Here is a 69666-nt window from a genome sequence, read left to right as displayed (position 1 = left end):
CACAAAGAACCCACATTATTGCTACTTTATTCATTTTACAATTGCTTTTCCTAATGAAACCATATTAAACTTAATCTGTCACAGCAGCTAATATACTAACAATACAATTATAGTTTTTATATTAGCAAATTAAATATTTTAAAAATTTAACGTCAGCTTTGTTTCAGGTCTAACACAAGGAAAAGGCTCTAAATTTGAGAGCTTTTCATTTTAACAACTACTTTTTTCAAACATTTACTGGAACTATTTAGTAATGTCATTTTCAGCAATATAATTCTGTAATTTTAGATCATTATTGCTTTTATTTTTTTTTTCACAATTCTTAGGCGCTTGTTTAAAGGTCAAGTCTAAGGTCATGTCTAAAGGTCATGCGAGGTGACTGTGGCTCGGTGGGAAGAGTAGTCTATTCAATTCAATTCAATTCAATTCAATTGAGTTTATTTATATAGCGCCAATTCACAACACGTGTTGTCTCAAGGCACTTCACAAAGTCAGGTACATACATTCCAATTAATCCTAATCATTGAACAGTGCAGTCAGATTCAGTTATTTATTCAAATTGGATAAAAAGTTTTTCTGTCTAAGGAAACCCAGCAGATTGCATCCAGTCAGTGACTTGCAGCATTCACTCCTCCTGGATGAGCATGTAGAGACAGTGGACAGTCACTGGTGTTGACTTTGCAGCAATCCCTCATACTGAGCATGCATGTAGCGACAGTGGAGAGGAAAAACTCCCTTTTAACAGGAAGAAACCTCCAGCAGAACCAGGCTCAGTGTGAGCGGCCATCTGCCACGACCGACTGGGGGTTAGAGAGAACAGAGCAGAGACACAAAAAGAACACAGAAGCACTGATCCAGGAGTACTTTCTATGGGAAGGAAAAGTAAATGTTAATGGATGTAGCTCCTTTAGTCGTTTCATCTAGAAAGAAAGAACAGATAAACTCTGAGCCAGTTTTCAAGGTTAGAGTCTGAAAGAGAGCACATAGAGTTAGTCACAGTAAAAGCTCAGTCAATTGCTATATCTAGGAGAGAGAAAGGGTTAAATACTAAAAGACAGGGCCATGTGGATCATCGGTAGAGGGTGAGCATTAAGTTGTTGCCAGCAGCAGCTTGGACGATGCCCCTCTCTAGAAAGGTGTCACAGGTAGACACAGAGTCAGACCAGGTGTAGCTTCTAGGAAGAGAAAAGAGAGAACAAGGTTAAAAGCTGAAATAACTGCAAACAATGCAAAATTGGAGAGTAGTATGAGAATGTAGCGAAGAGGGTGGAAGTGGTCAATATGTCCTCCAGCAGCCTAAGCCTATAGCAGCATAACTACAGAGATAGCTCAGGGTAACCTAAGCCACTCTAACTATAAGCTTTATCAAAAGGAAAGTTTTAAGCCTAGCCTTAAAAGTAGACAGTTTGTCCATCTAGAGCCCACTGATGGCCTTTGTTATACTAAAAACCACAACGATTTGGATACTACTCTCTGTCACATTGACCATAACCATTGGAAAAGAAAGGAGGTCATACAGGTAGCAGAAAGGGAGGGTGTGTTTGCACCTCAACCATAACTGAGCTGGTTTAGGCTAAACCTGACTCCCCCTTACTCCATCCAACAGGGAGGGAAGAAGATGGAGGTAAAAAATAAGGAAGATAGCTCAGGATAACCTAAGCCACTCTAACTATAAGCTTTATCAAAAAGGAAAGTTTTAAGCCTAGCCTTAAAAGTAGACAGGGTGTCTGCCTCACGGACTAAAACTAGGTGCTGGTTCCACAGGAGAGGATCCTGATAACTAAAGGATCTGCCTCCCATTCTACTTCTAGAGACTCTAGGAACCACCAGTAAACCTGCAGTCTGAGAACAAAGAGCTCTGTTAGGAACATATGGAACAATCAGATCTCTGATGTATGATGGAGCTAGATCATTAAGGGCTTTATATGTGAGGAGGAGAATTTTAAATTCTATTCTGGATTTAACAGGGAGCCAATGAAGGGAAGCTAAAATAGGGAAAATATGATCTCTCTTTTTAATTTTCATCAGAACTCTTGCTGCAGCATTTTGAATCAGCTGAAGGCTTTTAACTGCATTTTGTGGACATCCTGATAGTAAAGAATTACAATAGTCCAGCCTTGAAGTAACAAATGCATGGACTAGTTTTTCAGCGTCACTCCTGGACAGGATATTTCTAATTTTGGCAATGTTCCAGAGGTGAAAGAAGGAAATCCTAGAAACCTGTTTAATATGGGATTTAAATGACATGTCCTGGTCAAAAATAACACCAAGGTTTTTTACTTTATTATCGGAGGTCAATTTAATGCCATCCAGGTTAAGTGATTGACTAAGCAGTTTCTTTTTTAAAGACTCCGGTCCAAAGACAACAACTTCTGTCTTGTCTGAATTTAGAAGCAGAAAATTTCAGCATTCAGCATTCAGAAAGTTGCACGTTCAATTCCAGCTTCCTCCTGCCACATGTCGATGTGCTCCTGGACAAGGCACTTAACCTCAAGTTGTGTATCTGTGTATGTATGAGTGTGTGATTGGGTGAATGTGGCCTTAGTGTAAAGTGCTTTGAGTGGTCGGTATGGCTGGAAAAGTGCAATATAAATTCAGTTCATCAGCAGCAAAGGGCATCGTACACTGCAGAGAGAAACATGAAAACTTAGTGTATCAATAGTCATTAGCTGAAATACATAAATAAATACATTTTTTAAATGAAGGAATAAAATAGGTTGACAATAAAAGATGAAAAACACAGGGGAAAGCTTTGGTCTGACTTTTTCGTACACTCATGCATTCAAATAAAAATTCAATTCAATTTTAAAAAGTTCCAGCATTTCTGAATCATGGAGTAATATTCCAGATATTAAAAGTAAAATCCATGCAAAAGCTTACAGTGAGAAGATAGTATACACATATAAATATTCAATATGCAAATATTTTAGTACAATTTTTAATCTATGAATTTAGCTGTTTAAAGTACAATAAAAATTCTCAACCAGATTTTAAATAATTCATTAAAATCCGTTTAGGATCTGCTTGTGCTGCAGTTAGAGATCTGACGTTCACGAACGAATCAATTCTTTTGAACGGCTCCTTACCTTGAACGATAGGACTTGAGTCTTAGTGCGAGCCGTTTTTTTGTTTTTTATTATTTTGCTTGCTAATAATGCTACGTTTTTAATGTAATTATGTTATATTAGGCGATTTAATAGAAAAAAAAACGAAAGGGGGTATCAAATGAGCATACAGTGCACATGCTCATTGCTCAATGTTTGTTTTAGTCAAGTGTCACGGTGGAAGGGTACGGTGCAGTCTGGCAGCGTTGCCAACGCATAAGCATAGGGAGAGAGGAAGAGGACGGTCACAGTGTGCTTCTTGCTCGAGGACGAAACAATGAGTAGCGCAACAAAACGTCTGCACACTTTATTTGGTCATTGTTTCTTGTTAAGTGTTGTTCATAATTAGTGTGTTGCCTTAATTGTTATATTTAATGCTGCAGTTGGTGATATTTTTATTCTTGCCAAAGCAACTCAAGTGCACTTTTTACTATTTCGTTCTATTTTGCTTTCTTTGTTTTGTTTCTATATTTCATATAGCATTGAAATGCTAATGCATACAAAACCTATAGTAGTAAAGAACTGCATAGGTATTTGATATTCATGTTTTGATATTTTATACTTAATTTTATGGAAAATATATACAAGAGATTTTTTTGCATGAATAATAATATCAAACTTACTTCATATAGATGATTTAACTTTAGTTGTAAATTTTACCCACACATGCCAGGTTTCCCAAATATTTCTAGCTTTGACACTATATTAAGGGTGAAATTGCTTGTTTTTCGAAATATACACATCACACAAATATCTTTTGAACTCTTTTGAACGGCTCTTTGAAGTGAACGGATCCTGAAGATTCGGTTCCCTTCAAAAAGTCTCAAGTCTCATCACTAGCTGCGGTACCTTTGCTCAACAGTAGGGGGCAGCAATAAGCTCCAGCAGCCGTAGTTTAAGGAATCCGCAGGAAGAAGATGGGGGAGTAAAAAAAAAAGAGGAGTGCTTCTTTTTTAAGGGCGTGTTCCTCATTATGGTTTAAAAGTGCTGCGAGAAGCTTCATAATTTGGTGCCTTATGTTGAGAGCAGCGAGGAGCTGAGGGTCAAAGCAGGGTTACTGGGAGCGCATTTTCCAGGTGAGTAGATCCAGCAGAACTTCATCATGACTTCAGGAGTATTAAGTTTAGGTCTTGCAGACAGTATACGTGTCAGTCAAGTATCTCAGATTGCGTAAACCTTCATCTTAGTATTATTTTAAATCAAATAATTGGGATTTAGAGAGCATCTAGTTGTAATAAACCTGCTTGATGGAGTCGTGATGACCCTCTGCATTTAGACGTGCACAGGAACACGTCTCTTCTCCACGTAGGTTTGTTTACGTTTAACAGCTCCGCAGCCCATTCATTCCTATAAAAATATTAAAGATTTAGTTGCATATTTTTTAATGTTTGCAATTAAATTTTACACTTAAAGTTTGTCTATATGATTAGATTGGAAGGGTATTTCTGGATATAAATTACATCGTTTTGCTGTGTAAAACGCTTTGCGATGCCGTTTGTTAATTGGTTCCTTATAAATGATCTGACTTACTTTAATGTAGCTCACTGTGACCCCAATATGCATTTGTGATCCTAGTTAATGTAGTTAATATTTCTCTTAATTTCTGAATGTTTCAGTAGAATCCAACATTACCCTGCCCCTGGAAATCGATTAAAGTGGGGATGAATTTCTGAATTAAGACGGAAACAAACATATGGGTCAGGTCATTTTCTCAGATATAAGGTCAGGTTCATAATGGCCAATTTAAGGTGAAAACAAACATCTTCAACATTTAGATCAGACAGATTATCCTTTTCTCCTTCTCTGATAAGTGCCTTTTAAATATGCGACTTAAACATATTTTAAATGAAGAAACTGCACAGTTAAATTGGTCACAACAATATTCAGGAGCATTTTGGGATGAATAAAGTATTTTTAATTGAATTTCAGCAAAATCGAATATCGCTGAAAGTCAACTTAAAAAGCATAACAACCATATATATATATATATATATATGTTTATTAGTTGGACGTTTTCACAGTCTGTGATCTTGCTCACACTGCCAGAAGTGTGTGTGTGTGTGTGTGTGTGTGTGTGTGTGTGTGTGTTACATTTAAATGTAAGTTTTATGTATGGATTCTTAGGTATAGTCAGGTTAAGAGCTAAGAAACTTTCTAATGCTCCTAAAATGTATTAGAGATCTATCTAGTTGATTGTTTTTTCTCAGGTGTGTTGAGATGCAGCGCGGCAGCAGCAGCTTGACTCAGCAGCTGGGAGAAAGATGGCTGACCTTGTTGAGACGCCTTCAAGATGATCCCAAGGTAAACCCAAACTTCCCACTTGCACCGGACAGGAATACCTGATTCTTCCATTATTTATTTGGAAAATTAGAGCTTCCAGGTGTGTTGTTTCCTCTCCAACAGCTAGCACAAGTGATGAATACAAGGGTTGGGCAGTATCTCCGCAGCCGACCTTTCTTGGCTCTCGCCCTGCTGCTGTTCAGCGCCATGGCTGCTCTGCCCCTTGGGCTCTTCTTTTTGTTTGCCCTCATCACTATAGTTATGTCAGTTGTGGGATTTGTTTTCTTTGAGGGTATGTTGCACCAGTCAAACTGTTTCTGCATTGTATTTTATTTTCTTTCTGCTTTGTAATGATTATGATTTCTGCGTTTAGCGTTCCTTCTGTTTGTTGGAGGAATGACTTTGCTGTCTGTGCTCTCCGGCATCGCCCTCTTCTCTCTGCTGGTCTCAGTCATCGTTACCGGTGTGTTTGTCACCATTCCCAGTCTGCTGAAGCGTTATTACCCTCATGTGACAAAGGTAAAGGATACAGCCTGACATGGACTTGCGTATCATTTCAACCACAAACCTTTCTGTATTTTATTGGGATTGTGAAGATACCTATTGTTTAAAGAAAGCTATAAGTAGTCCTGTTTGGACTTTGCATCAAGCCATGTATACGACACAGAAACCACAGTGCGTTGTGAAAGTACTCGGCCCCCTTGAACTTTTCAACCTCTTGCCACATTTCAGGCTTCAAACATAAATATATAAAATTCAAATTTTTTGTGAAGAATCAACAACAAGTGGGACACAATCGTGAAGTGGAATGAAATTTATTGGATGTGTCAAACTTTTTTAACAAATAAAAAACTGAAAAGTGGGGCGTGCAATATTATTCGGTCCCCTTTACTTTCAGTGCAGCAAACTCACTCCAGAAGTTCTGTGAGGATCTCTGAATGATCCAATGTTGTCCCAAATGACTGATGATGATTAATAGAATCCACCTGTGTGTAATCAAGTCTCCGTATAAATGCACCTGCTCTGTGATAGTCTCAGAGTTCTGTTCAAAGCGCAGATTTCCAAAGCTTTAAACATCCCAAGGAGAACTGTGCAAGCAATCATATTGAAATGGAAGGAGTATCAGACTACTGCAAATCTACCAAGACCCGGCCCTCCCTCTAAACTTTCATCTTGAACAAGGAGAAGACTGATCAGAGATGCAGCCAAGTGGCCCATGATCACTCTGGATGAACTGCAGAGATCTACAGCTGAGGTGGGAGAGTCTGTCCATAGGACAACAATCAGTCGTACACTGCACAAATCTGGCCTTTATGGAAGAGTGGCAAGAAGAAAGCCATTTCTCAAAGATATCCATAAAAAGTCTAGTTTAAAGTTTGCCACAAGCCACCTGGGAGACACACCAAACATGTGGAAGAAGGTGCTCTGGTCAGATGAAACCAAAATCGAATTGTTTGGCCACAATGCAAAACGATATGTTTGGCATAAAAGCAACACAGCTCATCACCCTGAACACACCATCCCTACTGTCAAACATGGTGGTGGCAGCATTATGGTTTGGGCCTGCTTTTCGTCAGCAGGGACAGGGAAGATGGTCAAAATTGATGGGAAGATGGATGGGGCCAAATACAGGACCATTCTGGAAGAAAACCAGACTTTGACTTGGAATGGCCAAGTCAAAGTCCAGACTTGAGTCCAATCATCTGTGGAAAGAGCTGAAGACTGCTGTTCACGAACGCTCTCCATCCAACCTCACTGAGCTCGAGGTGTTTTGCAAGGAAGAATGGGCAAGAATTTCAGTCTCTCGATGTGCAAAACTGGTAGAGACTGATAGAGACATACCCCAAGAGACTTGCAGCTGTAATTGCAGCAAAGGGTGGCGCTACAAAGTATTAACGCAAGGGGGCCGAATAATATTGCACGCCCCACTTTTCAGTTTTTTATTTGTTAAAAAAGTTTGACACATCCAATAAATTTCATTCCACTTCACGATTGTGTCACACTTGTTGCTGATTCTTCACAAAAAATTAGAATTTTATATCTTTATATTTGAAGCCTGAAATGTGGCAAGAGGTTGAAAAGTTCAAGGGGGCCGAATACTTTCGCAAGGCACTGTATGTGGAAGATGATGTTCTGGTCAGATGTGACACGAGGGGAACATTTCTGCCACCATGCAAACACTATGTCACAGAAAACTCGCTCTGCACATTACCCTGAACATGCCATCCCCATGGAGAAACATGGTGAAGGCAGCATCATGATGTGGGGAGATGGCTAAAGGTAAATACAGGAAAATCCTGGAAGAAAACCTGTCACCAGTTACAAAAGACTTAAAACTGGGGTGGAGGTTCACCTTGCCGCGACCCTGAACACACAGCCAGATCTACAGTGGAGGGGTTTAGATCAAGACATATTCATGCATGCAGCCGTAAATGCAGTGAAAGGCGGTTCCACCAACGAAGGGCCCAGAATACAAATGCATGCCAAAATTTTCAAATTTTTATTTGTTAAAGGATTTGAAAACCATGTTTCATTTCTTTCCACTTTACAGTTAGGCACTACTTTATGTTGATCTGCCACAAAAAAGAATAATGTACAAATAAGTTTGTGGTTAAATTGTGATAAGATGGGAAAAGATCACTTAACAGTTTGTATTAGTAGTGGTCATTATAATGCACATTTAAATGTTGTCTGATCCTTTGCTTTCTTTTTTCATTTGAACCAGAGGAAGGAGAGTGAGGAAGAATCTCCAGAACTGAACCAAAAGTAGTAAAATGTCCCTAACGACCTCTCTAATTGGAGTTTTGAGTCCGCTCTACTGGAGATGGTCCGGATCTGAGGTGCTAAGCACAAAAACTCTGCCAAGGACACTTCTTTCTGAACACAAAGTGTCCTTGCTGTTTTAATGAGAGGAGTGTGAAGTTTTTATCTGTTTACAGTGCAATATGTGTGAATTGTTTATACTCCTCACTCCTCCAACTTTGGGCTTACCGAATGTTTTCAGTCAAATGTTCATCATGTTACCGGATCAAGATCCAGCTACAGCAACACATATTCTGCAAATCTGTTTTCTGTCCATTTAGCTACAACATGTATTTACATGTGTAATATTTATATAGTTTGTTAAATAGTTACATAAAATTACAGAATCACCAGTCCTCTTCTCTACTTGTATTTTTGTCTCTTATTTTAAGGCTACAAAGCTGTGTTTAAAGGTAGTTTTAATCATTTCTAGAAGACTACTTTTTCTTCTCTATACAAGTGATCCTAGGGGCAAAAATACTAGAACTTAGAGAGATGAGCCTATATTGTAATTAGTCAGAGCAATGAACTTTCAGTCGTCCTCGAGTGAGCTGATAATTGATGTTTTCTGGCCCGGAGGAGGAGAGATTGGAACTGAGATTTTATCCGTTTAATGTGCCATTCCCTTTGCCATCACTTCATCTCTTTGTGCTCTTTTGTCTTTCACTGAGATCCAGCACTTTCTTTTTTTTTTCTAATTTTCTGCACTTATATAAAAAATTGTTTCATGTTTTCAAGGGTCTTGCCGCCAGTTCAGCTGTAGCTTTGCTTCCTTTTTGAATGCATGCATACAGTTTTATCTGATTTTGGTTTTAATTTTGCTTACAATGCATTAATGCTAACATATCAGTCAGTGAAGGCAATGTATTGTTGTCTTGCATTCTTTCACTCATGGTTGTATAGGTTTGAAATCAGATTCATGTGTGGAAAAACTCCTTTCTGAGCATAAAAATAGTGGTTTTCTCTATAAATGATCTTGCATGTGTTATTTTAGTGCTTCAGGGTGGCAATCCAAAACATTAAATACTGAATGATGAGACTTTTTTTTTCTGCAAAAGCATTAAAACTACCTGCTGAACCTTCTGTAGATGCTGATTTCATGTTTGATTTCCAGCATTTGCCAAGGTTCTCCAGCAGAAAATTGCTTTACCTGATACCTTATTATTTATATATTAACCTGTATCTGTCACCAGTTTAGTAATGTGGCTGAACATTTTAAAACGGAGACATTTTTTAAATGTTACCTGATGTCAAGCTGTATTAACACTTTTTTTTATATGTTTGTATGTCGTAACACACTGCCATATTTCTGAAGTACAATTTTGTACACTTGTAATATTCATGGTTCAATAAATTCTGAACATAATTAACATGTCCTTGGCTTTCTTCCTTCCACTAAATTTTCTACATATTGGAAAAAATGAGTTTTGTTAAAAACATGGCCTGCATTTACAATGCTTTGCAACCTTATTCGTACCCCTTCAACCTTTTCATGTTTCAACCATAAACTTCGATAAGTTTTAAGGTGATTTTTTTTTTTTTTTTTTTATACGATAGATCAATACATAGTGCATATTTGTAAAGTAAAACGAAAAAGTGTATTTGGTTTTAAAAAGTTTGTACTAATAAATACTTGAAAGGTGTCAGCCCCCTTTTTTTTTTTCCTGGTGCCCCTAAAAACAAGCCATTGCAACCATTCAACCAGTTGGTATAAAAAGCCTCATATGTGAGTCATTTGATAAATTCAGCTGTTCTGTGAAGGACTCAGAGGGTTTTTCTAGAACATTAGTAAGTACATTAGTGAATAAAAACATGAAGACAAGGAACATATCAGACAGGTCGGGAAGAAAGTTATATAGATGTTTAATATAGTTTGGTTATAAAATAATATCCCAAGTTTGAAAGTCACACAGGAACAGGAAGAGTATGACACAGATGTAAAGCTACCAAGACATGGCTGGCCACTTAAATTGCAAAGGACACCAATCTGTTTTGTTTGCAGCTTGCCACAACCCATGTGGGGGACACAGCAAATGTGTATAAGAAGGTGCTTCGGTCAAATGAGAAAAAATTTAACTCTTTTAGCCTACATGCAAATCCTTGGTGGAGCTGGTGGAGATATATCCTATAAGACTTGCAACTGTAATTGCAGCAAAAGCTACTTCAAAAAACTCTTTATGAATAAAGACAAAGTCATGCCATGCGTTTAAGACTTTTATTTGTGAGAAATTTGAAAACCATGTACAGGTCCTTCTCAAAATATTAGCATATTGTGATAAAGTTCATTATTTTCCATAATGTCATGATGAAAATTTAACATTCATATATTTTAGATTCATTGCACACTAACTGAAATATTTCAGGTCTTTTATTGTCTTAATACGGATGATTTTGGCATACAGCTCATGAAAACCCAAATTCCTATCTCACAAAATTAGCATATTTCATCTGACCAATAAAAGAAAAGTGTTTTTAATACAAAAAACGTCAACCTTCAAATAATCATGTACAGTTATGCACTCAATACTTGGTCGGGAATCCTTTTGCAGAAATGACTGCTTCAATGCGGTGTGGCATGGAGGCAATCAGCCTGTGGCACTGCTGAGGTCTTATGGAGGCCCAGGATGCTTCGATAGCGGCCTTTAGCTCATCCAGAGTGTTGGGTCTTGAGTCTCTCAACGTTCTCTTCACAATATCCCACAGATTCTCTATGGGGTTCAGGTCAGGAGAGTTGGCAGGCCAATTGAGCACATTGATACCATGGTCAGTAAACCATTTACCAGTGGTTTTGGCACTGTGAGCAGGTGCCAGGTCGTGCTGAAAAATGAAATCTTCATCTCCATAAAGCTTTTCAGCAGATGGAAACATGAAGTGCTCCAAAATCTCCTGATAGCTAGCTGCATTGACCCTGCCCTTGATAAAACACAGTGGACCAACACCAGCAGCTGACACGGCGCCCCAGACCATCACTGACTGTGGGTACTTGACACTGGACTTCTGGCATTTTGGCATTTCCTTCTCCCCAGTCTTCCTCCAGACTCTGGCACCTTGATTTCCGAATGACATGCAGAATTTGCTTTCATCCGAAAAAAGTACTTTGGACCACTGAGCAACAGTCCAGTGCTGCTTCTCTGTAGCCCAGGTCAGGCGCTTCTGCCGCTGTTTCTGGTTCAAAAGTGGCTTGACCTGGGGAATGCGGCACCTGTAGCCCATTTCCTGCACACGCCTGTGCACGGTGGCTCTGGATGTTTCTACTCCAGACTCAGTCCACTGCTTCCGCAGGTCCCCCAAGGTCTGGAATCGGCCCTTCTCCACAATCTTCCTCAGGGTCCGGTCACCTCTTCTCATTGTGCAGCGTTTTCTGCCACACTTTTTCCTTCCCACAGACTTCCCACTGAGGTGCCTTGATACAGCACTCTGGGAACAGCCTATTCGTTCAGAAATTTCTTTCTGTGTCTTACCCTCTTGCTTGAGGGTGTCAATAGTGGCCTTCTGGACAGCAGTCAGGTCGGCAGTCTTACCCATGATTGGGGTTTTGAGTGATGAACCAGGCTGGGAGTTTTAAAGGCCTCAGGAATCTTTTGCAGGTGTTTAGAGTTAACTCGTTGATTCAGATGATTAGGTTCATAGCTCGTTTAGAGACCCTGCTAATATATGCTAATTTTGTGAGATAGGAATTTTGGGTTTTCATGAGCTGTATGCCAAAATCATCCGTATTAAGACAATAAAAGACCTGAAATATTTCAGTTAGTGTGCAATGAATCTAAAATATATGAATGTTAAATTTTCATCATGACATTATGGAAAATAATGAACTTTATCACAATATGCTAATATTTTGAGAAGGACCTGTATCATTTACCTTCCTCCTTCCAATTATGCACCACCTTGCATTGGTATCTTACAACACAATACCAGTACCGATACCAGTAAAATACATTAAAGTTTGTAGTTTGAATGTGAAAAGGTTAAAGGTGTATAACATATTTTGCAATGCACTGTCAGTGGATTTGTGGAGTGAGTGGCCAAAATATTATTATTGCTGAATTGGTGTTAAGTCCTTAGACATTTTCTGTCATTTTTACAGGCTTCTTCGTCCAGAAGTAGTGATTGAAATTATGCGTATGAAACACAAAGTCTAATCACCTAAAGACTTTATTGAAACAATGAGTGTAAATTAGCTCAAAATATAGATGTTTAACCCCAATTATGTATTTCAAACATAGAGCTGTCTGAAATAGAGACCGGAGTTCAATGGTAATGTTAAAACACACATTTGGTTATAATTCATCAAAATCAATGTATAACTAAAGTATTAGTGATTTTCTATCCTTTACTGGAGCTGACCTCTGGGATTTCCTCCTTCAGTTGTGAAAAGCATCCTCTCTTCTGTTAAGGTCAGCTGAGTGGCTCAGTCATTTAAGAACATTACTCCTCTTTGTGTTGAGCTCTTTGGTTTTGCTCTTACAAAATGTTTTGCGTCATTATCCAACTGTGGTGTAAAGGATAGCAACAGTAATTTCCCAGGCCTGTCGGGATCGCTGTTCGTATCCATGTAAATGCTTCGGTTACTTCTTAAAATTTTCTTGTTTCTCTGAATGAACCCTTGCATGGATTTGTTGCACCTAGTTTGAAGTTTGTAATGCACATACTACACACAAACAAACTGTGCAAGCTTTTTTAGTTTGAGGAGAGTGAGAAACCCTGAAGAGGGACCTGCAAGTAAAACCTCGAATTGGCTTGTCTTACTGCTATGTACAGTTCCTTGCAAAATTATTAATTCCTTCTTAATTTTGTCACATTTTGTTATAAAACAATCATAAACTTCAATGCCTTTTTTGGGGGGAAAATATAAAAGACTTTAACATGTGATCAGAGATGCAATGTGTGAAACACGTTGTATGGATTAATTACACACAGATGTTTTCAGTGCTTTATTTCTGTTAAATATGATTTTCTGCTTAGTGAAGGAAAAAAACATTTGATTTCTAAGAAGATTATTGGTATGTCAGATCAATTAAAAACATTTTTAATACAGAAATGTTGACCTAATGAAAAGTATGTTTAATATCTACTTAAAGGATGTTATTTTTCAAACTTATTTTTAATCTGACAAACAAGCCTTATGAGAACGCACATTCTAATTTACTGAGATGTATTAGTATATTCAGGGTCATTGTCCTGCTGGAACGTGGACTTCTACCCCAGTGTCAAATTTTTGTCAGTCTCTAACGGGTTGTTCTGTATTTATTTCCATCCATCTTCCCATCAACTGCAGCCAGCCTTTGTCCCCACATGCAACATCTCTCTCTACTGGTCCTTCTCAAAATATTAGCATATTGTGATGAAGTTCATTATTTTCCATAATGTCATGATGAAAATTTAACATTCATATATTTTAGATTCATTGCACACTAACTGAAATATTTCAGGTCTTTTATTGTTTTAATACGGATGATTTTGGCATACAGCTCATGAAAACCCAAAATTCCTATCTCACAAAATTAGCATATCATTAAAAGGGTCTCTAAACGAGCTATGAACCTAATCATCTGAATCAACGAGTTAACTCTAAACACCTGCAAAAGATTCCTGAGGCCTTTAAAACTCCCAGCCTGGTTCATCACTCAAAACCCCAATCATGGGTAAGACTGCCGACCTGACTGCTGTCCAGAAGGCCACTATTGACACCCTCAAGCAAGAGGGTAAGACACAGAAAGAAATTTCTGAACAAATAGGCTGTTCCCAGAGTGCTGTATCAAGGCACCTCAGTGGGAAGTCTGTGGGAAGGAAAAAGTGTGGCAGAAAACGCTGCACAACGAGAAGAGGTGACCGGACCCTGAGGAAGATTGTGGAGAAGGGCCGATTCCAGACCTTGGGGGACCTGCGGAAGCAGTGGACTGAGTCTGGAGTAGAAACATCCAGAACCACCGTGCACAGGCGTGTGCAGGAAATGGGCTACAGGTGCCGCATTCCCCAGGTCAAGCCACTTTTGAACCAGAAACAGCGGCAGAAGCGCCTGACTTGGGCTACAGAGAAGCAGCACTGGACTGTTGCTCAGTGGTCCAAAGTACTTTTTTCGGATGAAAGAAAATTCTGCATGTCATTCGGAAATCAAGGTGCCAGAGTCTGGAGGAAGACTGGGGAGAAGGAAATGCCAAAATGCCAGAAGTCCAGTGTCAAGTACCCACAGTCAGTGATGGTCTGGGGTGCCGTGTCAGCTGCTGGTGTTGGTCCACTGTGTTTTATCAAGGGCAGGGTCAATGCAGCTAGCTATCAGGAGATTTTGGAGCACTTCATGCTTCCATCTGCTGAAAAGCTTTATGGAGATGAAGATTTCATTTTTCAGCACGACCTGGCACCTGCTCACAGTGCCAAAACCACTGGTAAATGGTTTACTGACCATGGTATCACTGTGCTCAATTGGCCTGCCAACTCTCCTGACCTGAACCCCATAGAGAATCTGTGGGATATTGTGAAGAGAACGTTGAGAGACTCAAGACCCAACACTCTGGATGAGCTAAAGGCCGCTATCGAAGCATCCTGGGCCTCCATAAGACCTCAGCAGTGCCACAGGCTGATTGCCTCCATGCCACGCCGCATTGAAGCAGTCATTTCTGCCAAAGGATTCCCGACCAAGTATTGAGTGCATAACTGTACATGATTATTGGAAGGTTGACGTTTTTTGTATTAAAAACACTTTTCTTTTATTGGTCGGATGAAATATGCTAATTTTGTGAGATAGGAATTTTGGGTTTTCATGAGCTGTATGCCAAAATCATCCGTATTAAGACAATAAAAGACCTGAAATATTTCAGTTAGTGTGCAATGAATCTAAAATATATGAATGTTAAATTTTCATCATGACATTATGAAAAATAATTAACTTTATCACAATATGCTAATATTTTGAGAAGGACCTGTATATAAAGGCTGTGTTCAGGGTGATGTGCAATGCTAGTTTTCTGCCACATGAAGCGTTTTGGGCAAAAATGTTCAATCTTGGTAGGCTGCATGGTGGCACAGTTGGTAGCACTGTTTACCTTGCACTAGTAAGGTCCTGGCTTCAAATCCTGGCCTGGGGCCTGTTTGCATGTGTGGGCTCCATCAAGGGCCCTATAGCTTCCTCCTTTAGCACAAAAACATGACCATTAGATTAATTGGGTCACGTAAACCAGTGTTTCTTAACTCTGGTCCTCATGGCCCACTGTCCTGCATGTTTTAGGTATTTTCCAGCTGCTGCAAACCTGACTTGATGGTGATTATGGGGCTCTTGCAGAACTTGAGGGTACACTGTGGAAGTAGTGCAATTATTTTAATCAGGTGCTGAAGCAGATGCATCCAAACCCCAAAGGATTGTAGGCACCAAAAACCAGGTTTAAGAAACACTGACCTAGATTGCCCTACGAGTGTGTGAGTGGGTGGTTGGATGGTCTCTGTGTTGCCCTGCAATGTACTGGCGACCTGTTCAGGGTGTTCTACTGAGATTAAATGACACACACAAGTAGATTTTATTTACCCGTTTCAGATGACTTCTGAAGGCAACTGGCTGCATTGGATATTAATTTTTGGTATAATAGAAGGCTTAAAACAAAGGAAAGTAGATAATTGTTTTATGTAAAAAAACATCTTTAATTTTACAAAGATATGCATGTTTATGTGCAGTTCATTTCCTGTTGGGACTATTTCAATAATCAAACCAAACCATTGAAGTTTGATCATAATAAAATCTTTAATGAAGATGATATCATGCAATAGAAAACAAAATAATTTTGACCAAAGAAAATTGGAAAAAAACTCATAGGAATGCCTACTAAGATAAAGTTGACAAGGCGATTTGATGAAACAAATTCACTCATTGAACACAGTCACACCTATTCGATTAAAAGCGACAAAAAGGGCAAAATAACTGTGCTCAAAAGCTCATTTGGAACACACACCTAACTGCTAAGATTAAAAGATTAGCCATCATGCCAGAGGCTTTTTCTAACAAACATGGCAAACCGTTTTTTTACCCCAGCGTCGGGTTTGGAAAAAACTGTCGAGTGATCACTGGAAGGTGATCACGAGTTTGTTACTGGAGTGCGATTACAGCCAAAACAAGGCCTGGGCTCCATCTGCTCCGAAAATGTGACATTTAGGATTTTACTGAATTTTTAACAAAACAAGCACCCTTTAAAAATACTGATGTGCCAAAAATTATTGCTGGCACTTAGATCATTCAATCAATACATTACATTTTATAGTCAAAATCCCTCTAAGAGTTCCCCTTAAAAAGCAGTGATTTTTAAAGAAGACTAACCTGTTAAAATGTTTAGTTTTGTCTTAATAAAGCTAAACTTGTAAAAAAAAAAGAAAAGAAAAAAAAAGAGCATTTATGTTGGCCTCATTAAATGTTTTTCCTCAAAGCACATATGCCTACAATTAGCTACACAAATAATCCAAAGATTTTCTGAAAAATGAAAAAAATACTGCGAGAAAAAGGACAATCCTCATCAGGCACTCTGATACATTATGCTTCATCTCACTCTTTAATAAGACTGTACATTTTGTGCATTTTCTTAACCAAGTAAGTCAAACAAGGTACTGAGTTTACCTTTTGTGTGACATTATATAAAAAAAATTAAAGAAAACAAGGGTATACACCTCACACGTAAATAAAAAGAAAAAAAAAAGAAAAACAATGTCTCCTATTTTGAAAAGAAGTTTAAGGCAAGATGCTGAACACAGAAATCCAAAAGTTGATGATCTTTGTTCAGCGTCGCTGTTTTGTTGGCATTTACCAGTTCCATGAGCAATCATCAAGAAGACTAGTGTTTTTATTCCCCCCAATAGTTGGCTGTTTCAGGCATCCGTTTCTATCGCTCATGAGACTCCACGTCATTTCTGCATCCCCTGAGTCTGCTGGGAGCTGCCGTCTCCTCCAGTCTGTCTTTATGCCGGCAGACTCAACTTCTTACCTTTCAACACTGCAGGGAGATATAAAGGGACATCACTTAGAAACCATAACGAGACCTTTCTAGATTAAGAAGTCAGTAATACTCCAGAAGCTTAATATTAAACCGCTTCATCCATTCCAAAACCAGTTTAGATGTGTGTTTGGGATTATTATCCTGTTACACCCAATTGTGTCCAAGTTTTGACCATCTATTTAAAGGATTTTCAGGTGGCCCTCTTTCCGTTAACCCGCCTACTTTGTTAACATCCGTTCCTACATATTCCTCATTTCAAAAATCATAGCTTCAAATTTCTAGATTTTTCTGGCAATTTTAAAAAGAATTGTGCACATCCAAGTACTAAACATTCCCCTAGCTGAGTTTTATCATCTCTGTGTGCTTTACAAATCTTGAAACAATACAATGCTGGTAAAGGGCTGTTGCACAGCTTTGTTTGGCATCATGGACAACTTTGATCAACCCTACGCTGCCCAGTCTAGTACACTTAAGATTTATTACATCTGAACTAAACACTGATTCTATAAAGAAGCTAGTGATCTAACATCTTTATTCCATCTGTAAATCTTTTAAAAATTAGGATTGCCACTCTGGCATTTAAACCACAACCCAAGGTCCAGCTTAAAACTGATCTAAGAGGTTTAGAGCTGGGGTCTCAAACTCCGATCCTCAAGGGCCAGAGTAGGGTTTGGGTGTGGAGACATGCTTGGCCAGTCCAGCACCTCTATTCTCAGTCTCTTTAGCAACGCAGCGGTCATCCTGGAGGTGTGTTTGGGGCCATTATCATGTCCCCTGAGGCCCAGGTTCCAAGGGGAGGGGATCATCTTGTGCTTTAGTGCGCCACAGTACACGTTGGCCTTCATGGTTCCCTCAATGAACTGTAGTTCCCCACGGCCGGCAGCACTCGTGCATCCCCAAACCACCAATGCTTGACTATAGGCAAGGCACACTTGTCTTTGTACTCCTCACCTGGTTGTTGCCACACATCCTTGACACCATCTGAACCAAATTGGTTTATCTTGCTCTCATCAGACCACAGAACATGGTTCCAGTAATCCATGTCCAAGTCTGGTTGTCTTTAGCAAACTGTTTGCAGGGTTTCTTGTGCATCATCCATAGAAGAAATCAAGTCTATTTTTGACATATGACGGACCACAATCGCAGAAATTTCTTAAGTCACAAATAAGTCAGCCAGAGGGTCTCAAGAGTTAATTGACACCATGGACGACGAGAAGCTCATTCTGGAAGAGGAAAAACAAGATTTTGTACACCACCACACATCCTTTTTACAAGGATGATGGCAGAAAGGAGAAGGAATGGGAGATGGCAGGAGTCAATGGATTGGATGTTGAGTTTATCCTGCTTATTATCATTTAAATCACTGACTGCAGCCTGTAAGTACAGAGATACTCAGTAGTATTCATGCTGAAAATTCTGTTTAGTTAACAGGACCTTCCCTGATATTATCATCCAGTGTAAATTTCCACATGACAATTGGATGATGGAGCAGACACGGAACATAATCAGAGTGAACTAGGGGTATGTTATAGATTTAAGCCTAGGTGGTTCTTGGGTTGCTCCTGAAAAATCCCAACCAATCATCTGAGAAATTTGAATCTAAAACTCCGCCATAACTTGTGCATCTAATTGTTGCTTATCATGACCATAATGAGTGCATGCAAACTTCTCTAGCACTCTGTATGAATGGGAATGAACAGGACGACAAAGTAAAGATCAAACAATTTGAGAACATGCAGTGTTTCTAAGTTCTACCTGGTGGATAGTTGTGTTTTTTCACAGCAGACTGTTGTCAATAACCAGTATCTCTACCTTGAAAAGGTATTGAACTGTCCACAAGCAAATTCTTTTAAATACATCTCAGACATATGAAGAGAAATTCAGAGCATTCAAGTGTTTAGCACAACAAGTCCTCTGTGAGGAACTGGGAGTATTTATCCTCTGATTTATTGCAAAATGACAGGAATATAATCGACAAATGTGACTCAACAGATGGTAACTTTGGAAAACAACTGTCCCTTTTAGGAATTTCAGATTACTGAAACCTCCAATCAGCCAAGACTGAACTTTACGGGTTTTTCAGAGAACAAGCAGAGAAGATAACCTTTCTCCTTCACAACTGTTATTCTAGGAAGAGATGTCTCAGAGACTGTCTGTCTGATGAAAAGCAAAAGATAATAACTAATGGCTCTCTAAGCATTTACTATTAATTCATGCATAAACAATAATATAGATATCGATCTTTTTAGATGGGTTAACTGTTATATTTGGCATTTGTTTAAGCAATCATCAGGTAAAGCCTAAATCCTAAAAGCATGAACATTACCCACCTTTGGTAACATAAAGGTAGAAGAAGTCACAGTAGAGGACAGTCTGGACCACGCCAGCCACAATAGCAATCATGTCGAAGAAGCCCTCAAAGTAGTAACGCCAGATCCAGTTGAAGAGATACAGGGTCCGATACAGGCCCAGGCAGAACAGGTAGTGGGTGGTAATGGTCTCGGCCTCTCCGGTCTTGCTGATCATAAAGAGCTGTGGCAGGATTGCCACAGACTCCAGGTAAATGGAAAACGTCCAAAGGATCTAGACAGATTTGAGTTAAAAACAAAAGCAAATGTGTTGATTTGGTCATATGTTCTGGATTATTATGTTGGAAATGCTAATATTGACCTATTTTTTGGTCCATTTTAATGTAAGAATATTCTTTTATGGCACAGTCTATAATACTATACAGTCTAAGTTCCCACAGCGTGTGGAAAAGAAACAAGCCCACGCCATCACAGATCCTCTGCCATGCTTGAGTATGAAGCTCTATTCTACAAACTCAACATAATCCCATTATGAATAGCTATTTATAACAAACATGTCAGTTTGCATAACCCAGCAGCAGCTTAAACAAACCTCGAGGAGAGAGAAGTCATGGTTTATGAGAACAGAGAGACCCCCAACAGGAACGACCAGGAACTCCACCCTAAAACTGTCATGATTTCCATCGTAGGTGGCCCTGAATTTCATGTAGATCAGGTAGACGGTGGCGTACGAACAGCCGATGTAAATCATCTGGTGAGCAGCACAGAAGAGCTCATCAGTGACGATCCACAGAGAAACACAGCACCTGTTTGATTGGTTAACAGTTACCTCACCTTCATGGACGTGTTGTACAGTGAGATGAAAGAGGTGAGCAGATCCAAGTAACGTGTTGTGAACACGAGGGCAAAGAGAATTTGGCTCTTCCCAGAGATTCCTTTAACAGAAAAATATCAGCAGAAACGATGTTTAGGTTCAGTAAGTTCAGTGCTGGAAAACAGCTTTTCAATGTAGTGCACTGACATCTGCTGGACATGACTTCAAATGATCCAAAAACATTGCAATTTTAGAGGACAATCCCAAAAATATATGTTTTGGAACATTTCAAAGCCCAACCTAAAGAAAGTGGGGTTAAAAATGTAACATGGTTAGAATTCATAAACATATAGTCTTCATTTAACCATAAAGTGTAAAACAATGTAAGTTTGGGCTTATTACAAATTAATCTTCAAAGATTTTAGGAAGAAGAAAAGTTATCTATGCAAGGTGCTGCCGATGCTCTCTTTTGAGCCTGCAGACCACATTGATGTTTTGGTTTAAACTTGTGGACCTGATATTTTACGTTTCATCTGGAAACAATCGTTTTGGTTCCTGGACTAGGTTAATACAGAGCATTGACCGGCACGTATGAAAAGAGAAAAACAACTGAGGATGACCATGGTGTTCTACAATCAAGCTAAAACAACACATCAATAAAGAGTAACATGAATAAATAAATTAGATGAATGAAACAAACTAAAAACCAATCCAAAACATATAGTGGGGAGAACAAGTATTTGATACACTGCCAATTTTGCAGGTTTTACCACTTGCAAAGTATGCAGAATCTAAGACAAAAACCCATCAGATTGTGTGATTTTTAAGCCATTAACTTGCATTTTATTGCACAACATAAGTGGCATAGAAGATGGATGAATAAATAAATGAATGACATAAGTATTTGATATATCAAAACAGACTTTCAGCTCCCTCCAAAGATTTTCAATTAGATTTTGGTCTGGAGACTGGCTAGGCCACTCCAGGACCTTGAGATGCTTCTTATGGAGCCACTCCTTGGTTGCCCTGGCTGTGTGCTTCGGGTCGTTGTCATGCTGGAAGACCCAGCCACGACTCCTCTTCAATGTCCTTACTGAGGGAAGGAGGTTGTTGGCTAAGATCTCCCGATATATGGCCCCATCCCTCCTCCCCTCAATACGGCGCAGTCGTCCTGTCCCCTTTGCAGAAAAGCATCTCCAAAGAATGATATTTCCATCTCCATGCTTCACGGTAGGAATGGTGTTCTTGGGGTTGTTCTCATCCTTCTTCTTCCTCCAAACACATCGAGTGGAGTTTAGACCAAAAAGCTCAATTTTTGTCTCATCAGACCACATAACCTTCTCCCATTTCTCCTCTGGATCATCCAGATGGTCATTGGCAAACTTCAGACGGGCCTGGACATGCACTGGCTTGAGCAAGGGGACCTTGTGAATTTAATCCATGGTGTCGTAGTGTGTTACTAATGGTCTTCTTTGAGACTGTGGTCCCAGCTCTCTTCAGGTCATTGACTAGGTTCTGCCGTGTAGTTCTGGGCTGATCTCTCACCTTCCTCATGATCCATTGATGACCCACGAGGTGAGATCTTGCTTGGAGACCCAGACCAAGGGAGATTGACCGTCATCTTCAACTTCTTCCAATTTCTTATAACTGCACCAACAGTTGTTGCCTTCTAACCAAGCTGCTTGGCCATCTTCCTGTAGCCCATCCCAGCCTTGTGCAGGTTTACTATTTTATCCCTGATGACCCTACACCGCTCTCTGATCCTGGCCATTGTCGAGAGGTTGGAGTTTGTTTTGATTGTGTGGACAGGTGTCTTTTATACAGATAACGAGTTCAAACAGGTGCAGTTAATAGAGGTAATGAGTGGAGAACAGGAGGGCTTCTTAAAGAAGAACTAACAGGCCTGTGAGAGCCGGGATTCTTACTGGTTGTTAGGTGAACAAATACGTATGTCATGCAATAAAATGCTAATTAATGACTTTAAAAAAAATAAATTTAAAAACACGTTATTTTCTGGATTTTTGTTTTAGATTCTGTCACTCAAAGTTGAAGAGTACCTAAGATAAAAATTAAAGACTTCTACATGCTTTGCAGGTGGGAAAACCTGTAAAATCGGCAGTGTATCAAATTCTTGTTCTCCCCACTGTATAATAGCTACCAAGATGTCATTCTCTATTGCAGGGGTTTGCAACCTGCGGCTCCAGAGCTCTTAACTTTGGCTAAAATTATATAAAAAAAAAAATGAAATGGTTCTTTATTTCAAACTGCAGGTTCGAGTAATGTTTCAGTTTTTTCGTGGAATATTTGCATTGAATTTCCACCACAAAATGACACTAAAAGTACCAGGAATAGTTTTTTTTTTTTTTTTTTTACACATACATTTTTCCTGCCGTTACGTTGTAAACTATGAGCTTTTTCCCATAAATATTAACAGCCCAAAAAAGAAAATGTATCCATTCTGTTTTTCTTTAGTTTAAAACCTAAAAATAGAAATAAAACTGTGGGTCGTTTTTTAAACACATGTCTGATAGTAGATATTTATTAAAAAAATATGAGTTGTCTTTTTAAAAAAAAAAAAAAGGTCATATAGCGTTTGAGGCACTATTAGCTAAACTGAGGGCAAATATGGCTCTTTACATTGTAGAGGCTGCCAACCCCTGCTCTATAAGGAATAAGCTACCAAGACATAAAGTTGCGTTTTCGTTGTTATTCAACTCTCAAAAGATTAAAGATTGTTCCATTTGATCTAGATGTTTGCAATTGATTTTTGTGCTGGTTAATGCCTTAATGACTGAATAATAATTGCAAGGTTGAGGGTAACAGGCGTAATGGTAATGAACCCAAGAGACTTGTACCTAATAAAACATAACATTTATGTGCATTTAATGTCATTTCATGGTGATTAGATTTCCATAGTCATACACTGTAGTAGGAAATGATGTGCAAAGTACACGGCTTAAAGAAATACAGCGCAAAAACGAATTGTGGAAAAATACGGTACATGATATTGTTACATTGATTTATGACTCTAGATAAGTCCACATTTTCCTCACTTGTTACTCAGCCGCCATTGTAATGCTTCCATATTCCTCTATGACCTTTAGTTTCTTAGGCAGCATCATCCTATTGTGGCGAATCTGTGATCCTTGGAATATAATAGCTAATAAATGTTGCATTTCAAACGGTCAGTTGCAATATTAACAATGCACACTCTGATACCAATATATATTAGTGCCCAGTGTCCTCCACACATTTCGCTACACTTTACATTTGTCAATACTTTTTAACAAGTAAAAGTTTACTACTTTGTATGTTATCAATAATCAATCAGAAAATCATGCATTTTCAACAATCTACTGAGCTATCCTGTACAAGCAGCAGTTAACTGCACTATGTGTACTATGTCACACTGTGTCTATAGATTACTGCTGCTCTTAGATCATGTATTAAAATGTTTTTACATTTTAATATTCCATCTGGTGTTTATTCTTATTGTTTCCTTTTTAATTTTTTTTTCAATACTTTATGTCATACAAACTGTGACAAATGCTACTTCCCTCCTGGGGTCATTACAATATCTAATAAACCAAACCCCGAGTCTTTGAAATCAAAGTTTTTTAATCTGAGAACATGTGTGAGTACAAAATCCCCTTAACTCACATTAGGTAAAAGTAACTGGGCATTTCATACACCAATGCCTATAAATATAAAAAAATATATATATGTCATATATCTTAAAAACAAAGTCCATAGCATTGAACGCTTCAAATGTTTACAATTATAAAATTCTAAATTTAAAAAAGTAACACGTTTTACATTAAATTATGGAGCTAATTGGGGCCATAAAGTTTGTTCAAACAAAAAAAAAATTGAACCTGAAAAATAAAAGTTTGTACAAAAGAAAAAAATTTGAACCTGCAAAATAAAAGTTTGTTCACAAGAAAAACATTTGAACCTGAAAAATTATTTTGAACCTCCCCCCAAAAAATTAGAAAACTGGAAAAAAAAGTTTGCACCTGAAATAAAAAACAGATGTGAAACTGGAAAAAAAAAGTTCAAAACTACTTTTCAGGTTCTAGTTTTTTTTTTTTTAACTTGCAGATTTTTTTTTCAGCTTCAAACTTTTGGCCCTGTTTTGGCGTGGGGGCGGGTCCTCAGATCACGGGGTGAGGAATCATGACTGACAGCTCAACACAGCGGCTAAACAACATATTCCCAGCTGTTGCATTCAGGGACCGTGGGAACTGGGATTATCTGTAATACATCATCAATTTTCTATATATATGTGATTGGTTTTGAAAGATAACATGCTTCACCGATAGAAGCAGCTTACGTGAATACACGACGCGCATCTCAGAGGAGAAAATATGATCTTGACAGATTTGCACAGCATTTTAAGTCCGTGTTGGAGATTTCCCATGATATCAACATAAAGCAAAAGAACCGCCAGACTAAGCGGCAGGAATGAACCCAGATGCAAAACGAGCCGGTATTTTCCGAATATCCTTGCATAGTTAAGCCTGGACTTGTTTTCACATGGACTGGACTCGGGTTTCGGTTTCTGGTGCATTTTTGATTAAAATGTGTTTGGTGTCCGAGCTACCGCACCCTGTTGGCGGTCAGACCTCTCGGAGTTTCTCCGATCCTTGGCCCCAGAAGCGATCACTCTAACACTGACTCTTAATGGAACGACTCTCAAGCAGTTTCTAACTTTCAGCTCCTTTAATCTAAATTAGGCAGAGGAATGATTACAGAGATCAGCGCCGAGGCTCGTCTCAGACCGTCGCGTCTGTGAAATGATGAGGAAGAGCCTCGACAGAAGGTCACATGTAGTTTTATATCTGGTTCTCCGATGCAATGGATGTTCCCTCCCTCAGTGTTTATCAGTAAACTATGTGTCACCATTGTGGTGTCTATCTGGTACGTTGTGTAGTAGCGGGTGTCCATCCTTAATCTAAGTGTGCTGCTGCATTCTAATCAAACCAGTTACAGCTTGGTCCACCATCAAACCCAGTGCCTCAGCCACAGATCATTCATGACATTTATCCATGTAATGTGTGTCGATGAGCATTCTTATCCTATTCTATCAAAAGGGAAACATTAGAACTTATGCTTTATATCATTATGGTATAAATGGGAAAAACTGCTATGAGTCATATAAATAAAGGTTATCCTTAAGAGGTTGACATGGCATAGTTTAGGGCACAATGGTCCAGAAAAATATCAGCGCCCCAGAAACTGTCGCCTCTTCCGTACTTGATGTTGCGCTCGCCCTGCGTCTGTGAAAGGCGGTTATTAAAAACTAAACATTCACAAATTAAGAAATGCCTAAGCCAGCGGTCCACCAGGGATTTCCTCGGTTGCCCCGTATGCCAGTTTGCCCCTGGCTGTGAGTCACTTTGCTAAATGAAGACAAAACACGTTTTAATCAAAAATGCACCAGAAACCGAAACCCAAGTCCAGTCCATGTGAAAACAACTCCAGGCTTAATTATGCAAGGATATTCGGAAAATACCGGCTCGTTTTGCATTTGGTTTAATTACCGCCGCTTAGTCTGGCGGTTCTATTGCTTTATGTTGATATCATGGGAAATCTCCAACACGGACTTAAAATGCTGTGCAAATCTGTCAAGATAATATTTTCTCCTCTGAGATGCGCGTCGTGTATTCATGTAAGCTGCTTCTATCAATGAAGCAAGTTATCTTTCAAAACGAATCACGTATATATAGAATATTGATGATGTATTACACACAATTCCAGTTCCCACGGTCCCTGAATGCAACAGCTGGGAATATGTTGTTTAGCTGCTGTGTTGAGCTGTCAGTCATGATTCCGCACCCCCATGATCTGAGGCCCCGCCCCCCAGGCCAAAACAGGGCCAAAAGTTTGAAGCCGAACAAAAAAATCTGCAAGTTAAAAAAAAAAAAAAAACTTGAATCTGAAAAGTAGTTTTGAACTTATTATATATATATTTTTTTTCAGTTTCACATCTGTTTTTTTTTTTTCAGTTGCAAAACTTTTTTTCAGTTTTCACATTTTTTGGGGGTAGGTTCAAAAATAATTTTTCAGGTTCAAATGTTTTTTGTTTTTTTTTAAACAAACTTTTTGTTTCCCAGGTTCTAATTTCTTTTCTTTTGAACAAACTTTTATTTTTCAGGTTCAAATTTTTTTCGTTTGAACAAACTTTATGGCCCCAATTTAGCTCCATATTAAATTGCTACAAAAACAAAATACAGGTTTTAATTTGTGTTTAAGTCAAGAGTTATTTAAAGCCTTTTCTAAAACACCCAAAGGGTCGGAATTTGTTCCAAAACATTAACACATAGTAGTACAATAAGAAATGTATATATATGCTTGGTTGAATTAAAAAGAAATCGTTCGCATGTTGCTAACTTCCCTAGCTTCTCCTGGAGCGCCACGTCAGAGAGCAGACCAAAAAAGTCGATCCCCCTTACCTCAAAGCAGGATGTCTGAGGGTGCGGGGTGTAGAGCTGGCAAACCCACCCGGTGGGACCCCAGCAGTTAGTATTTAGAAAATTCATTTAACCTAGTAATCAGAAAATCTCTCTACAAAGAAGCACAATTGTAACGGAATATAAATCAACCCACAGTAGAAACCTTAGCAAAGACGATAGATGCTACGTAACAACACCACACATTCCCCCAAAGTTCAACATCCGTCTTCAAATGAAGAGAAACCACAGCATTAGGTGGACGGTTGTGTGAATGTATGGACTTACAAACAGCTACCCTGCTAACGGTTAGCTCTACTTTTAGCCGTTAGCCTGTAGCTCAAATGAATGACCAGTACCGTTAGCATGTGAAGCTAGTTGGTAGAAAGGCTGATCAAAACACATTTCTGGCTGAAGACACCACTCAAACTTACTAGATGTCACCAGGAGCCCCGCACTGAGGCATGTGACAGTGCTAAAACCCACGCTCACCTGCACAAGACCTGCTTTTCCATATTTTTAGCAGAAGGATGATGATAGCAGCCAGATGAGAGAGGTCTCCTGTCAGTCTGAAGATGTTCATTGTTGCGGAGCGGAAATTAAAACGAGTGGGCTGTAGCTGGGATGCTGAAAAAGGTTTCACTGTTAAATGCGACACAGATAAACAGGTTCGAATGCCCTGCAAAGCGTTTCCTAGAAACTTAGAGGGGGACACAGACCTCCAGGATCCTGAGGGTTGAAAATATGGCGATGGTGCAGGTCGACGTGGAAGGGGGCGGGCTGATAAAACAAAGACCGCCGCTGATTGGATGAAACTGTGATTGACACCAGGAATGGTCCCGCCTACAGAAATTGAACGGTCCCGTAGAGGGAATGCCTGGGAGACAGACACCATGTGCAGGGGCATATTTTAAATTAGTTCATTACATTATAATGACAATCATATTAATAAAATTTAAATGTTTCTTAAGTAAAAGCAACAAGACTTAATTTGCTCTCTGCAGTTTACAGACATGACTGTGACACAACTAAGATATGAAAGTTCACCTAAACTAACAAGATGGACATAGAGAGCATTAATCAGAGAGGTATCCCAAAAGCCCCTGGTAACTGTGCAAGAGCAGAGGAGATCCACAGCGTAGGAGAATCTGTGCACAGGACAACTATTTGTAGTGCATATCACAGATCTGATCTTTGTGGAAGAGTGGCCAGAATGAAGCCATTGTTAAAGAAAGGCATAAAAAAATCTATTAAAAGGTCAGTCAGTCAGTCATTTTCTACCGCTTATTCCATAGTGGGTCACGGGGGAGCTGGTGCCTATCTCCAGCAGTCTATGGGCGAGAGGCAGGGTACACCCTGGACAGATCGCCAGTCCATCACAGGGCAACACACAAACAACCATGCACACACTCATTCATACATGTAAGGTAAATTTAGAGTGACCAATTAACCAATTGTCTTTGGACTGTGGGAGGAAGCCAGAGTACCTGGTGAGAACCCACGCATGCATGGGGAGAACATGCAAACTCCATGCAGAAAGACCCCAGGCTGGGAATTGAACCCAGGACCTTCTTGCTGCAAGGCAACAGTGCTACCAACTGCGCCACTGTGCAGCCCTCTATTAAAAGGTCTTCATGCAAATTGCATTGTGCATGGAAAAACCTACACTGCAAAGTATCTTAAACACCCCATGCCCACTTGGAGGTGGCATTTCTTCTGTGGGAACAGGAAAACTGCACAGTTAATGGGAAAATGTGAGGAGCTAAATACAGACAAGTGGAAGAATGTGCTCTAATCATATAAGATCAAAAGCGTTTTGGTTTATATACAAAAAGACAATGGTCATGAAAAACTATCACTGCAGATTACTCTGAATAAACCATTATCACAGAGAAACACAGTAGAAGAAGAATCATGCTGTGAAGATGCTTCTCTTCAAGAGGGGACAGGGAAGCAGGCCAGAGTTGATGGAAAATGTTATATAAATAAAGGTTAATCCTGGAAGAAAACCCTAAAACATATAGCAAGAACTATAATGGAAAGGCACATGTCAAAGCAGATCCAGTCAAAGTCCAAAACTTAATCCAACAGCAACATCTGCTGCAAACGGTGAAAATTGTTGTTCACATTCTTTCTCAATCCAAATTTAGTGAGCTTTAAAAATTTTGCAAACAAGAATTGACAAAACAAATTCAACCTCTGGATGTTCAAAGCTTGTAGAGAATGTGCTACAGACCACTTGCACTTGTAATTGCAGCAAATGGTGGTTCTACAAAACATTGATTTATAAATAAATCTCACGCATAAATACATATGCATGACAATTATTTATAAGTAAATGAGAAAAGCATTACTTTCCACTAACTGGTTACTACATTGCAAAATGTAAAAAAAAGAAAAACATTAAGGGGGTGTGAGTAGTTTTACAATGCTCTGTAATAAGCTTAACAATGTATGCATTGGTCAACTTAAAATGTTAGTACTAATTTGCTTAGTAGAAGAAAATAAGGAAGTTAGTGTTGAGGAAGTTCAGTACAACCTTCTTCCCATGTTGTCAGACATTTGTCATCGCCCTATTCAGGAAATCATAAGATCACTCACAAGCTTTCAAGCTACAGACATGAAGCGGTTGTTTTGGCTGCCTTTCCTGCTCGTCCACCTGGCCAGGACAGGTAAGAAATTGGCACTTCTTTGGGGAACGACATACGTAATAATTCACAATGTCACATTAACAAAATGGAAATGATTGCAGACAACTTTGCTTTGACAGCAATTCCGCAACTGTTCTGAAAGACATTATAGATGGAAGTTGATCAAAGGCTATTTGTTGGTCTATATTCCAGGAAGCACACAAAAATCAGAGAGCTGCTTGTTGCAGCCCAAAGTGATGTGGAACAAAATAGGAAAAAAAGCTGTTCTAAGTTGTATGGTTAATTCAAACTGTACAGCTGCACACCTGCAGTTCAAATGGTTTGTGGTCAAAGAAGGTTCCCATGAGCATCTTAAATTGACTGAAAGGCACAGTCTGAATATAGAGTCTTTGGAAATTAAATCACTTAATGTCAGCGACACTGGGATCTACCTCTGCGCTGCAGAAGAAACAAAAGGAGCAGAATGCTGCCTACCCTTTGTAGGAGAGGGAACAGCTCTTATAGTGGGAGGTAAGGAGGCAGTAGCCTGTGAAAAGAAAAATCTCTCATAGATGCATTGGTGACATGAATAAGATAACCAATTTTGTTTCTTTTCCATTTCAGAAAGAGCTAAATCAAGGGTGAGGAACCTCCTATTGTGGTTATCATTTACCCTCTTGGCCATCTATAGCTTGGCTTTAGTGGCACTTATCATTGTAAGGAAGGTAAATTATGACTATCTCCTGAGTCAGTGATCATGCGTACAAAACAAAAAAATGAAAGTTTGCCATAAACTTTACTTTTCTGTTTCAGCATGGCTGTAACCTGACCTTCAGCAAAAAGACATCTAAAACTCAAACGGTAATTGCAGTGTCTCTGTTTTTTTGTTTTTTATTGTGCTGTTTTCTAAATGGGGAAAAGCCCACAAGAACAAAAAGAGGAACAAGAAACAAAGGCGCAGTAAATTCCTGCACAGAAAAAGCTCTTGAACCATCATGATTGAAAGGCTTGATTTTCCTGTAAATACACATCAGTTTTATTGTGAATTTTGAACATTTTCCAACAGGATAGCTTAATGAACAAAACACAGTTCAGAGATGTCCTGCAAGAACTCCACAGCAGGCGGAATTTGAACAAAAGGAAACAAAGTACAAGCGGAAATGGTACCCAAGTTGAGGTAAATTATGTTGCAGCAGGGTCACAATTACTCAACAGAAAGATTGTAATAACCTCTGCTGTTGCATTAGGCTAAAAACAACTCTTGTCTTTCCAGGCAGTAAGTGTTGACGTCAACATCCCTACCGATGACATCTACCAAAATGTCTAAGGTTCATCTTACGCTGTTAAATGACAGCTTCAGGAGGATATTAAAACGCTATGAAACGTGTGACTGTTACGTGAATAAGCGAATGACAATTGAGTCAGGGCACTGGTTGGTCTTCAAGTTTGCCAATTAAATGAGATATTTACTGCACAGTAATGGTGTTGAGTCAGTGTTCTCAGCAGCGTCACATTAGCTGTCTCTCTGCACAGTCCTTTCTAATCTGACCAACTAGTCCATGCAAGTTTATTCCTGAATTGTAATTGGAGGATTTTTCACACAGAATGGAGGACTGAATGCGAAATAGTATGAATTATTTTGAATGAAGACCCAAATGTTTGACATGGCATGCATTGTTATTAGAGGAATAGCAAGTTTTATACATCAACATTAGTAAAATAAAAGCAAAGTAGGCACTAAGTTCTTACCACTTAGTGCCTGAGTTGCTGTCAGTCTCAATCACTTCAACTTTGTCATATTACCACTAACAGTTGACAGCCCCATATTTTTGGCAGTATAGTGTATGAGTGTCAATCGTTACATATGTTGCTTGTGTATCAGGCTGAAGGGTGTACAGTGTATAATGTGCTACTGTGTCTGGACAAGTTACCTTTTGCAGTAGTCTAAGAGTCATTTTCACCCATATTTAATGATTATCGCCTCAGGCTGGAAGTTTAATACTATGTGCCAATCAGCATGCTGAGGGGTCATCAGCGTTATGCTGTATCTTTTTTGTTTTTTTAAAGACATTTGTCAATTTTACGCTGAAATTTAGTCTTAGTGCTGCTTTTAGTTTCTTTTTTAATTAGGTCACTTTAATTTGACCTATGAATTGCTTGGACACAAAAATACCTCTGAACTCAAAGAATAAACCACAGTTTGCTGCAACACATACAGGGGTTGGACAATGAAACTGAAACACCTGTCATTTTAGTGTGGGAGGTTTCATGGCTAAATTGGATCAGCCTGGTAGCCAGTCTTCATTGATTGCACATTGCACCAGTAAGAGCAGAGTGTGAAGGTTCAATTAGCAGGGTAAGAGCACAGTTTTGATCAAAATATTGAAATGCACACAACATTATGGGTGACATACCAGAGTTCAAAAGAGGACAAATTGTTGGTGCACGTCTTGCTGGCGCATCTGTGACCAAGACAGCAAGTCTTTGTGATGTATCAAGAGCCACGGTATCCAGGGTAATGTCAGCATACCACCAAGAAGGACGAACCACATCCAACAGGATTAACTGTGGACGCAAGAGGAAGCTGTCTGAAAGGGATGTTCGGGTGCTAACCCGGATTGTATCCAAAAAACATAAAACCACGGCTGCCCAGATCACGGCAGAATTAAATGTGCACCTCAACTCTCCTGTTTCCACCAGAACTGTCCGTCGGGAGCTTCACAGGGTCAATATACACGGCCGGGCTGCTATAGCCAAACCTTTGGTCACTCATGCCAATGGCAAACGTCGGTTTCAATGGTGCAAGGAGCGCAAATCTTGGACAATGTGAAACATGTATTGTTCTCTGATGAGTCCACCTTTACTGTTTTCCCCACATCCAGGACAGTTACGGTGTGGAGAAGCCCCAAAGTAGCGTACCACCCAGACTGTTGCACAGAGTGAAGCATGGGGGTGGATCAGTGATGGTTTGGGCTGCCATATCATGGCATTCCCTTGGCCCAATACTTGTGCTAGATGGGCACTGCCAAGGACTACCGAACCATTCTTGAGGACGATGTGCATCCAATGGTTCAAACATTGTATCCTGAAGGCGGTGCCGTGTATCAGGACGACAATGCACCAATACACACAGCAAGACTGGTGAAAGATTGGTTTGATGAACATAAAAGTGAAGTTGAACATCTCCCATGGCCTGCACAGTCACCAGATCTAAATATTATTGAGCCACTTTGGGGTGTTTTGGAGGAGCGAGTCAGGAAACGTTTTCCTCCACCAGTATCACGTAGTGACCTGGCCACTATCCTGCAAGAAGAATGGCTTAAAATCCCTCTGACCACTGTGCAGGACTTGTATATGTCATTCACAAGACGAATTGATGCTGTATTGGCCGCAAAAGGAGGCCCTACACCATACTAATAAATTATTGTGGTCTAAAACCAGGTGTTTCAGTTTCATTGTCCAACCCCTGTAACTGACACCTTAACTTTGTTTTAAGCCAGGTTTAACAAATTCGGTCTTATGTTTTTAGTAACATTTATTCCTCAAAATAGTTATATTTGAAAAAAAAAAAAAAAAAAAACATGGATAACCTTTAATAACCATTTATTTGTACCAACAAATTGCTTTTAAAAGAAATATGTTAAAGGACTGTTTGTTTCAAATACTTTTTAATGGTTGCTATTTTGTTATATTTAAAAGTTGTCACAGAACAATAAGACCTTTCATGTCATTGCACCTATATTGCATATTAAATTGTTTCTGTTATACCCCTAAGAAGCCCTGAAAATAAAAATATTGCAAATGAACCTTAAAACTGTAGAGCTGGTTAAACATTGTGTACTTAAGTGATATTATTGTTATTGCATATTCAAGAAAACTATCCAGTTTTACCATCAACTTGGTTTACTGCCTCAATAGGAGGCATAGTAGGTATTCAGACCAAAACGCCCTGGATTAGTGATGTCTTTGGAAATATTTGTTGCCCTTTTCAAATAATAAATCCTGTACAGGTTTTCTACTAGTGGTAATGCTATTCCAGTGACTACATGCGTTGTTTTTTGTTTTTTTTTCTCTTTTACAAAATCCTGTGTACCCTCTTAGTCATTATTGCAGCTGCAATACAAAGACTTCATACTGCTCATCAAACTGCTTTTTGTTGTGGATTAATAATAGCTGATCAGCAGTTTCAGTGGGAGGTTAGCTCTCCTTAACTTCCTCTTTGAGGACTTAAAACTATTCACTCTCTCCATGGCCTCTGGTTTGTATTGGTCTGTTGTCCCAAAATCCCCAATATTCTCCTTTGTCTTTTTGGTGTTCAAAATTATGTTGTTAACATCAAACTACTTTGCCAGGTTCTAAACCTCTTCCTTATATGCTGTATCATTGTTTACAATACTTCAAAAGAGAGCTGTAATATCTGCATGTTTCAAAATCTTGAGTCATGAGTTAAAGGTGCAGACAGAAGGGGGCTTAGCACACAGCCCTGTGGAACTCCTGTGCTAAGGGTGATGCTGGAGGGTCGGTGACAATCAGCATTATCCAAACAGTGAGCAGATAGGAGAAAGTAAGTCCAAATGTGTGGCTCATCAGATGGGCTAGTACTATAGTAATAAATGCCAAGCGAAAGTCCACATAGAGTCCCGACACTTACAAACTGGTGTAAGTGTTGGGCTTTTCTAGGTGTGAAAAGGGCAAAGTGTAGAACAACAGAAATGGTGTTCTCACCTGATCTAGATCATCTGTGACGGTGGATGGATGAATCCCACGTACAGCTGTAGTACCTGATGCTATTATTAGAGAAATGGTAACTGCAACAACATGTTTCCTCTAATGCATTTATCTGAGTGTAACTATGGTGCACAGTGTAACCTGTGAAAGTTTTAAATATGCTAAGAGGTCCAAAAATGAAGAGGTAAAAGTGGATTGCAATGCTACTGGGCTTTTAAACAGTTACCAAGCATAGACAAAAAATAAATAAATAAAATACTTGTAATATTAAAGGTTATCCAACATTGGTGCAACACAGACTCCTCTGTTGCCTATAGGAGCACACCAGAATGCCTGGCTCCTTAAAAGTATAAGCATTAAAAATAAATGTTACCTTGGGAATTTTGCTCATTGCATTATAAATCATGCTTAAAACAGAAATGTGTTCAAAAACTCTTTTAATAAAACCTTCATAATGACTTGTACAAAAAAAAAAAAAAAGAAGAAGAAGAGTTCAATATTGGCATTACAAATTAAGCACCTTGCACCTTTATTGCACCAGTCTCAATTACGGCAACAAATAATCTGATAACAACAATTCCACTGTAAGGCATCTATTCCAGTGTACTTTTAACAGTTTTATCTGTTCAGTGCAACTACAAGAACTGCATAAGCGACACAGATTCATTCGGTGTACATTTCAATTGACAAATACGTTTCTTACAAGGATTCTAAGCATTTCTGTCTTTTTCAAATCAAAACTTGTATTTAATTTTAATATTTGTAATACATTTAATATCAGTGTGATATTTCCTACTAAACCTACTTTTTCCAAAAGAGATGAAAAAACTTACTATAATTGTTTTTTAGTTTATATTCTCAGCAGAAAATGATTATCATAAGACAAAGATCAAACCTGGAGTGCGAGTGCCCTGTGAGGTAAAACATTAGGCCAACCTACTGATGAGCAGTAAACGTCGATGTAAATGTCACTATTATGCATTTCTTTTGCAGCAAAATAGATTACACTTATAGAGTTTTCTATTGAGACTATTTGATGCATTGGTTTCTTTTCTCAGAACAAAATGAAAAGTGATTTTTGCCTGAGAAAGTCAAATAGTGGATGCAGTTTTAAAAACAGTGGGGAGGTAATAACGCAGATTTTAAATCTATGCCACAGCTGGAGGAAACCTGACACAGCTGGTGATGAAAATCACAAAAGGTGGAGGTTTTGTTCCTTGTATAGAAAAGTGGTTTTTTTAAATAAATCAAATATTTGGAACTGTTGATTGTTATCTACTTGATTTAACCAATCAAATGTCACATCAAAACTCTTTCCTTTGAAAATGTTATAATCACAAGGAAAAGAAAGTACATCTGTAGTCAAGGTTTGATGGATCAGGATGTCATCAAAATGATTTGGTCTTTACCAGCTTCTAACATTATTTATATCTTATCTAAAGTGTACAAAGATATACATCAGACTCCACCATGTAATGTTTTTTAACCAAAACAAGGTCACAATGGAAAACTAAATATACACCTTCTGCTTCTGTAGGATTTAACAGGGACAGTAGCAGCCAGTTGTTGCTAATTAAAATGTTGTTGATCTATAAATTCAGTAAGTGTGATAACCTATATATATATGTGTGTGTGTGCGTGTCCCTAGTGCCTCCCCAGCCCCGCTCTAACTCCGCCCCTAAGTACCGACAAGAATTTAAAAGGACTTTCACCCCTGCATGTACCTCATCATTTGTAAAGAAATTATTAGTTAACCTGATTGCTAAAGAATGTCACCAAACAAGAACAAAACGAAACCAGCCTAAAAACACATCTTCAGCATTCTGAGGATACCAACATTAGGTGTCAATGTACTTGAGGTCAACAGTGTGACTGTTGCGGATGGAAAACGGCCTCCAAGCCAGAACCTGCAGAACAGCAACACACATGGGAACCAGGCAGACCAAGTAGAACATTACACTGTGGAGGCTTTCCAAAGCACTAGAAACAAGGAGATACAAAACAGTCATAGGTTTACTTTCATTTACAGCTGGTCAACACATTTCACAAGCTAATTATTTCAAAAAGGTCTCAAAACCATTTGTTTTCTGATACATTAATATGGTGTAATTCTATTTTATACAAACTAATTTCCTATTTGACTCCAAAAAGCAAATATTGCCATGGCTCTAAATTATACCAGTGGCCTTTGAACTGAAAGAAGTAGGACATAATCTATTAAACATTAACTGACACAGCTGAAGGTAAGATTATGAGAAGAAGCAGACCCATGTTTGCTTCAGTTCCTAGAATGTGTTATTTGCACTATTTAACTTAGTGTATAATAGAGCTTTAAGTCATTTTTATAGTAAATTGATCAACTGGGCAAAGAGTTGATCAAAATAAAAATCAGTTTTGAATCACTAAAAAGGAAAATATGTATTTGGGACTCAAAACAACAATTAAAAACAAAAAAGGTAAAATAATTGATTTGAATAATAAGAAAATAAACTTATTTAATTAATTCCAACTTAAACTCACTATATTTGTAACAGTCATTTTTAACACAACCAATATGGTCTGTTGTATATTATGTGAAATATTTTCATTTTTTGCAATATTTTCGCAGCTTTCTGTCGGAAATTGATTATAAATCTTTCTTGATAAAAAATTGGTAAAATGGCCTGCACTTGTATAGCTCTTTATCAAGTCCCCAGAGACCCCAAAGCTCTTTACTCAGTCATCTATCCATTCATACACACATTCACACACCAACAGTGGTGAGCTACATTGTAGCCACAGCTGCCTTGGGGAAAACCGACAGAAGTATTGGTACCATACAATTCTTCTTGAAAATGAGCAACTAGTTCATTCCAAAAAAATTATAAGTTTTAAAACTGTTTATTGGTCAAAAGGAACTATTGACTAAAGAATTAAGTTCTGTATTTTTACATGTTAGAATCCCTTTTTATTCTAGATACTAATGGATCAACTGTAAAAACACGAGTAAAATCAATATTTATATAGAAACTCTATACATTCATGTATATTTTAGGTGGATGAGCCTTACTGATAAAAACATTACTACTGACAATTTTCATAAATGCGCCAAAAGCAAAGATTTGCCCATGAAACAAGCCATAACCAATCGGTTCATAAAAGTTAAAGAACAAATAATAAAAAAAATAAACCAACAAATCGTTGTCGGTGCAATGAAGTGTCCATACCTTTGATTTGACTCCTGGGCCACATCCTTCAGCTCCTCATATCCAAAGTGGTTCAGGATATTAAGGACTATCATCGGAGCCAAAGACTGAGCTGGCTTGGTGAACAGAGCATTTGTTCCAAACACCATAGAGGAGAGAGGAGAGCTAAAAAAGATCCACAAGAACAAGGACGGTTTTAATAATTAGCTTGGTTGTCCATAATTACACAGTTACTGGCACTTGGTGGAAAAAAAAAAAAAACGTACAACTAAATGGTTGCTATAGAGACTAGAGGTGCCATGCTTTGCTGCAGTGAGCTTTGGAGATTTTATTTACCTCCCATAACATCCTCTTCACTAAATGTGATAGCAAGATAAATATGGGTCCTCGTCCAACTTTGTTTGTTGCATTTGCCGCTTTTTTTAAACTTTTTGATTATTGCTTTGACTGGAAATTTGGGCTGTAATTTAATTTGCAAGTGTACTGGACGTATGTAGTATTTTCCTTGTCTTACAGACTAAATGCTTGTATGCTACATTTTTGTATTTGCGAAAAAGATTTTGAATATTCTGCATTATTTTTTCTTCCACTTTACAATTATTTGCTACTTTGCGTTAGAGTGTCACATAAGATTCCAATATAATTCATTAAAATTTGTAGGTGCAATGTCAAAAAATGTAAAACTCTTGACCTAAAACGGACGACTTTTTTTACTGTAACTAATCACTGTTTTGATCCCAGACAAAAGCCTTCTTTAGTTTTTAACTGAAATACAGCATTAGACATTAAAACTCAAATTAATAAACAAAAAGCTACACCAAATGAGCTATCTTTTATAGATAGCTATCTATAAACTTTCATACAGCTATCTAATTTGCATTTTTAGATATATTAGGAACACTGCTCTTTAAAAGCAACTAAAATTTTTTTTTTTCCAGAGACAGCCTTCTGAATAAATACCAGGAAGATGAAGAATAAAAATCAAGCAATGTCTTGAAATTTTCTGAAAGAAGCCCCATGAAATTGGTTGGGGAAAATGTAATCATTAAAAGGGTGTCTAAAAACATTTAAAGTCTTTCCAAGAAATCTGGAAAATACATTAAATTGCATTGGTATAAAATTTCTGTACCTGTGTATTCATTTGTTTACCTGCGCTTGTATTTCTGCAGATCTATGTCAATAATGTCAGCCAGAGGCAAGCCAAAGAGACTGAAGGCTGCTTGAATTATAACCCTGCATGAAGGAATCAGAGCACAAAATAAGTTCAATGTTATACACAGAAAACAGTCTGCAGTACAATCAAAGCTAAAGCTTCTTACATATTTATAGTGAGGAAAAAGGCCAAGAAGTAGTAACGTTGAGGTCCAAGTGCAAGCATGAGGGCTGCCATTCCAGCCTCAAAGATAAAGGTAAAGAGGATGATCCTGTAGTAGCCAATGCTATGCAGCAGACTCTGACTACTCAGAACTAAAAGCTAGGGAGGACACAGTGAGTCAAAAGCATAAATAATTGGAGAGATGGTCACAAAAAGCAACATGTAAAAACGTGTTTCTGCCAATGAAACTTGTAGTAATGTTCTAATTGATCCTTTTATTGAAAAGGTTGAAGCAACTAAGGGAATTTACCTGTGGTAAGATGAATCCCGCTCCATACATAAAGCTCTTGGCTAGTGACGGAAGTGCATCTGGAGGAATCAGGTGCTCCGTGAATATCATGGTGAAATTATTAAAGAAAGCCAACATAAACACCTGAAAGAAGTTCATCATCACAAACAGCTGAAAGTCCTTGTTGGTGAGAATCTGCCATGTCAACGACTTCAACATGAAGATGGAGCACGCCGTTTTACCTGCCACCTGGTTGGCACACCCATGAACATCTGACTCAATTATTTTAGAATCAAAGCGGCTTTCACTGTACATGCCAGTGTACATCATGCAGATGCAGCTTATTACAGCAATCAGCACCGTGAATGCCTGGAAAGCTTCGAAGTTTTCCATGTTTGTGGACACCATGCCACAGAACAGAACGCTGGAGGACCCAATGAGAGAAGCCACCTGAGACAAAGACCAGATGAGGCATAAGTATGATGATTCTTTTGTTACTTTAAGGAATCCAGGGAAGAGATGGTTGGCTTACCTGACTGTATTTTATAAGTCTTAAACGATTCTGATGGTGGCTGGAAATCTCTGCAAATAAGGCACATTGTGCCAGCAACACAAAAGTCAGCAAGGCATCAAAGGCACACAGCGCCACTGTCAGGTGTAAGCCATTCAACCAGTCATCAGGGGAGTAGGTGCGCCACGGGAACCAGGCAATGAGAAAGGCCAGCGAGTAGAGAGGAGCACCGTACAGAATGGAGAGACGTCGCTGAGAGCAGCAAGGCACTCTGGAGTTATCTTGCAAGTAACCAAACAGAGGGTCATTGATGGCGTTCCACACCATGTACACCACCTGTGGGCACAGATTATTTTAACAAGATTCCTAAGCAGTAAGACAAGAACAAGTCAGATTCAATGGTTAAATCTTTTAGGAGCACATTTAAAGGACAAAAAGATATAACCAGTATAGATCATATCATAAAATCATTTGCTGATTTGTGATCTTGCATCTGGCTGCTCTGTTCCCTCAAAAACAGCTACTGTTCTGTCATTATTAAAAAAAACTTTAAAATGCACTGAACCTACTAAAGCCCGTTGAAAATGGGCAAATCAGAAATGTATGTATTTGTAATAAATTATGAACTAAATGGAGATCTTTGCAAACATGGTTTATTTAATTGAGTGGTTAATTGTAAAAACTATAATTAACTATATAACTAACCGGTTTAAAGAAAGAGCAGATTTACATTACTGGACTTTCATCTGTGACAGAACGTTTAGGTGTGCAAACATACAAAAAATATTTTTCTTACTTGTGATTGGTGGAAAGCTCCTTCAGCTATATTGTACTTGTTCAAAAAGAGTTTGACGTAGTAGAAGCTAAAAATATTGTTGATCATGGCTGACCCCAGTGTAGTCATGGCATATGCAAAAGCTGCATGGTTGATCCCAAAATTCATCCATTGTCGGACCATGCTGCTGGTTATTCCTCGAGGGTGCACACCTGAAACAGATCTCTCTCCGTCACGGCTAAAGATCGGAAGCGAAGACGTGTAATATTTGCTTAACGTTATGCATTGCAAATGGTATTATTAAAATGTAAAAGTCCGTCAACCGTAATGAGGAAAAGCGTATTCAGAGTAGTCACGTTTTGTTTAAGTTTTCGTAGTTCCATTTGTAGTTGACGGTTTCCGTCAACGTGAATATCAACAAGAAAAATCTCCACAAACTACAACATCCTGTCTAACTTGATTTCTGGACGGACTTTTGTTAAGAAAAACTCACAGTTGATTGGCTACAGAAATTCATTTCTTCTGCCAAGCGCTCTGTGATTGGACGATAGACATGCCGTTCGTCTAACAACGAAGATGCGAGTGCATCCGCCATATTGAGAGTGGCTGGTTCCTATGAAAATTGATGCAGGTATGGTTAGGGAGTCGTTGTCAATGAATACAGAGATGGATGAAAAAGTTCATTTATTTCTGTAACTCAATTCACAAAGTGAAACATATTTATTTTATGAATTACACACAAACTATTGTTTTCAAGCCTTTATTTCTGGTAATTTTGACGACTTTCTTAAGATTTACTTTAAAGTATTACATCAGACAAAAAAAAGAACAGAAATCTGGGCAAAATGAAAAGCATGCTCAGTACCTGCTTAAAGGTTGTTCTTTTCAAAAGGTACTTTCAATCTGCAAAATGCTTCCTTGGATCACATACAGTAATTTATTGAATATGGTTGTATATGCAATACATTACAAAACACTTAAATGTACCTTAATATACCTCTGACAATATACCGAAGTGCTAAACAATTTAGCTGATCTAATTTTAGTTAAAACCAACCAATATTTAGTTTAGCTGTTTTATTTTGCCAAAACATTATATTTAAACAGTCTTATGAATAACATCTATCAAAACATTTTATTACAAAAATGACAATAATCATTACTTACTTAATTTTATGTCAGCGTGCCATTGCAAGAAAAGACAAAAATCCTCAGTGTTACGCGTTTACACAAAGGCAAATGGTTGCTATCATTAAAATAAAACCTAATTGAGCTTAATGTAAGGTCTGTCAATGAAAACATTCGAGTGTTTGTAAAGACCTTCAACCTGAGATGGCGCCATAAATTATAACACCGGGGTACACCAACACTAATACAGTACATTACAATGCAATACATTTTACATATTATTATTACATGCCCTCTACAATATGGCGGCGACGTTGACGGTTTCTATGCACCAGTTAGCGCCCTCTAGTGTCTCGAAAGTAAGACAGGAAGTTGCGAAAACAAAAACAGTTTTTAAAAACATTTTAAAGTGTTTAACATTATTGTAGACTACAGGGATTGATTAAAATAAGGTGAACTAAGATAAGGGCAAATCTAAAACATTTCTCATCAAATAATAATTAATGTATCTCTTTTCTGCCCCCTACCGGATGGCGGGGGTATGTAAGGAATTTTGCCACGTTGCTGTGGACAACAGAAGTTAAAACCGTTCTCTCAGACCCGGAGAGGATGTAGTATTTCTTCAGCCGGTGGAGGACACGGGGCGACTCTCAGCTGTCACACTTACTGTTTTAAGATCCCGGTTTCTGTGAGGCGGAGATTCTTCAGGTTGAAAGATGTTGACAGACATTATTTTGGAAGAAGACTTTGAGAAGAAAGGGGAGTCCTGGTACAACCAGCAGGACCTTGAAGACGGTAAGAGCTGGTGGAGAAGGACGCGCCCTAAAACCACGTCTGTGTAGGTTGACAGGCTTTACTCACCATAACCAGTGGAGAACATCAGTTAATGCTTTTATAGTATAAACTGAATTAATTGTTATTGGTCTCAATAGAAAGTAGGCATAGTCCTACGATACATGAGAAAATATCTAACATATGTTTGGGAAATAATGGACTCTTGTGCCACAGGGTCACAGGGATCATGCGTTTAAAACTTAAACATATTTTAGATGGGAAGCCTCTTTAGTCAGGATATCCTCAGGCTGTCACATCCTGTGTTGTTTTCCAAACATGAATCATAAATCTTTGTGCTTTTAACATATCACTGGAAGATGGAAATGAAAGGGTACATTTTTAAGCCTCCAAATAAGATGCATTTATAGTAAATTAGGCTTGCAGTGGCACATATTAAGAGCGAAACTAAAGATGCATTAAATAAATTTTAAAACATTACCAGTCGACATAAATTGGTTCTCTAAAGTGCATACATCTCGGTTAAAATGGAAGATTTCTATGTTAAAGTTAACAACACATTAAATTATTTCCAAACTTTTTTCCACATAAAATGTGCATATTTTATTCCACAGAATCAACTGAACAACAAAAAAACCTGAAGTATTAGAAGAAAAACAAAAAACAAAAACAATGCAATCACCCAGTTGCCTAAATGTGCAAACCTTTAAACTAATACTATGATTCAACTTGGGCAGTCAGTCTTCTTTGGAAGTCAGTTAAATTCAATTCAGTTTATTTATATAGTGCCATTTCACAACAAAAACTTCTCAAAATCTACCTGTCAGGACATCTCTTGTGCACACCCCTCTTCAGCTGATCCTCTTTTCAGATTTACTTATGGATTCTGGCTCGGTTATTCAGAAAACTAGAAATTTCTTCTCATGAAGTCATTCTTTGTTGATTTTGATATGTGTTCAGACTCACTGTGAGACTCAAAAACAAAGTCCCTCGTCAGCTACTGTTTTCTATCAGACACATGGATGTTTTGGGCAAAAACTGACTGGTATTTTAGCTATATTCATAATTTCTTCTTCTATGTTGGCACAATAAAGTCAGTCTGGTCTGTTGTAACCTCTCTGCAAACTATGGCTTTAGCTAAAGGATGCAAACCAAAACATGTCTGGTGGGTCTAAAACAACTGAACTTTATTTCAGGTTAATCAGGTTCACTATATTTAAAAGCAAGCGTCTACTCAAAAAGACTGAATGCTGAAAATGAGTCAAAATATGGTCCAGTAGAGTGTTTGTTCAGAATAGGTGTGCGCAATTTTAGAAAAATATTTAATTACGGTACTATTACTGAAAATGACAAAAATTATAGCTACGATTAACCCTCATTTTCAATATAATTTGTTTTTCTTCACAATTAGACAATGTCTTCAGCATTCTGCATGAGCGCTATCGTCTTAGAAAGGGCATTAAAGGACATTGGAGTCCATATCAACTGTCCAAATGTACTATAGATATGCAGAGCGTAAATGCATGATACTTGAAATGTTATATCCACCAAATTCTGCACCCAAGCAGGTATTTTGATTAGCATTTGATATATCGTGCAGCTCTAGTTCAGACGTCTCAACAAGGTCCAGAGCTGGGGGGAAAGAAGCAGACAATGGGAGTCACAAGGCATTCCAAGGAGTATTCCAGGAGGATTTCAGAACATTTAAAGTACACAATGGGTTATGTGTTTGTGTGTGTATTCTTTATATAAGCCTACACCAGTCTGTTTACATTGTAAAAATTGTGGTTGAGAATTTCTTTCTGCTTTGTTTAGATCTCCATCTCGCAGCAGAGCTGGGCAAAACTCTCCTGGACAGGAACCATGACTTGGAGCAGGCCCTGCAGCAGGTGTATTCTACCAACCAGGAGCAGCTGCAGGAGATCGAGGTCAGAAATGTTTGGGGAAAGCAAAGCAACAGCTGCTTTGACGCTCCAGTTGTGCCAAACTTGCATTTGTTCGCATAACCACGCCTAACCCTGATGCAAAATAGGCACAGGTCTGACCTAATGAGCCATTTGGCAACATCTTAGTTGACCTAATTATATATTAAAGGCTTTAATTAGATATAGCCTAAGTCAGGCAGTTGTTTTTGCATAAAGGCCAAAATTACGGCTTGTATTTTACTGCCAAGACGTCTCGGCATGTCCACACAGTGCTGATCAGGACAAGCTGGAGGACACGCCACTCAGTAGGTCAGCAAACATAAGAGTCTTAATTTTGTTTATGGCAGTGAGAGAGCTGTGATCTGAGGATTTATTAAGTTTATATGCTAATCCCAATACTTCTGTGACCCTTGTATTAATCTGTCTGGCACTGCAAGCACAAGTAAAGCACACGTGAGTAGGCGTTAGGTTAGCATAAATTCTCTATGGGATTTAGGTCTGGGGACTGGGATGGCCATGGAGGAAAGTTTTTTTTTTAGTTTTTTTTTTATATGTTGTGATCTATTTGTTGCTTTGGATCATTACCCAGTTTACACACTCAATGATGACCCTCTAGTTAACTAGTAGAGATTGTTTTTTTTTTTTTTATTTATCAGATCTCCTGGTATTTAAAGTGTTCATGCTGTCATGCGCTCTAGCAAGGTTCACAGGGCCTTTGGCAAAGAAACGGGCCCACAGCATCACAGGCCCTCTACCGCATATAATGGTGGAAATAAAGTGAGCTGCTTTTTGACATACCCATCCTTTTTTACATGCAAACCCATGTGGTGGGTTTGTTGCTGAACAAGTTTAATCTCAATCCTATCTGACCGAAGCACACAGTTCCAGGTAAAGTCCCTGTGGAGTTCAGCAAGTCCCGCATTTTAACATTTGTGAGAGTAGGACAAGGATGAGGCTTTTTCTGGAAGGCCTTCAGATAGTGTCTAATGGTTGTTATGCAGACTGGTTGACCCCAGAATGCCACGTTTTGCTTCAATTCTCCAACAGTGAGCTTAGGTGCTTTTTTTTTTACTTCCCTCAGCATTCAGCTCACTGCGTGTGGTGGCCAGATAAATGTAGGTCCTCATCCAGCTTCGTTCTTCATAGTTCTAGTTAAATTATTGTTCTCATTGTAGATATTGACAAGTTTATGCAAGTATCAAATTTTATTTCAGCAATTTTCTGGTTGATGAAGATCAACAAACATCAGCCTTACTCGTAATTGCATGTTTTTTTCCCATTTTAAGTGTGGCCAGAGCCACAATCATCTGTCTGTCCTGCAATATTTATACCCCATGTAAATTCACCAATTAAAAGTTCCTTGACAGTTTAGGTTAAGTTTTACTTCTGCTGCATTTATTTTAAGTGTTTTTACCCGTCTTTGCTGTAGATCTGAAAATAGACAAATTCATCACGGTAGAACAAATCTAATTATAAACTAACAGCTGTTTCATATGAATAGAAACTTTAAGTTGTTTTTCCTGGGTGAAGAAATAAAATTGGCACGTAGAGATGAATCTGCAACATTTAAATGTGCTTATTAGTCTGCCGATGGTTCATAAAATATCAGTAAGAGTTGAAAAAAAAATCTTCATTTCTCTTGTGCATCAGTACCTGACCAAACAGGTGGAGCTGCTACGTCAGATGAATGACCAACATGCCAAACTGTACGAGCAGCTGGACATGGCCGCCAGGGATGTGGAGCAAAGCAACCAAAGGCTGGTGCAGGACAACCGTATGGCCCAAACCAAGATCAACAGGTTGGTTATCAGTAAAGACATTAATCGGTAAACCTTTATTTTATTGCTTATAGTTCATTAAAATGCTAAAATATTTAAAGGTAGTCCTTTTTCTCTTTTACCCCAGTTTAACAGAGACTATTGAAGGCCTTCAGACCCTCATAGAGGACCTGCAGACCCAGATGGATGAGCTAAAGGCGGCTCAGACCGAGCGAAACAAGAGGGAACTGGCAGAGCAGCGGCGTGGCTTTGGAGCGCAGAGTGTGTCCTGTCTCAAGGAGCTGTATGACCTCCAGCGGGACAGGTAACACCCACGAGAGGGTTTCATTAAACTCATCCTGACATATACGCCTGCAGCAGCATATGTCAGGATGACGGAGGAACTCTCCTCAAAGAGGAAGACTGAAACAAAACTGTCGTTACAGAAAGCACTTCAGCATGTTTGTCAATGTCATGTAAAGTAAAATAAAAAAATGTCCGTCTGCTGAGACATCATTCCATACCCATCTCCGTTCATGCAGGCCTGTTTTGTGATCCTCAATACTAATACAATAGCCTTTGAATGCTGAATTGACATTTGCAGGTCACCCAGAGCAGAGCCTTTACTTCAGAGCTAATCTGCAGGACAGGGAAGTTAATCTTTCCCTACTGTCAGCAGTGTGCTGACACGTGTGCACATACAGCTGCTGCTTTATGACAGATAACGACCGTTTCAAACGTTGCAAAAGTATTCATACATACTGGTCCTTCTCAAAATATTAGCATATTGTGATAAAGTTCATTATTTTCCATAATGTCATTATGAAAATTTAACATTCATATATTTTAGATTCATTGCACACTAACTGAAATATTTCAGGTCTTTTATTGTCTTAATACTGATGATTTTGGCATACAGCTCATGAAAACCCAAAATTCATATCTCACAAAATTAGCATATCATTAAAAGGGTCTCTAAACGAGCTATGAACCTAATCATCTGAATCAACGAGTTAACTCTAAACACCTGCAAAAGATTCCTGAGGCCTTTAAAACTCCCAGCCTGGTTCATCACTCAAAACCCCAATCATGGGTAAGACTGCCGACCTGACTGCTGTCCAGAAGGCCACTATTGACACCCTCAAGCAAGAGGGTAAGACACAGAAAGAAATTTCTGAACGAATAGGCTGTTCCTAGAGTGCTGTATCAAGGCACCTCAGTGGGAAGTCTGTGGGAAGGAAAAAGTGTGGCAGAAAACGCTGCACAACGAGAAGAGGTGACCGGACCCTGAGGAAGATTGTGGAGAATGGCCGATTCCAGACCTTGGGGGACCTGCGGAAGCAGTGGACTGAGTCTGGAGTAGAAACATCCAGAGCCACCGTGCACAGGCGTGTGCAGGAAATGGGCTACAGGTGCCGCATTCCCCAGACCTGGGCTACAGAGAAGCAGCACTGGACTGTTGCTCAGTGGTCCAAAGTACTTTTTTCGGATGAAAGCAAATTCTGCATGTCATTCGGAAATCAAGGTGCCAGAGTCTGGAGGAAGACTGGGGAGAAGGAAATGCCAAAATGCCAGAAGTCCAGTGTCAAGTACCCACAGTCAGTGATGGTCTGGGGTGCTGTGTCAGCTGCTGGTGTTGGTCCACTGTGTTTTATCAAGGGCAGGGTCAATGCAGCTAGCTATCAGGAGATTTTGGAGCACTTCATGCTTCCATCTGCTGAAAAGCTTTATGGAGATGAAGATTTCATTTTTCAGCACGACCTGGCACCTGCTCACAGTGCCAAAACCACTGGTAAATGGTTTACTGACCATGGTATCACTGTGCTTAATTGGCCTGCCAACTCTCCTGACCTGAACCCCATAGAGAATCTGTGGGATATTGTGAAGAGAACGTTGAGAGACTCAAGACCCAACACTCTGGATGAGCTAAAGGCCGCTATTGAAGCATCCTGGGCCTCCATAAGACCTCAGCAATGCCACAGGCTGATTGCCTCCATGCCACGCCGCATTGAAGCAGTCATTTCTGCCAAAGGATTCCCGACCAAGTATTGAGTGCATAACTGTACATGATTATTTGAAGGTTGACGTTTTTTGTATTAAAAACACTTTTCTTTTATTGGTCGGATGAAATATACTAATTTTGTGAGATAGGAATTTTGGGTTTTCATGAGCTGTATGCCAAAATCATTCGTATTAAGACAATAAAAGACCTGAAATATTTCAGTTAGTGTGCAATGAATCTAAAATATATTAATGTTAAATTTTCATCATGACATTATGGAAAATAATGAACTTTATCACAATATGCTAATATTTTGAGAAGGACCTGTACGACCCCTTTCAGATTTTGTCACAGCACGACCACAGGTGTATTTTAGTAGGATTTTTTTGTGACAGACCAAACATTAGGTCACCAATGTGAAGTAGAAAGAAACTGAGTAAATTGTGTTTTAGAAATAAAAATCTGCAATGTGGGTCCTTCTTTAGTGTTCAGTAACATCTGACAGGCCTGAAGAAATACTGGTTAACCAGTTCCCTTTAGAAGTCCCTTGTAAAAAGAGTCCACCTGGAGAAAATTGTTGAACAGGACAATGAAGACCAAGGAAAACACAAGACAGGCCAGAGATAACATTCTGGAGAAGTTTAGAGTTAGCAGAGTTATCCCAAACTGCTGAGTAGTGATTTTTTTTTTAATGCTGACAACATTTTCTTTTCATGCAGCATAAAGGCTTGATTTGTCTTCTTAAACATGCAGTAAATTAACAATTCTTTCCCAGGTATCTGACTCACAGTGATGGACTGTGGTTGCCTCAGAGCTTCCTCTGTGACGCAGAGAGCCCAGACCCGAAGGAGGAGAACCAGGCTCTCCAGCGTTCCATCCAAACCCTTCAGAGACAGATCGCCACAGAGCGAAGCCGAAGGGAGGCTGCAGAGCAAGAGATCGAGTTCACATCCAGGGAGAACTTGGGTCTTGAGCAGCGGCTGGTCCAGCTGGAGGGCTGCTGGGCCCGACAGACGGAGCTGGAAGAGGAGGTGGAGCAGCTGCGGCTTCTGTGGCGTGCCACCAGGTTAGAATTGATGGGACAAAGTGCATCATATATTTCTATTCAGCCCTAATTGTGTCTGAACTATTACAGAACCAGCTTTTGCTGCAATTAAGGAAAACCATTCCCACAGCACCTCCACAGTATGATGCTGCCATCACCATGCTTTACAGTGGGGATGGTGTGTTGATGGATATGTGCTGTTTTTTTTTCACTCAGCATTTTACATGTAGGCCAATATGTATTTATTAGGTAACATCTGAAGGCAGTTGATTACACTGGATTTTACTTAGGGTGTCAAAGTAAAGGGGTTGAACATAAATGTACGTCATACTTTTCGGATTTAAAACCTGTTTTGCTTTTTAATTATTTATTTACATTTGACAATTATGCACTACTAAGTTGGTCTAGAACATACATTTCCAATAAAATACATCGAAGTTTGTGGTTGTGCCAGGGCTCAAAATAAAAAAGTTTACTGGGTATCAAGAAACTGTAAATTCTGATTGTTTGAATATACATGTTTACGTTTTCTTTTGCTCCCAGCAGTGTCAGAAGACCGGAGCAGCTGCTGTTGCCTGAAACGGTGTTTTTTGCCTCTGAAGAAAAGCAGAGTGAAGCAGAGGAGACATCAGAGAAGGAAAAGGAGCAGACAAAGCAAAGCCGACAGAGGTGTAACAGTGACAGTGTTTTGAAGGCCACAAACACGGATGAGCTTCGCCGTGGTCATGAGCAGCTGTGCATCAGGCGGGCAGAGGCAGTGAAACAGCGAGGCATCTCTCTGCTCAACGAAGTGGACGCACAGTATAGCGCCCTCCAGGTGCTGCGTTCATAGCATGTCTTGTTCTAAATCATATCTTAGCAGAACTCTTGAAGACTTAATAATTATGTGTTGGTGTTTTTCAGGTAAAATACGAGGAGCTGCTGCAGTGTTACCATCAAGCAACAGACGGACTGAGCCATAAAGCTGTCCAGACCTCCAGCGGTTCCTTCGCCAACGCCAGGGCACGCCGCCACCTCTCCAACTCAGCTGCACCGTCCGATTTAAAGGTTCTTCCTGAAGATAACCAGCAGCCCGAGTACAAAGTTCTGTTCAAGGAGATCTTCACCCGCATCCAAAAGACAAAGGACGACATCAGCGAGAACAGGCACCCGGCACATGACAGCGATTCTGCAGAATGAGTTTCATGCATTCATCTTCCCTCGATTTGCTTTGGAAAAATGGTTGGTGAATAAGCCTGTGTTTACTACAAAACTGAAAACAAATGAATATAGAAGAATTTAATAAGAAATGATGTACATGAAGATATTTAAAACTGCATTTCAATCTAACAGTCCAGTAGTATTATGTTTTTCTGCCATATTTATGTAATGCTAACTCACTTGATGGTGTTTGGTGCTTAGAGCAGAAAGGCACATGTGTTGTTACGGTTTAGATGGATGTATTATGTAAGCAGAAATTTTGCATAACGATGGAAAACTGTCGAAATGTAATCCGTGGTTTATAAAAGCTGAAATACTGGCTGGTTTTATGAAAGTAGAAGGTAATTTGTTTGGTTTCTAAACCTTTGTTGGTGCGTCACTATAAATCATGTATGGTGAAAGCTTTTTTTGTTTGTTTTATTGATATTTGTAGCAACATTTTTGCTCAGGACACATAAAAGCACTTCTTTTTTTTTTGCAATTGATCACACTTTTATTTATTATCTGAAGATTTATTATGTTTGTAGGTAGCTTTCTAGAGGAGCCTAATCAGTTGATTAGAAGTGAAACTCAGCGTAGCTGCACTGTGTTGTAAATGATTTAGGTATGTTATTTAAAAAAATATAAGGTGATTTTGTTCTAATTTTTAAAATGATTCTAACAAAAGTAACTAGAAGATATATAAATGTTCAGAACCTCAGCTAATGTATGTTTCAAGAAAAAGATGTTCTAAAATAAAACTATTTGGCAATTAGCCACATGAGTATTTGGGGATTTGTGTTTTTAGGGTCATACTTTGTGTACCCATTTCAGCCTTTTTTTCCCAGCAAGTATTCATGTGAGGAAAGCAGTGAAAATGAGAAAAAGGTCTTCTGACCTAAAGGATTTGTTCTAATACCTCAAGACCTTCATCTCCTACTTTATTCAGGGCGACCAAACAAAAATCTGACCTTTTTTGTAATGTGTTTTGATCAAAATAATTTCACCATCCTACCCTACTTTTTTTATCAGCCTCCAAATCCACTAAACCTCCAAACAAGAGGATTTCATACCAAGCTCACCAAGACAGACAAGTCCTTGCAAAACCTAAGAATGCAGACTCAAATCTCACAAAGCCATCAGACAAGCAATCAGCAGGGATGCACAAAAAAACGAGAACTGAGCAGGCTTTTCTTTTTTTTTAGCTTTTTTGTCTTACTTAAAGGTTTCAAATCCTGAGCCAAAATTAATCAGACAAACAAAGCTAGCCTGAGAAAATACAAAAGACAGATTTCTTATGATGGTTTTATTTATAAAAGGGGGAAAAGTAATTATTGATTGTGTCACCTTTGGCAGTTTTAACTAGACTGTGGAGCAATTTTGGCCCACTTCTTCTTTGAAGTGTTTTAAATCCAGGCTTTGACTACACCACTCAAAAATCATAATGTCTTTTTGAGCTATTAAGAGAGACACTTGTCAGTGTGTGTTGGAATATTTTCCCAAAAGTCTCGGGAATCATCAAAATGTCAGTCATTTTCTACCGCTTATTCCATAGTGGGTCGCAGGGGAGCTGGTGCTTATCTCCAGCAGTCTATGGGCAGGAGGCAGGGTACACCCTGGACAGGTTGCCAGTCCATTGCAGGGCAACACACAACCAACCAAGCACACACTCATACACCTAAGGGCAATTTAGAGAGACCAGTTAACCTAACAGGTATGTCTTTGGACTGTGGGAGGAAGCCGGAGTACCCGGTGAGAACCCACGCATGCACGGGGAGAACATGCAAACTCCATGCAGAAAGAGCCAGGAATTGAACCCAGGACCTTCTGCCTGCTGCAAGGCAACAGTGCTACCAACTGCGCCACCGTGCATCACCACCCCATCATGATCAAAATGTTTTTCCTGTAAAATCTAAGAAAGCATTTTATAAAATTTTCAGTCTCATTCTCATTTTTGAGAACCCCCAACATGGGGTTAATCACAGTTAATTCGTGAATTAATTAGAGGGCGATTGCTTTTCATATAGTTTTATCACATTTTTTACATACTGATTTCTGAGGAAAAAAACTCAGTTTACCAAAAGATTAAACTTGATGGTAAAAATATCCTATTCAGTAATAAACTGACATTAATTCAAAGATTTTGCAGAAAGTTTCAAGGCAAAATCGAATTCAATTTTAAAACGTCGCCATCTTTTTTACTTTAAAATAAGGAACATAATTTACAGCTTTGATTTTGGTATAATTTGAAAGCTCTATTAATGTTCTTTCAAGTGAAATCGTTTGTTTTGACATAAAACTTCAGCGTAGCAAAGACATAAGTAACAACTGTTAATTAATGGTTAATTACGTCACATCTCGCTGATTTCACCACTTTTCTGCGCACCTGAAGATTTCCCCCAAGTATCTGTGACTCCATCTCAGGGCAAATTCCTCACATTTCTGTTGGGTGAAGGTCCTGGAGCTCCGCCAGTTCCTCGACAGAGACAGTGTGTGATCCATTTCAATTAAACCACGTCAGTACGGCAGATGTGGTAGCGTGGCCGAGTGGTCTAAGGCGCTGGATTTAGGCTCCAGTCATTTCGATGGCGTGGGTTCGAATCCCACCGCTGCCAGGTTGGTTTTTCCTTTCCAGCCAATTTTTATTTATTTTCCGTCTAAAGTACAATTAACACGATGATGCTATTTAAGCATGTTAAACATAATAAGTCTGCATGGATACATTTTCCTGTCTAAAACTACAATCTCTGTTAAAATTATTAGCGGCGCATCAGCGCACTCTGGTGGATATATAGCAATGGATGGTGGCGCCTCTATTCAATTATCTGCTGATGGTACTACCTATCAAAATAACGCCTACCATCTTTAAAAAGTATGACGAGTTGATAAAACAACTCTCATGGAAAGGGAAAACAACAAGAGTCAAACTAAGTAAAGTATATATCCCTAACGAAAAGGGGGACTAGGCTTACCACACCCAAGGCTTAGCAGAACTCCCAATGCCTGTATTAGGAAAAAACCTGTACATAGGAAGCAGTGCCAATCAAGTGGTATATCTATCATAGGAAACTTGTACAAAAATTGACAGTTTAAGTCATTTGAGGATTAAGGAGTCAATACAAATTACAGGAGAAACAGCACCGTTGAATGCTTTACAAATTAAAAGCTGTGTGAAATCTAGAATCCAAATCTGTTCAGAAGACCTAATTTTAGACTACCTAAAATTACCACCAGATCATTGCACAGCCTCCCATTTTTTATGGCAGAAGGATCTTGGAATTAACATCGAACAAGAAGAACGGCTGGGAATTTTAGCAGATTGGGAACAATATGTCAGAAAGGCAAAAGGGAAGTTTACACAACATTAAATCATACATAGATACTACTATAAACCTGTGAGAAAACATATAATGAAAGTGATGGAAGAAAATATGGGTTGGAAACGTAAATTAGAGGTAGGAACCTTCATACACTGTATATGCAACTGCAAATTTGTCAATTTTGTCAGGCACAATAGCCTGCTGTGTATTTGTTAGGGGTCAGATCCCAGATACTGAATATATCCAAAGGAACACTATTTGTGTTATTATGGTTGGTTTAGTTACAACTTCCAGGGTTATTTTGAAGCACTGCTGCCGAGCATGAAGGAATGGACAGAAGCCATGACGAAGATTGCATCCTATGAAACTACAGGTCCTTCTCAAATCCTATATCCTATAAGACTTGCAACTGTAATTGCAGCAAAAGCTACTTCAAAAAACTCTTTATGAATAAAGGCAAAGTCATGCCATGCGTTTAAGACTTTTATTTGTGAGAAATTTGAAAACCATGTACAGGTCCTTCTCAAAATATTAGCATATTGTGATAAAGTTCATTATTTTCCATAATGTAATGATGAAAATTAAACATTCATATATTTTAGATTCATTGCACACTAACTGAAATATTTCAGGTCTTTTATTGTCTTAATATGGATGATTTTGGCATACAGCTCATGAAAACCCAAAATTCCTATCTCACAAAATTAGCATATTTCATCCGACCAATAAAAGAAAAGTGTTTTTAATACAAAAAACGTCAACCTTCAAATAATCATGTACAGTTATGCACTCAATACTTGGTCGAGAATCCTTTGGCAGAAATGACTGCTTCAATGCGGCGTGGCATGGAGGCAATCAGCCTGTGGCACTGCTGAGGTCTTATGGAGGCCCAGGATGCTTCGATAGCGGCCTTTAGCTCATCCAGAGTGTTGGGTCTTGAGTCTCTCAACGTTCTCTTCACAATATCCCACAGATTTTCTATGGGGTTCAGGTCAGGAGAGTTGGCAGGCCAATTGAGCACAGTGATACCATGGTCAGTAAACCATTTACCAGTGGTTTTGGCACTGTGAGCAGGTGCCAGGTCGTGCTGAAAAATGAAATCTTCATCTCCATAAAGCTTTTCATCAGATGGAAGCATGAAGTGCTCCAAAATCTCCTGATAGCTAGCTGCATTGACCCTGCCCTTGATAAAACACAGTGGACCAACACCAGCAACTGACACAGCACCCCAGACAATCACTGACTGTGGGTACTTGACACTGGACTTCAGGCATTTTGGCATTTCCTTCTCCCCAGTCTTCCTCCAGACTCTGGCACCTTGATTTCCGAATGACATGCAGAATTTGCTTTCATCTGAAAAAAGTACTTTGGACCACTGAGCAACAGTCCAGTGCTGCTTCTCTGTAGCCCAGGTCAGGCGCTTCTGCCGCTGTTTCTGGTTCAAAAGAGGCTTGACCTGGGGAATGCGGCACCTGTAGCCCATTTCCTGCACACGCCTGTGCACGGTGGCTCTGGATGTTTCTACTCCAGACTCAGTCCACTGCTTCCGCAGGTCCCCCAAGGTCTGGAATCGGCCCTTCTCCACAATCTTCCTCAGGGTCCGGTCACCTCTTCTCGTTGTGCAGCGTTTTCTGCCACACTTTTTCCTTCCCACAGACTTCCCACTGAGGTGCCTTGATACAGCACTCTGGGAACAGCCTATTCGTTCAGACATTTCTTTCTGTGTCTTACCCTCTTGCTTGAGGGTGTCAATAGTGGCCTTCTGGACAGCAGTCAGGTCGGCAGACTTACCCATGATTGGGGTTTTGAGTGATGAACCAGGCTGGGAGTTTTAAAGGCCTCAGGAATCTTTTGCAGGTGTTTAGAGTTAACTTGTTGATTCAGATGATTAGGTTCATAGCTCGTTTAGAGACCCTTTTAATGATATGCTAATTTTGTGAGATAGGAATTTTGGGTTTTCATGAGCTGTATGCCAAAATCATCCGTATTAAGACAATAAAAGACCTGAAATATTTCAGTTAGTGTGCAATGAATCTAAAATATATGAATGTTAAATTTTCATCATGACATTATGGAAAATAATGAACTTTATCACAATATGCTAATATTTTGAGAAGGACCTGTATGTTGCAAACATTCAAGGATTGCAAGGGAGACGAGGAGGACGGATGGAGGCTATAGGACCAAGTCTGGACCAGCATCGGATAGCTTTCCATATTGTAAAATGGATTTCATGTGGGCTGCAGAACCTTTACAGTCACGAACGTGGGACACACACATCCTTATCATAACCACTATGCCCATGTCCCTTGTTCCTATGATTTTTTTTTCTATGCTGTAACAACGTCTGATGAAGTTGTGATTCTGATAATTACATTCACATATGTTCAAAAATAAATAAATATATGGGTTGGGGGAAAAAATTAACTCTTTGTTTTTCTCTAACATAACAAAGCCAAAAATAGAAAAAAACAAAAAAGAGAGACAATTAATTGCTGAAAGTGGCATTGAAGATGATAATATTACTGTCAGGAGCTGTTAGGTTTTTGTGTTTGTTTACTTTCTGCTCTGCCAGATGCTTTTCTGTTCGTTCAGGTTTATTCAGATTCCTTCTGTTTAGTTTTGATACTTCCTGGATTTATGTGTTAGATGGGTTTAGTTTATATTTTCTTATAGATCTTGTTTTCCCCTGGTTATGTCCCCTAGTTTAGTTTCATTGTTTACTTCTTTTGTTCAGCAGACATGTCCCTGATTTCTTCCTGCACTCCGGGGTGAATCAGGTTAATTAGGCACTCTCCCTCAGTCTTCCTGCAGCCCTTGTCACCAGCTGTTGCATGTTTCTTCTGATTAGCTCCCCTCCCAGTTCATTGGTTCATACTCCACTTCCCCCAGTATTGAAGCTCTCTGGTTTACATTGTTTGCGACTGGTTCCTCCTGTTGTTACCCTGACTGCTTCCCTGACTGCATGTTCCTGTCATTTTCCTGCTTATGTTATCCACCTTCCTGAGACCCTGTACCAGGTCAAACTGTAAGTTTATTCTTCAGTAAATCCTTCTCATCCTATCTTCTACGCACTGCATTTGGGTCCTACCTCAACACTCATGACAATTACAGAAAATGAGGACTTTAGTTAGAACATTCAGAAAGAACTAGAAAAATTATATTTCTATGACAATATTTAAAAGACAATTTGTTTAGTGAACGTATAAGGTATACATACAGGTGTAGCATAAAATGAAGGCACATCCAAGGATTAAAGATTTCCCTTATTATAGAAAAAAATATTTTTCCTTATTTTTATTAATAACAGAAAAAAATTGTCTTTGATATTTAATACATATTTTATTCTTTGTAATGATTTTATTTCTAAAAATGTACAAAATAACTACCTCATTAGTAATTAGCATTCACTATAGAACATTATCGTACAAACTGGAAGCATTCTTTAAATACAATAAATTACAATTTGGATAATATTCATACAAAGTAATATATTGTTGTTTTTTTATCATTTAAATAGCCCAAATAGTTACATTAAACTGTTAAATTCTTATCCTAAACATAAATCTGCTTTAATACTTTCAAGCTTTTAAAATGATTTTTAAATCAGGCTTACATGACTTTGAAAGGTAGAAGAGGAATTTTGTGCAAGCCTATGTTGGGGAAAGTAGCCCCCTTTCAAAGAGGAGAAATAGAAATGGGACACTAGATGTGTTGAATTGAACCAAGAAAGAAAAATTAGTTGCAACAATCAGTTTTGAAAGCCTCTCCCTCCCACATCGTAACAAGTATTTAGCTCCAACTAAGGATGCCATAGAATATGAGTAGCACCAGGCTGAGACCCATCAGCGGCAGCAGGACGTCCCATTGGGTCAGCTGCCTGATAGAGGACCAGTTGAGAGGCAGTGGGGAGGCCCGAGACTGTCGGCTCTTGAGGTAGTGCTCCACGGAGTCTGCCAGGCTGTACAGCTTCGGGCTGTAACCCAGTTCTCCACGGGCCTTATCGATTTTAAAGGTGTGGCTCACTGTGATGTTTCTGATCTGCAGGAGAAGGTGGAAAACTCAGATTATTTTATGAAGCCTCTCCAGCGTTTTGCAGGTACAATTCAGATACGTCTAACTTCTAACTATGATAACCTGATCACCTTTTGCACCCTTGGCTGAAGAAAGGTAGCCCCACAACATGACGCTGACACCACCATGCATGCTTTTGTAGTCCACACAGAGATGGTGAGTTTTCCATCTTCCTGATATTTCTTTCCCTTTTCAAAACCACTTACCTTTACAGAAGATCAGCAAAGTTTTCCTGTATGACTCATGCTCATTATAACCACATGCCTGTGTATTAGACACAGTACAGGGACCAAAAGACTACAGAGTCTTGCCCATCCTGTCAGACCTCATGATTGCTGTGGCTTTATCCTTCCGGCTGTCATGTCTTTCCGACGAATATAGTTGATGTTCAGAAAAAAAAACCACATATATACATATGTGTGTGTAATTGGGTGTGGCATTTTGCATTTATAATTCCTTTATGTGATTTATACAAATACACAAAAAACCCTACATGGCATTATGGCAACAGCTGCTCCACTGATGTCACTTCCTGTTAACAGCATTTCAAAACTTCCTGCTCTGACCCCACAGTAGTTTATGTTTTATTCACAGGGGCAATCATCAATCCGAGCGGCCTGCAGCAGCTGTCTGACAGAATTAGCTCCAGGTGAAGGTCCGCGGTACTCAGCTTTGGTTTCGGCTTCATGACACATTCATGAGGACGCGACAGAGCTGTGACCAAGACTCCTTGGGACTCACTGCAGAAGGCCCACGTAAACTGTATAGCCAAGCAAGAAGAATTTTATCAGAGAAGCACCCAAGAGGCCTATGGTATCTCTGGGAAGCTGCAGAGATCCACAGCTCAGGCTGGGGAATCTGTTGAGTCAATGTGTGTGCTCTAGAAAAAAAATCGATCTAAAATGGATGAATTTAGGTTTGAAGTAAACCATTCAATTGCAGCTCTGGCTGGATGTTTGGGGCCATTGTTCTGCTGGAAGGTAAACCTTTGGCCCAGTCTCCAGAATTTACAGCTTCTAACAGTTTCTTGTCCAGGATTGTCTTATTCAGCTTCATCCGTCTTCCATTAACTCCCCCCAGCTTCCCTGTCCCTACTAAGGGAAAGCCTCCCCTCAGCATGATGCTACCACCACTATGTTTTAATGTGAAGATGGCATATTCATTGGGATTAGTTTTTATTAACTTGGCAACTTTGAGGATGTTAGCTGCACTTTATTTAGAGGTATCAGAATAAAGAGGGCTGACTCCACATGCACACCTATCTTTTCTGATTTTTTTATTTATCCCTTTCTTTCCACTTCAGTCATGCACTACGTTGTGTTATTCTGCCAAATAACATCAACAAAATAAATTCAAATCTGTTGTAACGTGGAACAATGTGAAATAGTTGAGATATGAATATTTTAAGAGATTTCTGAATGTTTCTTTTAGGGTCATTTGTCTGGGCAACCATAACGCTAGACTCTGAGAGCAAGGAAACCTTTAATTGCCAACTGCAAACAGTGGCATCACTCCTCAGTGTACTAATTTTATTTGTTCACAACAGATTTTGGAATTTACTATCATTGTTTTACCTTACAAGCATTTCTTGTCACAATGACTTTTGAGCATGCTGGAATGTCATTTCCTTAAAAATTACAACGAACAGGAAATCTTTCTCTTGTGGGAGGAAAGAATTCACTACTGTGAAAACAGTGTTAACATTAAGTCATTTAAAAAAAAATGTTTTCTTTAAATGACTGTGACTTCCACTCGTTCATTTCTGAACCACTTTTTCTCTAGAGTTTTTTTCCTACAGAGGATCAGATGTACAGCCTTTGTTTGGTCTGACTTTTCCCAGAGCAAAAACAAAACTCAAAGAGGAAAGCTGAGAAAAGCAGTCTTACCTCACTACTGGTAAAAAGCAGAGGCACTTTGATCACCGGACTCAGAATCATGTGTAAATACTCCACCAGCATAGCTTGAAAAGAGGACAGTCAAAGAGTCAGCAGTAAATCTTTACGTTTGATTGACAATATCTAAAAAAGAGAAGTTCTGGTGAGCTACCTGCTGAATAGACGAGTGAAACCGGGAGATTTATCGATGGTCTGCTGTAGCCCAGTTTTTCAAACTGCAAAGGATGGAAGATTTTAAAAAATCACCTTTTGACTAAACTTTTCCCAATTAAACTGTATATAAATGTGAAATATGTCAATGCCTGATTAATTATCTTAAGTGCTTAGCTTCACTCGCAATGACACATTAAAATTACGGATCTTGACTCACCAAAGGTGTCAGCCACTCAAACAGATTGACGGAAATGCCATCATTGATGAAATATGCCTGCCCGCTCTGCAAAAAGGAAGAATTTCAAAATGACACTTAAGTAATTCAAATTGTGGCAGAGATCAAATTATTCATGGGATTGTGGCTTTACTACTCACAGCAACGCAGCTTTTCGTCTTTGTAAGAGCCTCAGCTGCCAGCTTGTGGGCCAGTACCAGGTTATCTACGTGGACCCAGTTCATCCTGGCTGCTGGGTCTCCAAACCTGAAGCTGAACAGGCGCCGCTCCACGTTCATCTGACACAAAGGACCAGAAATAGGCAGTTTGAGGTCAATTTTTCATCTGATTTTCTTCTAAATCTTGTTGGATTTCTTTTACATTGTTATATTAAAAAAGTTACCTGTTATAGAAGTTTACAATCCTACCAGTGAGTAATTCATGTCAATACAATTTAAAACAAAATAAACAAAGTCATGTGCCCGGACGTAATTTAGAGATATGTCAACAAAACTAAAAGTGAAAGAAATTAAAAAGAACCTAATTTTAACAAAAACTACAACAGCATCAAAAATCTATACTTGCCATACAAAATAATCTCAACAGAGGCAGGAAAATCATGCTCTCTCCTTTTTTCTCTTTTGTGAACACACCTGATGATATTTTAACATTTAGATATTTTAAGCCAATTTTTTTTAATTGTTGCATAGCAATATATATATGTTATTATTATTCCTGGGAGTAAAGTGATTTTGAATGTGGTTCATTCTGTTAACTAGCAGATGATTAGGATTTAAATACTTTGCTGAAGTGTCTTTATAGCTGTTGAACCAACATTACTTCTACTCAAAAATATGAATTGCCTACCCAAGTAAAACAAAAGCAAATTCTTACAGCCCACTTTATTGGCAAAGGTCTTGCATTTTTTTTTTAACAGTGTATAAGCACAATATCTTTGTTGTGGTTGTTAACGTTACAGGTTACCTGCAGAAATTTGAAATTTAGGCTTCTTGGCCAAATATCAAACCCTTACTACATCTGAACCTGTTCATTACTTCCACAAACTGCACCGACTGCTGCCATGCAGGGGAAAAATCAGGAAGAAAATGCACTGTAACTAGATGCCTTTAGCTTCATCAATAATATAAACTCTTCAAACAGGTTTGCGTGCTGCCAGGGAGGCCCTAATGGCAGACAACACATCTTTGTTTGCTCACCATCACTCTGTGAAGATGTCTCCTCTCCTCTGGTCCATAGATGCCACAGGGGCGCAGGACGCAGGTCTGCAGTGTCCCTCCACCTTTAGAAATAAATGCAGAAATGAATGTGCAACTTTTTTTAGGGTCAAACCAAGCAAGTCCTGCATCTAATGTAATAAAAGCCACCAACAAAGAGTTTGGTTCGGTCATTTGACTGCTCTGCAATGATTGATTGCCAAGACATGTGCAAATAGTACAAAGCAAACAAAAACAAACAGCATTCTGCAATGCTTAGGGTTGAGACAGGCTTTTATGCAAGGTCCCAATCTGAAAGTCAAATACGAATAACATCTACAAAAGCAACAATGCAGCATGGAAGCAAAAGAGCAGGGCAGGGGGGAGACACAAATGTAAATGTGCTTCGTTACTTCCCCCTACTGCTGAGGTGACTTTATGCCAGTGGAAAAAACTTCCTCTGATAGCAGATACATGCATATTAACCTGCAGTATATAACGTGACACCTGCTTGTTTTATGCTTAATTAAATGTATGGGATAATGCTCACTCATAGTGTGCTGGATTACACTGAGCAATGGAATAAGAAACTATATAGCATATATATACAGCACAGTTCCCGGCAAAAGTATTCACATCTAAAGACCTTTTTCACATTTTGTCTCAACATATCCAAAGACTTTAGTTTATTTTAAGTTTGTTTTATGTGACTGACCAACACGTGAAGTGGAAAGAAACAATCATGGGTTTTTAACTTTTCCTTTACAATAATAATCTGAAAAGTACAGCATGCATTTATGTTGAGCCCCTTTTTATCTTACTCTCCCTAAATAAAATCCAATACAGCCAATGACAAGTCACCTCAGATGTGCTTTGAAGCTCTCACAGGTTTCCTAGAGAAGCTTCAGGACAGTTGTTGAGACACATGGCTAGATAGAAAAAAATATTTCAAGTATTGTTTAATCCATTACTTGTAAATAGAAAGAGGATGTCACAACTACAAAGCAACCAAGATGGATGTCCTAAGTGCAAATGAGAATATTTACTAAGACTTGAAAATTGATGTATACCAATATTCTCCATCTAATTTAGTACGCCATCTGACTAATTTGGCAGAGAAAAATGGGCAAAAATGTTAGTTTCTAGATGGGCAAAGCTGGCAGAGACATAGCCCAAAGGACTTGAGGCAGGAACTGCAGCAAAAAGTGGTTCAAAAAGTATTGACTCAGGGGGGTCTGAATATAAATACACAGCACGCATTTCAAATTTTTATTTTTGCATTTGTCATTTTCCTTCGCGATTATGCATCACTTTTTGTTGGTGTAATGCAAAAATTCCCAGTACAATATATGTCAGTTTGAGGTTGTAAGATGGCAAAATGTAAAAGAGTTTAGATTAATACTTTTACAAGGGACTGGAAAAGTCTGAGAGATTGGCATCAAGTGACTGCTTCTGTTCACCTCGTTTTGAATTGCACACTCAGTCTGCACATCTGAACACACAAGACTGATAGCATTCTCCTGTAGGTGCAACCTGTTTCTGTCAATCTGTGCGCTGGTTTTTACTACCATCATTGATCTTATCGCACCTTTCACGGAGGATCCATTGGCCGAGAGGACCATCCGCTCCGCCACTGCTTTAGTTCTGGAGTAGTGGTCGATGTGCTAGGATAAAATATAGATTCCTTACAAGTGTCAGTATTGTACAATACACAACATGTGCAAGATTCAACCTGTGTTTGACTGCTCCTCACCAAATCACTGGGCACATATGGCACAGAGGCCTCATCTCCATCCACAATTGGTTTCCCGGCAAACACCACGTTGGTGGTGCTGGTGTACACCAGTCTGGGGATGCCTCTCTCTTTACATACTGAAATAAAATATAACACCACAAAACAAACTTATAACCCTATGATAATGAACAGCTAGTAAAGTCAACTTATTTAAGCACCACAGTGTGAAATAACACTTAGCTAAGCAGATACAAGCTGCAGGAAATTTTATCTCTGATCCCATATTTTAAACATAAGACTGAAGTTTCCGCAGCACTTGTTTTTAAAGAAAGATTTCTCACCATTTATGACATTACTGGTTCCTCCAACATTGACTGACTCCACCTGCTCCTTCCTCAGCTGGGTTTCAGAAAAGCAGAAGAGAAACAATGTCACTTAACTAGATCACTAACTTTTCTCAATTTGCACAACAGTTTGTTGCTCACAGTTTCACTCAAAGAAATCTGTGTGTTGGAACAACTAAGTACACTATTACTGCTTCTGTAGGATTTCACAGGCAAAGGAGCAGCCATAAGCTGCAAATTAATGCACTTGATTAACTGATTATCATAAGAGCAGTTATAAAAGTTTGCCTACAGCTGTGTGTTAGCACAATGCCAAGATGGAAAGACATCAGCAATGACCTTCAGAAGCAATGAAGGCTTCAGTTTCTATTCTGGATCAGAAAATAATGTTGTGATTGGATGTTATAACAAGGTTTTGTATCACAAAAGGTAATAGAAGAGAATTGTTCAACACATCTATTGCAACTCTGATGAATTTAAGAACGTGATGCAAAACTGGAGAATAAATCTGAATCTGAGCATTACCAGCGTATTTGAATTCCCAATGAAGTTCAGCTGAAAAGACTTAGTCGCTTGCAAAAGTATTCAAAGCCCTTAAACCTCTTCGTATTTTGCCACATAACAATCACAAATGTCAATGGATTTTAGTGGGATATTAGGTGATGAACCAAAACAAAGTAGTACATAACTATGCAGTTGAAGAAACATGATACATGCTTTCAGCATTTTTTTCTAATACAATTTTGAAAAGTGTTTACACTCAACCCCTGTATATCAATACTTTTAGGTAACTATTGGATTTCTGCGAACCCTCCAAACCTGATGTTTCCTGCTAAGCCATTGAAGTCTTCACAGAGCAGCTGGATTTATTCTGAGATGAAATTACACACAGATAGGTACCATTTACTAATTAGATGAATTCCTAAAGCAAAAAGTTGCACTGGATTTTATCTGTGGGGTATCAGATGAAAGGGGCTAAGTACAAATGACACACTTTTCTAAAATTTGCACTTCTTTGTGTTGGCCTGTCACATTGCATCCCAATAAAATAAACTGAAAAAGTAAAAAAGTTCAAGGCACATGAATACTTTTGAATGTATGGCATGCGAATTATTTTGAATGTATGAGATAATTTTCCAGTGAGTAATGAACTCACGTGTTCTTGAAGTATCTCAAGTCACGGTTGCACCTTGACACTCGACATTACATTACAATGACAACAGAAGAACTTAGACAACCTACTTTACAGCAAGTACAGTGAGCTTTCTGTAAGTTTTTGAACCAAAGTCAGCAGTTACTTCAATCATTACCACTTCACTGTGACTATAACTAAAAACTCCTAAAAGTGAGAAGTCGTTTGAAGACTATTTCGATGGAAACATTGCTGCAGCAAATACTGACAGCTACAGTGACAAACATCTTGTCATTCAGGTTGCAAGGATAACATGTTAACAATTTAGAGGTTTGTCTGCCTTCTGTGCTGCTTACACCTTTCAGGTACATTCATGAAGGCTAACTCTAGCTTACATTTAAATGGTGAGAAGGAGGATCACCTGCTCTGGTCCAGACATGCCATAAGATGCTGTGTGGAATATGCAGTCCACTCCTTCACACACTTTATGCAGGGAGGAATAGTCCCGTATGTCATTCTGCAGGAGACAGTAACAACCATGTTAAGATTATTTTTTGCCAATTGGTCAGACAAGGCAGAAATAACTCTGTGAGGCTATGAATGCTGCACATATCAAAAAATAACACACCATTTAAATTTCTATCAAGGTAAGCTCGCCAACAGAGTTGTGCAGGTGAAATCTGAATCATGTCTCCACCCTCTGTGACCCAGTCGGCAGCTGGTGATCTGAAACAGATCACTCACCTGCGTCTGTTTCCACCCGGCACACTGACCTGACGTATATACTGTAATACTAGAGCTCGGTTTCACAGCTAAAAAGAGCTGCATGAGTTGTTCTGTTTGCTTAGGCTTTAACTGCAAGAGAGCAAATATTACAAACCAAATCATCTTAATACATGAATAAAGAAATTCAACATAAATAAATCATTCCAAAAGAAATTAATTAATAAAACAAAATTAAGAATAATAACAAGATAAAACATAACCATAAATTAACAAATCATAAATAAGTGAATATTTAAAAAATAGATGTAATAATAAAATAAATAAATAAAATTAGAAACAATAAAAAAACAATAAAAATACATTTAGAATAAATTAATAAATGTAAAAATAATTAATGAATTAGTTAAAAATAACTAATAAACTAAACAGTTAATATAAATTGGTGGTAGATTGCTTAAGTCCTGTTAATTATATATTGTCGTGATATTTCATAAGAAACACAAAACCCGAAACACAAAAAATCCCCCAGTATAGCTTATTAATCACTACAAAAACTATTATTTCAAAAGAACATTGGCACTATGCATGAAGGCAGGACATGTTTATCAGTGGAAAAGTTGTATGAAAAAAGGCATAATTGTGGGAAATGTAGAAGAATAAGGGCTTCTTCTCCTTTAAGGATCACCTGAAAGAAGATTGCTCCATCAGGAATATCCCAGGGAGGCTTGTTTACATCCAGAAGGATCACTGTCATCCCTTCGCTGGCCAGGTCTTTCGCAAGCCTGAAGCCAAAATATCCTCCTCCTCCTGTCACCAACATCTTCCCTTTGTAGCCATCCCAGGCTGATGCTCCCACCTCCTGTCCCAGTTTAGAAGCAGTATAGTTGGGGCTGTTGCAGGTGCCTGCTGTGGCCCCACTGACCCTGTGCCGGAGGGCTGTGGCAGTCCCACAGGAAGCAACCTGGGATGGATCACTCAAGCATGGCTTGTGAGAGAGGTTTGAGTGGTTGTGTGTGTGGTGCCCACAGGCCTGCAGGCGAAGGAGAGGAACGCTGTGGCAGGGCAGCTGCTTCACCTGGCAAATGGAGGCCCCAGTCTCACCCATGTTGGGGCTATACAGGTCCATAGACATCCTGATGGAGAGAAACAGGGAAAATATCGGTGGTTTTACTATAGCTAAATCTTCATCTTATTCATTTATATGTGTCTTTTGTCCAAGGTATATCTTTCACAGAAATTCAGCTTAATAATTTTCAAGCTTGAATGTAACAAGTTTAAACTGACTGAGCAGCTTTTTTGCACATAACTTATCAGATGTTTCGTATAGCATTTATTTTAAGTATATGCAAAAAGCTAAACTTTTCACATGCAACCTATATTTTGCAAGGGCTTATCCTGTTAAATTAATCCAGACTTCTGCTGCCCTTTTCATAAAAAATGTTTTAAACTCCTGGGAATCTGTCTGATGAATTCACTTACTTTATTGTGGTTCTCCTCACCTCACATCCATACCTGTGCCTGCCAGCTGTCTTATGAAGAAACTCCAGCTCTGTCGATCTGTGGGCCCTCCCTAAGCTCCACCCTTAGGCCAGCCCTATAGTGACCTGAAGGATCTCTCGCTGTAATGTCTGGATGAAGCTGGCAGAGACAATCACTCTTATAAAAAAAAAAAACAAAGCCTAATCCTCCAATAGAATATTACTGTATATCTTAGATGTTGTCATTGTTCTACAACAGAAAGACACAAAAACATCAATTATTTCTCAATTAACTCATCAGATTCTTTGTAAAGTTCTGGAGGTGAAGGTAAACTTTTTATACAGTTAAATTAAAGGTCAATTCTCTCTTCGTAAAGGCGGCTGCTGGAGCTCAAACAACAGTGTCAGTGATTATCATTGATTTCAGAAGCCAAAATAAGAGACCAGCTGGAAAAGCCTGCTGAGGCCAGAATGATACCGATAACAAAAATGTCCGGAAATCAGTTACCTTGACCCACACAGTTGCTTAACATCATTTACATTTTATCAGAACTGATGTTCTCTGATATAAAGAGAAATAGATTAAAAAAAAAACGCACCATGCAGTAATGGGTCAAATCAGCTGATGTAATGCTTTAAATGAGTAGCTAACACTATTATTATTATTATTATTATTATTATTATTACAGTTAATAGAACTTCAAATGTCCAAAGGTAAAAGCTGCCCTTTGTCTATTCTTCTTCTGCCAAATACTTCTTAACAACAAAATGACAAAAACAGGTTCAAAAATAAATCTTCATGAATGTCAAAGCAATGTTGCAATCTTGCATTTTGCCACATTACAAACTTACATGGAGGTCCACCTAGACTGACAGGACGGGGGCAAGGAGAATATTAAACAGAAACAGTGAAGATGCCTGTGGTAACTCTGGAGGAGCATGAAAGACCCGCAGCTCAGGTGGGAGATTCACAGGATCACAAATCTGGTCTCTGTGGAAAGATGGCAAAATTGTTGAAGTGCTGAAAAAAGGCCATTTGATATTTGCTGGAAGACATGCAGCTGAAAATGCAGCAAAATGTGGTTCTACTAATTATTGACTCATGGGGCTAAAAATAAATGCCCGTCACATAAAGTTTTGAAAACACTGTATGATATTCCTTCGATGTCACAATTATGCACCGTTTTGCTGTCAGTCTATTGCAAAAAAAATAAATCCTATAAAACACACTGAGGTTTGGGGCTATTATGTGACAGAATGTGAAAAGTGCAAGGGGCATTCATACTTTTGAAATGCACTGTAATTATCAGGAGTATTCTATAAAAGCAGACAAAATTGGAATGATCTAAAGTGTTTGTGTTTACATCATTATCATGTGTTTTCAGATTTGAACAAAAAAGTGTGCGGAGCAAAGAAAACCTTTTCAGGTTTTGGTTCACATGTTTAACCCAATGTAATATGCTTTCAGGACAGAAGGGCAGAAAATTGATTTATATTAATGCTTAAGCTGGGATTTTAGTCTCCATTTATTATAGATGCAAATGACAGGACACGTTTGGCTGAAATACTGAATATCTACAAGCTAAACACCTTTCCAACACATGATTGTGTTATGGATGTACAAACATTTAGATAGATAAAAAATAAAAATTGAGAAACTGTATATCTATCATATGTTATATATCTGCAATATGTCAGAAGTGTTCTTCAGCTTAGATGGATCTGTGTTAAGAAGATAACAACCATGAACTGTCGTAATCAATTAGCCAGCAAAAAGTCATTATGTAACTCTGCCTCCACTATCTGCTGGAAAATATGATGATATTTGAAAAAACAATAGGAACAGGGATAAGATGGGAAGACAAATCTAAGATAACAAATTAAAGTGGTATCTTTGGGATGATGAGTAACTAGACCAAGGTCAAATCGGCAGGAGCAGTCACTTACTGAGCTCAGCGTTTTTTGGGGACACTAGAAATAGAGGCTTCATGTTTTATTTAGCTGGCAGCCGACAAGCAGCTGAACCTGAGCTGACGCCTGAATACGCTGCAAGTAATTAATGCAGCAGAAGTAGTTTGGAGATATTCTACAGCTAAGATAAAACTTACATTGCAATAAACTCTTTTATTGGTTTGCCCTGGATAATTAGTGACATCAAATCCAGTTAGATTTTGGCAAATGCTTTAGCATGCTGTTATGTTTATAGATGACCAATCTCTTATTAGTGGAAGCACATTGTATTACATAGGCATTTTGTGGTCTTTGATCTCTTACATTCGTTATTATCCAGTATAAGAAATGTTCCAAACTCTGAACATCTCATGGTGGACTGTACTATCTGTTTTATATGCAACAGCAGCAGGAAGAAAGCCAAAAAAACATGAAAATACAGCATCAAGCATGATCTCAATCAGGGGCTTTTTGGGGGTACATTTCTAAAATGAAGGGGAAAGATAAACTACCCAAGAAAACTACCATAGTCACTGAAAAGGTTCCTTAAGCTGAAAGGCACCTTTATCGCAGGGCTGGGGGTTCCCTGTTCAGCAGGACAACAACCCTAAACATACAGCCAGAGCTACAATAGACTGGTTTAGATCAGAGGATATTCATGAGTTAGAGGTACATCTAAATCCAACTGAGAATCTGGGACTTGAAAATTGATGTTCACAGATGCTCTGCATCTACAGGTTGTAGCTGTGATTACAGTGAAAGGTGGTTTTACAAAGGACTAAAATACAGGCGGTGAATACAAATGCATTTTCAGACGATGTATTTAAGAGTGTTCTTTGAGATGTTCACAGACTGGAATATTGTTTTATAACCCACCTCTGCGTAAAGCTTCTAAACAAATTAATCCCTAATCTGTCTGTTGTGTTCCTTGCTCCATAAAATATTTGCGTATTAGCTGACTTTTAAGGCAACTGGTTGCATTTAATTTGATTTAGGATTAAAGGGAAAAAAGTGGGCGAAATATAAAGGCTCACTGCACTTTTTGTCATTCAGTTTGCAAAATCTGACTTTACAATTGTGCCCTAATCTACTTTCTGTTGGTCTGTCACAAATGAGATTTATTAAAGTTTGTGATTGTAAAGTTACTTAAAATGAAAAGAGCACTTTGCAAGGCACTGTATGCTTTAAAAACACAGAACAGACAGGTTGGGCTGTGGTCATTTGTTTACTTTTTGAAACGTTGTGTTTAAAACACGGTATTTCAGATTATTTGGGATTTACCTGCACTTATACAGGTCCTTCTCAAAATATTAGCATATTGTGATAAAGTTCATTATTTTCCATAATGTCATGATGAAAATTTAACATTCATATATTTTAGATTCATTGCACACTAACTGAAATATTTCAGGTCTTTTATTGTCTTAATACGGATGA

The 69666-nt window shown here is 38.8% G+C and overlaps 6 protein-coding genes, 1 long non-coding RNA gene and 1 other non-coding gene across 10 annotated transcripts; 5 read left to right on the top strand and 3 right to left on the bottom strand.

The window, feature by feature from the left end:
• The first annotated feature begins 4026 nt into the window (after positions 1 to 4026).
• On the top strand, positions 4027 to 9552 carry LOC124863050 (lipid droplet assembly factor 1-like). The gene is made up of 5 exons (XM_047357299.1): positions 4027 to 4180; positions 5312 to 5405; positions 5508 to 5676; positions 5758 to 5903; positions 8110 to 9552. The coding sequence occupies exons 2-5, from the start codon at positions 5322 to 5324 to the stop codon at positions 8152 to 8154; spliced, it is 444 nt and encodes a 147-aa protein (XP_047213255.1). The 5' UTR covers positions 4027 to 4180; positions 5312 to 5321; the 3' UTR covers positions 8155 to 9552.
• Positions 9553 to 15893: 6341 nt separating this feature from the next.
• LOC124862311 (ER lumen protein-retaining receptor 2-like) lies at positions 15894 to 27569 on the bottom strand. The gene is made up of 6 exons (XM_047356152.1): positions 27453 to 27569; positions 27226 to 27360; positions 20302 to 20402; positions 20060 to 20218; positions 19489 to 19741; positions 15894 to 17155 (listed from the first exon to the last, which is right to left on the bottom strand). The coding sequence occupies exons 2-6, from the start codon at positions 27314 to 27316 to the stop codon at positions 17121 to 17123; spliced, it is 639 nt and encodes a 212-aa protein (XP_047212108.1). The 5' UTR covers positions 27317 to 27360; positions 27453 to 27569; the 3' UTR covers positions 15894 to 17120.
• Positions 27570 to 29281: 1712 nt separating this feature from the next.
• Positions 29282 to 30837, top strand: LOC124863284 (immunoglobulin superfamily member 6-like). The gene is made up of 6 exons (XM_047357607.1): positions 29282 to 29405; positions 29577 to 29894; positions 29988 to 30088; positions 30177 to 30224; positions 30430 to 30540; positions 30637 to 30837. The coding sequence occupies exons 1-6, from the start codon at positions 29282 to 29284 to the stop codon at positions 30688 to 30690; spliced, it is 756 nt and encodes a 251-aa protein (XP_047213563.1). The 3' UTR covers positions 30691 to 30837.
• Positions 30838 to 34511: 3674 nt separating this feature from the next.
• Positions 34512 to 40626, bottom strand: mfsd13al (major facilitator superfamily domain containing 13a-like). Its single transcript, XM_047356120.1, has 7 exons — positions 40188 to 40626; positions 39413 to 39727; positions 38902 to 39330; positions 38596 to 38750; positions 38426 to 38509; positions 37298 to 37441; positions 34512 to 36071 (listed from the first exon to the last, which is right to left on the bottom strand). Exons 1-7 carry the CDS (start codon positions 40347 to 40349, stop codon positions 35930 to 35932), a joined length of 1431 nt encoding a protein of 476 aa, XP_047212076.1. The 5' UTR covers positions 40350 to 40626; the 3' UTR covers positions 34512 to 35929.
• Positions 40627 to 41855: 1229 nt separating this feature from the next.
• On the top strand, positions 41856 to 50781 carry cdr2a (cerebellar degeneration-related protein 2a). Of its 2 annotated transcripts, none has more exons than XM_047356518.1 (7): positions 41856 to 42089; positions 43902 to 44014; positions 45662 to 45810; positions 45917 to 46093; positions 48546 to 48836; positions 49362 to 49632; positions 49719 to 50781. In XM_047356518.1, the coding sequence occupies exons 1-7, from the start codon at positions 42011 to 42013 to the stop codon at positions 49992 to 49994; spliced, it is 1356 nt and encodes a 451-aa protein (XP_047212474.1). In that variant the 5' UTR covers positions 41856 to 42010; the 3' UTR covers positions 49995 to 50781. The 2 variants fall into 2 exon arrangements, with proteins under 2 accessions (XP_047212474.1, XP_047212473.1); XM_047356517.1 differs by having other exon boundaries at positions 49359 to 49632.
• A 1746-nt stretch (positions 50782 to 52527) lies between these two features.
• Positions 52528 to 52609, top strand: trnal-uag. Its single transcript has one exon. It is a non-coding gene; the product is annotated as a tRNA-Leu (tRNA).
• Positions 52610 to 56177: 3568 nt separating this feature from the next.
• LOC124862594 lies at positions 56178 to 58643 on the top strand. 2 transcript variants are annotated; one of them, XR_007036954.1, is made up of 3 exons: positions 56178 to 56342; positions 57362 to 57544; positions 57965 to 58643. It is a non-coding gene; the product is annotated as an uncharacterized LOC124862594 (long non-coding RNA). The 2 variants fall into 2 exon arrangements; XR_007036953.1 differs by having other exon boundaries at positions 56185 to 56342; positions 57983 to 58643.
• LOC124863251 (putative short-chain dehydrogenase/reductase family 42E member 2) lies at positions 56407 to 65928 on the bottom strand. The gene is made up of 11 exons (XM_047357557.1): positions 65487 to 65928; positions 64497 to 64592; positions 62941 to 62998; positions 62618 to 62736; positions 62453 to 62528; positions 60868 to 60950; positions 59812 to 59949; positions 59654 to 59719; positions 59435 to 59498; positions 59275 to 59348; positions 56407 to 57355 (listed from the first exon to the last, which is right to left on the bottom strand). The coding sequence occupies exons 1-11, from the start codon at positions 65925 to 65927 to the stop codon at positions 57107 to 57109; spliced, it is 1464 nt and encodes a 487-aa protein (XP_047213513.1). The 5' UTR covers position 65928; the 3' UTR covers positions 56407 to 57106.
• Between the last annotated feature and the right edge of the window lie 3738 nt (positions 65929 to 69666).

The sequence above is a fragment of the Girardinichthys multiradiatus genome, chromosome X (genome assembly GCF_021462225.1).
Source record: "Girardinichthys multiradiatus isolate DD_20200921_A chromosome X, DD_fGirMul_XY1, whole genome shotgun sequence".
Lineage (NCBI taxonomy): Eukaryota > Metazoa > Chordata > Actinopteri > Cyprinodontiformes > Goodeidae > Girardinichthys > Girardinichthys multiradiatus.
This window is presented reverse-complemented; position numbering and strand designations above follow the sequence as displayed.

Coding starts and splice junctions, on each gene's coding strand:
- cdr2a (XM_047356517.1), top strand. CDS start 42,011: ATGTTGACAGACATTATTTTGGAAGAAGACTTTGAGAAGAAAGGGGAG. Junction 44,015..45,661: donor AGCAGCTGCAGGAGATCGAG/GTCAGAAATGTT, acceptor CTTGTGCATCAG/TACCTGACCAAACAGGTGGA. Junction 45,811..45,916: donor GCCCAAACCAAGATCAACAG/GTTGGTTATCAG, acceptor CTTTTACCCCAG/TTTAACAGAGACTATTGAAG.
- mfsd13al (XM_047356120.1), bottom strand. CDS start 40,349: ATGGTCCGACAATGGATGAATTTTGGGATCAACCATGCAGCTTTTGCA. Junction 38,751..38,901: donor CGGGATTCATCTTACCACAG/GTAAATTCCCTT, acceptor TGTCCTCCCTAG/CTTTTAGTTCTGAGTAGTCA. Junction 37,442..38,425: donor CTGCAGAAATACAAGCGCAG/GTAAACAAATGA, acceptor GATCTTTTTTAG/CTCTCCTCTCTCCTCTATGG.
- LOC124863284 (XM_047357607.1), top strand. CDS start 29,282: ATGTTGTCAGACATTTGTCATCGCCCTATTCAGGAAATCATAAGATCA. Junction 29,406..29,576: donor CGTCCACCTGGCCAGGACAG/GTAAGAAATTGG, acceptor TCTATATTCCAG/GAAGCACACAAAAATCAGAG. Junction 29,895..29,987: donor AACAGCTCTTATAGTGGGAG/GTAAGGAGGCAG, acceptor TTTCCATTTCAG/AAAGAGCTAAATCAAGGGTG.
- LOC124862311 (XM_047356152.1), bottom strand. CDS start 27,316: ATGAACATCTTCAGACTGACAGGAGACCTCTCTCATCTGGCTGCTATC. Junction 19,742..20,059: donor ATGACTTCTCTCTCCTCGAG/GTTTGTTTAAGC, acceptor AAATCTGTCTAG/ATCCTTTGGACGTTTTCCAT. Junction 17,156..19,488: donor CTACCTTTATGTTACCAAAG/GTGGGTAATGTT, acceptor ATCTCCCTGCAG/TGTTGAAAGGTAAGAAGTTG.
- LOC124863050 (XM_047357299.1), top strand. CDS start 5,322: ATGCAGCGCGGCAGCAGCAGCTTGACTCAGCAGCTGGGAGAAAGATGG. Junction 5,677..5,757: donor GGGATTTGTTTTCTTTGAGG/GTATGTTGCACC, acceptor TTCTGCGTTTAG/CGTTCCTTCTGTTTGTTGGA. Junction 5,904..8,109: donor ATTACCCTCATGTGACAAAG/GTAAAGGATACA, acceptor CATTTGAACCAG/AGGAAGGAGAGTGAGGAAGA.
- LOC124863251 (XM_047357557.1), bottom strand. CDS start 65,927: ATGGACCTGTATAGCCCCAACATGGGTGAGACTGGGGCCTCCATTTGC. Junction 59,349..59,434: donor TTCACTCGTCTATTCAGCAG/GTAGCTCACCAG, acceptor CCTCTTTTCAAG/CTATGCTGGTGGAGTATTTA. Junction 57,356..59,274: donor TGCTTTTTACCAGTAGTGAG/GTAAGACTGCTT, acceptor CTTCTCCTGCAG/ATCAGAAACATCACAGTGAG.